The sequence below is a fragment of the Mauremys reevesii genome, linkage group 15 (assembly GCF_016161935.1).
Source record: "Mauremys reevesii isolate NIE-2019 linkage group 15, ASM1616193v1, whole genome shotgun sequence".
Classification (NCBI taxonomy): domain Eukaryota; kingdom Metazoa; phylum Chordata; order Testudines; family Geoemydidae; genus Mauremys; species Mauremys reevesii.
Genome location: NC_052637.1, coordinates 4060888 through 4130821, shown reverse-complemented (window position 1 = coordinate 4130821; position 69934 = coordinate 4060888). Strand labels below are relative to the sequence as shown.

General features: G+C 53.8%; 2 protein-coding genes and 1 pseudogene across 2 annotated transcripts in view; all 3 read left to right on the top strand.

Annotated features, from left to right (window-relative positions):
- The first annotated feature begins 12217 nt into the window (after positions 1-12217).
- Positions 12218-24233, top strand: LOC120383923 (annotated as a pseudogene).
- A 6018-nt stretch (positions 24234-30251) lies between these two features.
- On the top strand, positions 30252-55362 carry LOC120383922 (tripartite motif-containing protein 10-like). The gene is made up of 8 exons (XM_039502250.1): positions 30252-30413; positions 42343-42796; positions 45911-46006; positions 46589-46819; positions 49161-49183; positions 49900-50012; positions 52178-52237; positions 54331-55362. The coding sequence occupies exons 2-8, from the start codon at positions 42380-42382 to the stop codon at positions 54846-54848; spliced, it is 1458 nt and encodes a 485-aa protein (XP_039358184.1). The 5' UTR covers positions 30252-30413; positions 42343-42379; the 3' UTR covers positions 54849-55362.
- A 5355-nt stretch (positions 55363-60717) lies between these two features.
- LOC120383909 (zinc finger protein RFP-like) overlaps positions 60718-69934 on the top strand; it is an 11234-nt gene continuing 2017 nt past the window's right edge. Inside the window, exons 1-6 of the mRNA XM_039502234.1 lie at positions 60718-61168; positions 63814-63909; positions 64492-64722; positions 66178-66200; positions 67240-67355; positions 69499-69558. Of these exons, the coding sequence (XP_039358168.1) occupies positions 60752-61168; positions 63814-63909; positions 64492-64722; positions 66178-66200; positions 67240-67355; positions 69499-69558 (943 nt within the window). The 5' untranslated portion in view covers positions 60718-60751. The remainder of the gene's footprint in view (positions 61169-63813; positions 63910-64491; positions 64723-66177; positions 66201-67239; positions 67356-69498; positions 69559-69934) is intronic.

Sequence of the window (69934 nt, the reverse complement as noted above, 5' to 3'; positions counted from 1 at the left end):
CCACTTTGCCATGCTGCCATCTTAGCATCAGCTCCACCCAGTGATGAATTGTGACCGTTAGGAGGGAGAGACGCCTTGATAAAGGTCCCAGTCCCAGCAGGGAGAGGAGGTTTCTCACTGGGATTCTGAACTCCTCTGTTTCTCCACGAGGGGTTAAACTCAGATGCTGCCGGCCTGCACTAGAGGAGATCACTGGGCTAAACGCTGCGTGGGACCCTGAGCACCTTCAGTCCGCACACAACAGGGCTCCAGACAGCTCAGGTCCATGCCAAGTACCACTGGGATTACACTGGGTTGTAGCAAAACCAACCCCAGGCTGGAGCTGACCGGTGCCAGTCTGACCTGCTCTGTTGTGTACGTGGGCAAGGACCAGCCAGAATGGTTCCATTAGTCCCACCTGGCAGCCTTTTGAAATCTCCCAGAATGCACTGCTTCCGGGATCTTTACCAGGGAATGGGACCGTGGGGTACCTGACCAGGGGGCATTGCCATGGAGAGGGGTTAGGGCAGCACTGGGGCAACCCCCAACCCATTCTTTATACAAATCTGCATCATGTCTAATTAGGGAGGTCACTGAGGCATCCCCAGAACATCGGACATGCCCACACCTGCCTGCATGGGCCCGTCCTCACCAGTATCAGTCACCCTGTGTGGACCCCACCACCGTTTTTTCCAGCGTGCAACCTCCCTGCATCATTCTGCATGAAGGTGCCACCCCACCCCCACTCCCACGGGTGTCCTCCTGGATCCTCAGTCTCCTCCTCTCCCTTTTGCACCAGACACGTCCAGTGCTGGGTCCCTGCCGGACAGGGACAGTGCTCCACAAAACTGGACTGTGCAGCTTCAGACCAGACGAATTGCCTCCCGACATCTCACGAGTTTTGCCCTGGTGCTTAGACCAGCTCTGCCCAACCAGTGCAGCCCCAGCCCATATTGAAACCCTGGTGGCCTCTTAGATTTGTATCACTTTGTCTGTTAAACCTTCAAAAAACAGGTTTATTGATTCACCCCCATGTGATTCCAGTGCCCTGTTATGCTCTGTACCATTAATCAATTCACAAATACCAGTAAAGCTTGGGTATAATTGAAATCTCTTGCTAATTACTAAAAACACTGAACCAGAATTGGTAACGAGTCTGAATGTGACACACTCCTAGTTTTCATTAATGAGGTTTCATCACCTTGGTGGTCCTTATGTCACAAAGCGATTAGAACCACAGTCATCTTGGGTTTCAGGTGGAAAAACACCCACTTCCAAACAGGAAAAACACCTCTCAACTATCCAGATGAAACCTCCCAAATCATTTCTGTTTCTTCAGGAAAGAGTCCAGTCCCATTTGAAAACTCTGAGGGAAGAGAGAGAAAAGCTGCTGGGATTGAAAGCGACTGGAAAGAGGAATTGCCGGGAATATCTGGTAGGTGCCTGTTGTTATGAACCAGCTGTGGGACTGGCAGTGGAAGGTCTGTTTGGAGGCAGACTCCTGTGTGGCCTACGTGAACATGGGCTTGTGTGTGTTTCTCCTTGATCACAGATTGCTGGGTTTGAGTCATGTGTAGACAAGCCCTAAGCTTTCATTTCAGTTGATGAGTAGCCCTTGTGGCTTGCCTGAATTCACACAAATGTCCCCGTGAAGTGCTTGTCCACTGTGTCTAGATATTTTGTGCATTTTTAAAACATTTGTTTCTTTTAACTCCCCTGGCATCTTTGTTAGTGTAGTGCTGTGTCCTGCCTCCTGCTGCTCTGGGTCTGAATTTCCACAGACCATAAATAACAGAAGATGCTGACCATGACTGACAGGGAAACATCCCTTTCACAGGGATACAGGGGCCAAAAGGGAAGGTGTGAGAGAATCCCCTGCCTAGTACCCAAAGGGTAGAGTCAAATGTCAGAAATCTTAGGATTTTCAAAGAAAATCACCCTCCTGCACACTCAGCTCTCCATGAAAGGACCCCAGGCTCCGTCCATATGTCCCTGACCAGCCCTTGCCCTATTTCATACAGAAACAAACACAAACCGAGAGGCAGAAGATTGTGTCTGAATTTCAGCAATTGCAGCAGTTCCTGGAGGAACAAGAGCGACTCCTGCTGGCCCAGCTGGGATCCAGAATGAAAATGTCAGTAAACTCTCCGAGCAGATTTCCCATCTCAGTGAGCTGCTCAATGAGATGGAGGGGAAGTGTCAGAAGCCAGCGAGTGAATTCCTACAGGTGAGACTGAATGAGAAACATAGGTGGGTGCTCCAGGACAGCCAGCTCTCCCCCTCAGTGCTACCCACCGTCAGACATGCCAATGAACTCCTCCTCCTTCCAGCACCATCTGCCTGCTGCAATCAGCTGTTCCTCTATGTGCAGGAGATGCTGGGAGGGAACGGGAGGAGCGGGGAGGGAGTGTGCTCATGTTAGGATTCCCTCCCCCCTTTGAACTCTCGGGGACAGAGGTGGGGACCCACATGAAAGACCCCCTAATCTTATATTCCCATCATCTTAGGTTAAAAACTTCCCCAAGGCACAAATTCCTTTGCTTGTCCTTGCTGCCACCACCAAGTGATTTAAACAAAAATTCAGAGATGGGTCACTTGGAATCCCTATTCCCCCAAAATATCCCCCCAAGCCCGTTCACACCCTTTCCTGGGGAGGCTTGGGAATAATATACCAACCAATTGCCTTTAATGTAAGTACAGACCAGACCCTTATCTTTAGGACACTAAAATCAATTGGGTTCTTTAAAGAAGAACTTTATTATAAAGAAAAAAGTACAAGAATCACACCTGCAAAATCAGGATGGAAGGTAACTTTACAGGGTAATAAAAAGATTTAAAACACAGAGGACTCCCCTCTGGACTCAGCTTCACAGTTACAAAAACAGGAATAAAACTGCCTCTTAGCATAGGGAAAATTCACAAGCTAAAACAAAAAAATAAGCTAACTCATTTCCTTGCCTTAGTTAGAATTTTTGTAATCTTAGATGGATCATTTCAGGTAGGTTTTCAGGAGATGTTGTATCTGCTTGGTCTATCTCGCCGTCAGGAGAGGGAACAAATAAACAGAGCCCAAACAAAACCTCCCCCAACTCACCAGATTTGAAAGTAGCTTCTTTCCTTATCGGTCCTTCTGGTCAGGAGCCAACCAGGTTATCTGAGCTTCTTAACCCCTTAGAGGTAAAGCGATTCAGTACAGCTCCAAGGAGGTATTTTATGTTACTCTTTCCTTTATATTTATGGCAGCTCACAAGAGGAGGTGAGGAAGAGACAGTGTGGAGGTTGAGTGGGAGTGGGAAGAGTTGGGCTGGGGTGTGGCATTGGGGAAAGGTTTGGAGTGGAGGTGGGGCATGGGGTTGAGCACCCCCAGGGACAATTGGAAACCGGCACTCATCATTAGAAACATGCCAGACCCCCACAGAGGGAGGAGCGGGCTGCTGAATCATAAGCACTGGAGTCCAGCAGTCGGAGATCTCAGTGTCACTCAGCATGTGCATTGCTAACATCTGAGTGAGTATTATTCTTAGCAGAGTCACAGAGATATGAAAGATGGAAAAGCCCCATTAGCTCAGGGAATCAATGGCCCTGGGGCCAGGGCAGGGTGTCTTCCCCCATACTTCCTAAACCCCTTCCCTGGAATCCCCTGTGTGTGTGTCAGAGAGGACTGAAATTCTTTTGTCTCTCTCTCCTCTAGGATGTCAGAACCACCTTGAGCAGGTATGTGGCTCCCTCGTACTCCACAATGCTGGGAAAGAGCTTGATGATGAGGGTAGCACCGCATTTCCCCGGGGTTCTACAGCAAAATGTGTGGGGAGATCACGTGTTGGATACAAATCTCTCTGATCAACTTCATCCTGGGCTGCTCACTCTTGTACAGAAGACTCTGGAATTCTCCAGTCAGTGGGAAGGACTGAGCTCAAGTATTTTGTAGAGATGTCACATCCCTGGGGGACTGGCTGCTTCAGGATTGTGGGGATGGAATATGGGCCTGTCACTGCTGGGTCCTGGTCACTATTCAGCCCAGGGCAGTAGTTTTCAAGAGCCTTTCCCCATCTCAGGGCTGTTTGGAGACCTGTGAGAAATGAGCTGGGGAAGGGGTAGTTGGTGTCTCAGTCTAGTTCCTAGAGGCAGATTTCTACAGCACTTCACCTGGAAACCTCCTGTCCCTCAGAGCATGGAGGCTAAGGAGCGAATTGGCCATGGAGACTCAATTCCCCTTTTGTCCCCAGAGCTGGTCTCTCCAGACCAGAGTTGAAGAATATTAATGACCTTTGAAGGGAAGGCTGCTTGGCCCTGGGCTGTGTTGCATCTGCTCTGAGGCTGGGAGAAGTCGAGGAATTCTAACTCCAGGGCCATTAGAGCAGCGACTCAGTAGCCAGAACTTATAATGAGTCACACAGTAAAATATAATCAAGTGAAATTGTTTCCCTCCAGGTGTGAGAAGGGGAAGTTCCAGCAGCCAGAGGAGATTTCTCCTGAACTGGAAGAGCCAGTCAGTGGTTTCTCGCAGAAAACGATTGTGCTAATGGAGATTCTGGGGAAGTTCAAAGATACTTAGAAGGGATCTAGGAATGGAAATTGGGATAAGCCTCTGAGAAGAGAATGGTGCTGATCAATTGGTTCACACTTAGATGATGCTGTTAAATTAAGAAATGACTCAAAGACTTTAAGGCCAGAAGGGACCATCATGATCATCCAGTCTGACCAACTGCACACTGCAGGCCACAGAATCTCACCCACCCACTCCTGCAATCAACCCCTAACCTCTGGCCAAGTTACTGAAGTCCTTAAGTCATGATGTTAAAACTTCAAGTGTAACTGGTTGAGCACTCAGCAGTGCGGCACCTCCTGCTGGTCAGTATTGGCCCAAGGAGAAAAAATGGCTGAAAGAGCCTGGGGCAGCTGGAATGGGGTGGGGGGGGAGGGGAGTGGGCAGGATTGTTACACATTTTAAACCTGTAAATCTTCTTTCCAGCTCTTAGCTGGCGTTTTGAAGGGGCTGGGCTGTGACCTTTAGACTGCACAGTCATAAAGCTGAAATATTAGCCGTAAAATCACCCTTCAGCTCAAGGGTTGCTCCTCCAGATTAATGAGCTGTTTACGGTTTCCTGCCTTGTCACTAGCACACACCAGCTGCCTCTGACCTTAACCCAGGGAGCCCCTGTAGCCCGGCTGGTCCCAGGCGGGTGGTTAGATGTTCAGCAGGACACAGCCAAGCCAAGGCTCCTCTGCACACACATTGTCACTGAACTCACTCAAGGGGGTTTAGTTCCCACCTTGTGTTGTTCCAGTGCCAGTCTGTGAGTGACTGTGGACACCCTCACTGTGAATTAAGAATGGCCTGGTTCGATTGAGGACACGTCTACACAGCACCTGGGAGATGTGATTCCCAGCTTGGGTACACGTACACATGCTGACTGCTGGTTCAACCACACTGCCAAGACCAATGTGGCCACAGCGCCAAGGGGGTGGCTTGGATTAGCTGCATGAGGACAGTCCTGCCTGACCCCTGCCCGGACATGTGCTGTGTAGAAAGACCCTGAGTTTAAGTTTTTGTGATCTAGTTTGTATCCGTCCCACCTTTTCCTTCCCTTTCTGCTGCTTTACACCCCTCTCCTGGCCTGTGTAGTTCCTGCTTCCTTCTTTCCTTATCTTTCTCCTGCTCCACATCCCGGCCTCTCCTTTCTCTTCACCTCATTCTGAACCGGTGCAGCTGATAAGAGGTGGGGCAGGCAGGGCCGGCTCCAGGCACCAGCCTACCAAGCACGTGCTTGGGGCGGCACCTTGGGAGGGGGCGGCGATCGGGGTTTGGTTTTGTTGTTTTTGGTTTGGCCTGGCAGCGCTGCGGGGGGAGGGGGGTGGAGGGGACTTGGGCGGTGCGACGCGGCGCTCGGGGCGAGGACTTGGGCGGCGCGATGTGCGGTCGGGGCGGGACTTGGGCGGTGTGGCGCGCTGGGGCAGGGATTTGGCGGTGCGGCGGTGCGGGGCGGGGACTTAGGCGGCTCGAGGGGCGGGGCTTGGGTGGTGTGGCGCGACGCTCGGGGGGGCGGGGATTTGGGCAGTGCGACGCGACGCTCGGGGGGGCGGGGACTTGGGCGCTGCGATGTGGCACTCGGGGCAGGGCTGCGCTCTTTTTTTTTGCTTGGGGCGGCAGAAATGTTAGCGCAGGTGTGACGGCACATTGCGAAACCCTCACGTTTTGCTACTAGTTGCAGTTTCTGCCGCACAACGTGACCATCTGGGCTCCTGCTCAGGACTTGCTACCGCCTGGTCCATGGGGTTGCGAATCAGGAGGGACAGGGTTTGTGGTCGAAAACACTCACATTCTGCTTCCTCCTGGCTAATGTGCCAAATTGACCTATTGCAGGGTTGTGGGGGGTTCTGCGTTTTAATTTCATTTTAAATGAAGCTTCTTAAGCATTTTAAAAACCTTATTTTCTTTATATACAACAATAGTTTAGTTATATATTATAGCCCTAAAAAGAGACCTTCTAAAAATATTAAAATGTATTACTGGCATGTGAAACCTTAAATCAGAGAGACTAAATGAAGACTGGGCACAACTCTTCTGAAAGGTTGCCAAACCCTGATCTTTTGGGTGCTTGAGGAGCGCGCTTTCACTTTTTTGTGTGTGAATACGTGAAAAGGGAGGTAAGGTTTGGGGGTACAGAGCACTCCCCTGGCCCCATTCATTTTTTCCACTGGCTTCCTCCTTGATTATTTCCATTGACTTGGCTCCCTATGCACCTGTCACTGGTCCAGGGATGGTTGCAAATCTGGAGGGATGGGGTGTAATGTGCCAAATTGACCTATTGGATGAGTGAGGCAAGCGCTTTCCCTTGTTTGTGTGTGAATTTTATAATTTGCATTATATATATGGACACAAAACCTAGGAAAAGTTTATTCTTTCTGCGTCTTATTTAAAGTTTTACAGTAATCTCTTGCTTCAGAATGCCTCATGGGTCACCCATACTGTTTGCAATAGGATTCAACATGTGGCTTGTCAGCTGACTCTTTACTGATTCCTGAACAGCTGGTAGCTCAATATTAATCTGAGATAGGTACTATATGCAGAAGCACAACTCTGTATATATGGGGAGGGGGTGATTATTGACCTTTGTGCATATGTAATAGTTTTTGGTGTTTGTAAGACAAGATATAATAATGAACTTTTGGAAAAGTTTCTGTTTGGTGTGAGAGATGATACTTGTACCTAAATGCACTCCCCTTCCCCACTCCCAGCCCTATGCATGCTGGCTTGGGAATATCACTACTGTAGTGTCAGCTTTTAAGAGAGCTTCACATGCAGAGCCGTAAATAGGGATTTTTGCACACAAGGCAAGGAATAGAGGCAGCATGTCCGGCTCTTCCCTATTGGAAGGGAGGATCCACCAACGAATTTCTGCAAAAGAGCCGTATGTGCTGCCCCTCTCCATTGCTGACGACCAGCGGCAATTCGGCAACAGGTCCCCCAGTCCCTCTCAGAGGGAAGGACTTGCTGCCGAATTGCCGCTGAAGGAGAGACTGTCTGAGCCCCTCACTTTCCCTGCCCGAGGCAAGTGCCTCACTCGCCTTGCCCTCGTTACGGCAATGTTCACATGCACCACTTCTAGTATTACGGTAAGTTAAAACAAGCTACAGTACATTGGGACATTAATGCTCTATTACAGTGTTTGCAGTAGCATATTAAAAGCTATAACAGTGAACAGACTAGTTAGGGCCGGCTTTAGGAAGTTTGGGGCCCACCCAATTCAAACATTTTTGGCGGGGCCCCAGCAGGGATGACTTTTAAAAAAAGAAAAAAAAGGTTAAAAAAAAAGCCTTTCCTTTCTTAGCAATCGGTTCCCTATAAAAAGTTCTGATTTAAGGGATGTGCCAGAGTATGTATTTTTGGTACCAATAGGGTTACCATATGTCCATATTTAAAAATTCCTCCCTGACAGCAATTTAAGAACCAAAAAGTCTGACATGTCTGGGAAAATGCGGCTGTATGTTAACCCTACCGACAGTTATTTTTTTAAAAAGATGGGACTGAACTAGAAATGAGCCCCGTTTCACATGTGTGGGTCCCCGCCACTCCCAGGGAGTGTGCTAGGGTGACCACATGTCCCGATTTTATAGAGACAGTCCCAATTTTGGGGTCTTTTTCTTATATAGGATCCTATTAACCTCCACTCCCTCCTTTATTAAAAGGATTTTGCTACACTTGGACTCCGTGCTTGAGAGTGGGGAAGTATTGCCTCCTAGAGGCGCCCGGGGGGGGGGTGGTAGGTAATTGTCCCAGGTCACTGGGTGGGGGCTCGAGCCGGTTTTGCGTTGTGTTATTGAAACGGAACCCCTGGATACTGAACTCAGCTCTTGTTGCTGCCAACCCGATTTTTCACACTTGCTGTCTGGTCACCCTAGGGTGTGCACATGTGTGTGGGTACCAGCTGCTCTCTTCTCCCATCATTGAAGCAGGTGTGCAGGGTTACTGCCCAGGGAATTGCAAGGCACCAGGGGACATGGGGCTTGCTGCAGGCAGGGCAAGGGGTGCAGCAATGGCTGGAGACAGGGGTGTGTGGGGTGGGGTGGGCTGGCTGGCTTCAAGCAGGGCCATAGGGGTGTGTGGCAGGGGTTGGCTGGAGATAGGGCAGGGGGTGCGGGTACAGGGGGTACAGACCACCCGGTATGGTAAGTGCTCTCTCCTCCTCCTCCCTCCCCTACCAGGGTAGCAGCAGCTGCCTGGGGCTCCCCCGCTTCCACGGCCCTGGCCATGTACATAGCTGCCAGAGCCCTGGGGAAGTGGCGGGGCTCCAGTGGCTATTTAAAGGGCTGGGACGATAGAAGCAACGGGAGCCACGGACTTTGTAAGTAGCCCACAGATCCCCACAGCCCTACCCCAGGGCTCCAGCAGTGTGGCTGTGGTGGCAATTTAAAGGGCCCCCATGCCCTTTAAATTGTCCCCTGGAGAAGCCGGGCCACCTCGGTACAGTGCACCGACTCTTGCCAATACACCGAACCGGGGCTTGGGCGCGGGACCCTCTTAGGGGCAGGGCCCGATTCAGGGGAATTGGTTGAATTGGCCTAAAGCCAGCCCTGCCAGTATATCCAGGACATTACTAGCACCCTTTTCCCCCACCAAAACCTAGTAGTTGCACTGTCTTCTCCCATAGCTACTTATGTTGGAGTTTTATTGTTAAAACTAAATTGAGAAGAAAGATGACTGATTCAGAACTTGTTTAATGGTTACTTTATTGCTAAAGGGTGTAGGGGGTGTAGACTTGGAGAGAGGAAGGTTTCTATAATGTAGGCAAGATCAAGTATTTTATCCAAAACCAGAATATGAATGGTGCTGGTCTTCTTGGTGTCTGACCTTGAGCTATTGTCAAAAGTTTGAGCGTGACTCTTCTCCTTCCTCATATTTTGGTTAGGATTCCATTGATAAAGGGATTGGCCTCAAATACCTGGTTGTAGGACTCTTCTACAGTGTAGTTTTCATCTTGGGTTGCCCAGTCCTAATTATATTAAAGCATGTACGTTAGTCTTTGTAATTATCTGTTAAAACTCTGTAGCTTTTTATGAAGGCAGGAGTAAAAGAAAAGTAGCTGCAATAGTTCCACAGTTAACTAACACTGAAAAGGTACATAATTTAAATCAGACTCCTAATCTTAATTTTTGCTTAATAAATAAATCCATAAGAAAACTATGTTGGGAAACTGCAATAGGGAAGTGCACTTCTCCTATATAGGTCATAAGGATCCTATCTGTCTGAAACTGGCTGTTCTTTCTTTCTTTGATCTGCAGACTGACTGATGCTTTTCAAACATCAGTTGTGGATACAGAAGGGTTTCATTGCATCTTCTCTCCTGGCACCAGCTACTGTTCTCCTTCTTGTTGTATTGATAGTGGGTGGGTGTGTCTCACCTTTCTTTAAAATCATATATGCTAGGGACAGTCTTGTCCTCTTCTCCTCTCCTGATGTCACTGTAGATGCAGGCAGTGCAAAGTGTACTACAGTCATATAGTATCTCAAATGCAAAGCTGCATTTCAATGATCTGAGGTTTGAAGAACAATGTGGAACTAGCTGTTTTACGGGATGTCTCGATTTCATTCCTGTAGTAACATAACTGGTGATAGGAAAGCAGGGAGAGAGAGAGGTGTGTGCTCTGCAAGGCTGCTGGCAACGGGACCAATGGATGTGGGTGGGCTGGGTAGGATCTCGGGAGTCACGTCTCAGGGATCTGCCCCGCTACCCAGCACTGCTCCAGCTCTGAGCTGTCTCCAGTGCCTGGGACCTGTGTGGCCCCACCTGCCTCCCTGGGGGTAGAGCCACCTGGGACTGGTGCAGAGGCTGGGCCAGTCTCAGCCACTCACAGGGAACAGTCGGGGAGGGGGGAGGCTCAGCTGGGTCCTGAGAGAGCCTGGCCTGGGTAGGCTCTGCTCCTGCTCTAGCCTGGCTGCTTCCACCACTCCCAAGAGGCCAGAGTTATCCTGCCCCAGGACCAGCTCTGGCTGCGCTGCCATCTCAGCCTGGCAGCCTGGCTAGGGGTTAGGGTGTAGGAGAGTAGGTCTCTAGTGGGTCTGGGTAGGTGCTGGGCACTGGGGGTGGGGAGATCTGTGTGTTGGGGGACTGTCAGTGGGGAAGATGTGTGTGTGTGTGGGCGCTGGGAAGTGTGGGGGGTCTGTGTGGGTCACTGTGCAGTTGTGGTGGTGGTGGGCACTGAACAGTGAGGGGATCTGTAGAGGGGCTCTGGGTGGGAAGGTGCGGGGCACTGTGCAGTTGTGGGAGGGCTGTGGGGGGTCTTCAGCTGGGAGGCACTGGTCAGTGAGAGGATCTGTGGGGGGGGTTCTAAGTGGGTGGGGGAGTGATCTGGGAGGGCACTGGGCAGGGGGTTTGTGGGGGTCTCTGGGTGGTGTGGCACTGGGCATAGGGAGCCAGAGGGGTGCTGGGCAGGGGGTAGCATGGTGCAGCATGGGCCCAGCCACAAGGGGAAGAAGCACAATGGCAGCGCTGGGATGGGCTGGACAGCGTGGGTCTGGCAGCTCCCGGTTTGTAAACAGTGTCCTTGAACTGGGCTGGGTGGAGTGGGCCTGTCCCTGCCGTGCCATGACTCATCTCCCATTGCCCCCGGCCAGCCCCTCGCTCTGAGGACTCTGCCCCCATGCCCCATGTCCCCATTTCCCCAATGGGGACCCACAAATATGTTTAGCACCGGGCCCACAACAGGTTAATCTGGCCCTGTTTGGGGTGCAGGCTCTGGGATGGAGTTGGGGTGCAGGAGGGTAGCAGGCTATGGGGAGTTTGAGTGAGGGATGCAGGCTCTGACCTGGGGCAGGGGATTCGGGTGCAGGAGGGGGTACAGACATGTGGGCTCTGGGAGGGAGTTACCAAATCAGCACGTTGTATAAGAGAAAGGAGCTGCAGTGATTTCATATAGATATAGAAACTGATAGAAGACACTTTTCCATAGTCAAAATGTGAGAGGCAGAGTTGGAGGAAGGGAGGGGGGCGTCTGTATAATATTTCCCTGCATTCAGTCTCCTGGCTGGAGCAGTAACAGCCCCGCAGCACTTGTACAGGATCGAGAGGAGCTGCGGTGTCTGAGCTTTGACAGTCTAGGAATTGGGCTGCCGGTGCCTTTAAGACCCAGCCCCAGGAACCCGCCCCCTGCTCCAGGGCTGACAGGGGCAGAACTGAAAACAGCCTCTGCCCCCAGCCCCGACCCCCAGACCCGCGAGCGCAGCAGGTGGCTCATCCCGAGGGGCCACTGTCCCCCCCACCCCCTCCCTAACCGGGGGTTTTGTCCCCGCACAAGGTCTGGCAGCGTCTCTCCCCCCCCACCCCCGGGCTTAACCGCGGCTCCCACCCCCCACCCCCGATTTTTCCCCTTCAGCCTCTCTCCTGCCGCTGCCTACAGCAGCTTGACCCCCCCTCCCCCGCTCAGACCCTGGCAGCCCCCCCGGCTGCGATTTGCCCCCTTGAGCCTTTTAAACCCCCCCAAAGAGGAGGCAGCAAATCCTAAGTAGAAGTGAGGGCAGAGAGAGGGCAGCGGCGACAGCGAAGGTTACTGGGCATGCTCAGTTCGGGTGCGCATGCTCAGTGCAGCGGCGACAGCGAAGATTACTGGGCATGCTCAGTTTGGGTGCCCATGCTCAGTGCAGCCAAAGTAGGGAATCTGGAGCGGTTCATGTTTCTGTCGTTACACCTGCCCTGGGGGCAGCTGCACGAGGACAGTCCTGCCTGATCCCCGCCTGGACACGTGCTGTGTAGAAAGACCCTGAGTTTAAGTTCTTGTGATCTTGTTTGTATCCGTCCCACCTTTTCCTTTCCTTCCCTTTCTGCTCCTTTACCCCCTATTCCTGGCCTGTGTAGTTCCTGCTTCCTTCTTTCCTTATCTTTCTCCTGCTCCACCTCCCGGCCTCTCCTTTCTCTTCACCTTCATTCTGCACCAGTGCATCTGATAAGAGGTGGGTCAGGGTCTGCCCATGATCAGCAAAACCATTTCTGCTGCAGAGAGAACAGAAGCCCAGAGATCCCAGCAGCCATGGCCTCAGCGACTCCGGTACGGGAAATCCAAGAGGAAACCTACTGTCCCGTCTGCCTGGAATATCTGACGGACCCAGTGATCACAGAGTGTGGGCACAACTTCTGCTGAGGCTGCATCACTCAGCACTGAGAGACATGGACAGAGCTGGGCTCTGACCCTTTGTGCTGCCCCAGCTGCAGAGTCCAAATCCGGAAAGGGGCTCTCCGGAATAACTATCAGCTAGGAAATAGAGTGGAAGAAATCAAACAACTGGATTTCAAACCAGGAAAAGAGACTCTGTGTGAGAGACACGGCAAAGCCCTGGATCTGTTCTGTGAAGAGGACGGGGAAGCCGTGTGTGTGGTTTGTGAGAGATCCCCCCAGCACAGATCTCACACGGTGCTGCTCATGGATGATGATGCCGAGAAATACAAGGTAGGAGACACTCTGGATCCAGGTTAATTCAATCCTTCCCTTTTCAGACTCAGTCACTCAGAGCCACAGAATCTCCCAGTTTCCCAGATTTTCTCCCCTGTTCTCTGGCTCCACCTAAATCTCTGCCCTGCAGGCTCCTTCCTCTGGGCAGGTGCAGGGAGCCCTGGCCACGGATGGCACCCAGCCTATCAACCCCACATTGTTCATTAGGGAGAGGTGGGCACTAGAGCTCTGTGTGAGGCACTTTCCTCGCACACAGGACTGAAGCAAGATGCAGGGAGGCACTGCCAGCAGGGCATTCACATGAGTCATGAACAAATCAGCCCCCACTCTGCTGCATGGAACAGACGGGCTCTGGAACAGAGAGGGCCAAGGGGTCATGGCTCTCCCACTTTTCCCCACAGCCCGGCTCCCTGCCTCTCCTCTTCCCCCTAAGGCCCCACCCAGGTTGGAAGCTGAAGCCCGGCCTGAGTAAGCCCAGGGAGCCCAGGCATCTGTGGGGAGCCGCAGACTCTTTACCTGCCCAGGGCAGGCTGAGGGTCCATGGCTCCCCACAGGTGCCAGTGCAGCTCTTCTTCTGACCCAGCTCCAGCTTCCAGCTTGGCCCGGGCGGGGGTTGGGACTCAGGAGCCAAAGAACCACAGCCAGGCCATGGTAAGAGCTGCGCGCAGCTGCAGGGAGCCACAGACCCTCCACTTGTCCAGGGCAGGGAGCCTGGGGGTCAGGGACATGGGCTGGGGGCTGCTCTCGGATCCCCCCAACCCTGGGCAGATGGAGGGACCTGGGCTGCACAACTCAGCTCCAGCTTCTGGGCTGGACGGGTACAGGGCCTTTGGGGAAGAGGCAGGCAGGGCAGGGCCACAGAGGGGGCAGGGTCTCATGGCACCTCCAATTTTAGGAAGAATCTTTCACCCCTGATGGAACATGTCTCCAGGAGTGGGTTTAAGCACTGGTACTATGGGTTCTTCCCTAGAGACCCACCTCTGGAGTCACATGATTAAAACAGAACTTCAGGTTTCATAATAAAAAAATCCACAACAAAAAGTAATTTTCTAGCCCATAGGATTGAAAAGAAAAGTTTGAGTGACTTATAACTTTCAAGCCTCACTGACAGAGTGCCGTGTGCCTGAGTCTGCAGAGAGCCTGAGCCAATAGCTCTGGGAAGAGGTAACTGCCCCACGGATCTCAATAGGGTGGTCACTCCAAGAACTACTGTTCTGGGGTCCTCAGCCACCTTGCCCCATGTGGTGGGGAAAGGGCTCAGCTGGCAGTGAGCCACTCTGCTGTTTTCTTCCTCCCTCCACGACCGACAGGGGCAGTGCTACTGCCAGGGGAAATGCTGCCTCCTTGCTGTTGGGTGTCCCTGCCACAGGCATCCCAATACATCTGGGGGCACATGCCTCCACCACATGTTGCCTCTTTAGCCTTGGGTAGACACGGAGCAGCAGGGGCTGTGACATCAGTGCCTTCTCCTGGTGGGGGAGGGACTGAGGTGGGCCTTAGTCCCTCCATCACCATGGCACCCTGCCCCCGATCCTCCTCTGCCCACTCCCCCTCCCCCTCCAAGAAGGCACCTAAGAGCTACCCAGGGAGACCAGGCCCTCCAGATGCCCTGGGCAGCACATGGGCCAGAGGCTGCTCTCAGGCCCTCCAGTCCCCCACCCAGGGCAAATGAAGGGTCAGAGGCTCCCCACAGTTGCCTGGGCTCCCTGAGGGGCTCTCACTGTGGCCTGGCTCTCATTTCCAGCCTGGCTGGGGGGAGGGCCCTTGGGAGAAAAGGAAGAGCAGGGGACAGGGCCACAGATCTTGTGCTTGTTGCCCTCCCACCTTCTACACAAGTTCCAACACTCCTGGGCAGGGCTGTCCCTAGCCATTTTGGTTCCCTACGCAGTCTTCCTGGGGTGGGGGGGGGCTGTGTGGGCCCCAGGCCTCCATGGGAGGGGCTGGCTTTGGGGGTCAAGGGGGAAACACCCCCCAGCACGGCCAGTGGAGCGGGTTGGGGCCGGGGTGCTCCACTTCCTGCTGCTGGGTGAGTGCAGGCCGCCCCCTGCTGCAGTCCTCAGGGGAGCTGGGGCAGGAAGAGGCAGAGCAGGGGTGGGGGCTTTGGGGAATGGGTGGAGTGGGGCGGGGCTAGAGCAGAGCAGGGGTGGGAAGAGGAGGCGCTGTGGCAGGGCCATGCTAAATAGGGTGGGCAGGGGCTGGAGCACCACGCAGCGGTGTTGGACACCAGGAAATGTGGTGCCCCAAATTTCCTGGTGCCCTACACAGCTGCATCCTTTGCATGTGGGTACAGACAGTCCTGCTCTTGGGCCCAAGATTGGCCGGGACTCAGTGGCCCTGTGTGTTAATCTGCCACTGGCCCTTAGTAAAGAGAAATGGTGCAACATAGAAACCTCAGGCCAAACAGGCAGCTGGTGAAGGAGATAGAAACAGCTGGGATTAGAGGCAGCGAAGGGAGCAGGAAGGCAACGGGTGTGTGGGGAACACCAGGAGCCTCTGCAAATCTTCTGTGAAGAGTAGGGTGACCAGACGTCCCGATTTTATCGGGACTGTCCCGATATTTGCTTGTTTGTCCCGCGTCCCGACCAATGTTAGGTCAGGACACTGGACAAACAAGCAAAGGCTCCGGAGCCCGAAAGGGCTCGCGCCCTCCCCTGCCGGGCCCGACTCCGCACCCTCCTTCCCCCATTGGCTCCCTCCCCAAATCCCCGCCTCTTGCCAAGCACGCCATGCCCAGGAGACGCAGGGGAGCACGGGGTCGGGGTGAGTGTGAGTCCGGCCTGGCACCTGGAGGGAGAGTAGGGGGGCGGCCCTTCTCCCTACCTGGACAGCGGGACTCGGGAGCAGCCACTGCTGCAGCTCCCACTGCCGCGGGGGGAGGACGTGACCAAGCACGTGGCGCCCGGGCCCGAACCTGGGCCTGCTGCGGGGACCCAGCAGCACGCACGCTGCGCCCAGCCCCTGGCCAGTCGCGTCTGGGCTGGCTGCCCAGCTGGTGCAATCCCGCGGCGGAGGCATCGGCAGCCCAGCCCCGTTCGTTCCCCTGGGGGGGCTGGGGCCTGCTGCCCCTATTCCGGGGCCGCCCGCGGGATTGCACCAGCTGGGCAGCCAGCCCAGACGCGACTGGCCAGGGGCTGGGTCCCCGCAGCAGGCTCAGACTCGGGGGGTTCGTGGGCGCCAGAGCTGCAGCCGCCGAGCCTGGCCAGCGGCCGCTTCCTCCCTCCGCGGCAGGCCACCCCCTACTCTCCCTCCCAGGTACCGCGCCCGAGTCCTGCCTGCTCAGGGCCAGGCCGGACTCACACTCACCCCAGCCCCGCGGTCCCCTGAGTCTCCTGGGCCTCCCTCCAGCACTTGTGAAGGGAGGAGGAATCAGGGTGGGGGATTTTTTTTTTGCTCTGCCGCCATTTTTCCACCTCTGTCCCCCTTCCCCCCCCCCCCACGTCCCGATATTTGACCTGGGTGATCTGGTCACCCTAGTGAAGAGGATCAAACTTCTTCATGCCTGGTTTGAGACAGAGCTCACATGTTTCAGAGTAGTAGCCGTGTTAGTCTGTATTCACAAAAAGAACGTGGAGTACTTGTGGCACCTTAGAGATGTCTACACTACCCACCGGATCAGCGGGTAGAGATCGGTTTATCGGGGATTGATATATCGCGTCTCATCTAGACGCGATATATCGATCCCCGAACGCGCTCCTGTCAACTCCGGAACTCCACCAGGGCGAGTGGCGGTAGCAGAGTCCACAGGGGGAACCGCGGCCATCGATCCCGCGCTGTGAGGATGGGAGGTAAATCAAAATAAGATACTTTGACTTCAGCTAAGCTATTCCCGTAGCTGAAGTTGCATATCTTACATCAACTCCTCCCCCTGGTGTAGGCCTTAGAGACTAACACATTTATTTGGGCATAAGCTTTCAGGGGCTAGAACCCACTTCATCAGATGCATCGAGTGGAACATACAGTAGGAAGATTGTATATATATGATTGTATATACATATACGCACACAAAGAGAACATGAAAAGGTGGAGGTTGCCATACCAACTCCAAGGCCTGGTCTACACTGGGGGGGTGTGTGTGTTTCGATCTAAGGTACGCAACTTCAGCTACGCGAATAGCGTAGCTGAAGTCGAAGTACCTTAGTTTGAAGTACTTACCCGTCCTCACGGCGCGGGATCGACGTCCGCGGCTCCCCCGTCGACTCCACCATCGCCGTTCGCGGTGGTGGAGTTCCGGAGTTGGGAATAGAACTTAGGTCTCCCAAGTTGAGCAACCACACCACTAGGCCATGTTGCCACTCCTGCAGCAGCCCTGAGTAATGATGAAGTGAGGCCATTAAAAGGGACAGACGCCCTGATAAAACTCCCAGGCCAAGCAGGGAGACGAGGTTTCTGGGATTTATCTCTTTGGTAGTTTGATCTTTCAAAATTAAATGTAGTGATTCACCACCATGTGTTCCCATTTTCCTGTTCTGTTCTGTAATACGAATGAATTAATAAATACCAGGCAAGCTTGGATAATTCAGGTCTTTCTCCAGTTACTAAAAAGACTGAACCTGAATTGGTAACAAGCCAGAATATGACACATCCCCAGTCTTCATTCTTAGATTTCTTTTCCTTGGTGACTCTAATGTCATGAACCTATTAGGACCAACAGTTGCATTGGATTTGTGTGGGAAAATATTCCCCTACGCACCCCTCTCAAACTCGAAATAAAACGTCCCAAATCATCTCTGTTTCTACAGGAAAAAATCCAGGCTCATTTGAAGACTCTGAGGGAGGAGAGAGAAAAGCTGCTGGGATCTAAAGTGACTAGAGAGGAGAAAAGCCCAAAGTATATGGTAGGTGCCTCTTGTTACTGATGTGCAAAGACTAGTGGTGAGAGATCTGTTTGTAGGCAGATTCCTCTGTGGCATTGGTGAACGTGGGCATGTCTGTTTCTCCATGATCATGGATTTTTCTCTGTTAGATTCATGTGCAGAATCTAGACTTCCTTCCATTCCAGTGAATGAATTAATTTCTAGTGGCTTTGCCTGTGTCTGTGTCATTTGTTGCATTATTAAATCATTTGATTTTCCTGCCCCACCCCCTGGGAACGTCTATCAGTGTAATGCTGATTCCTGACTCCTGCTGCTCAGGATCTTCATGCTCAGGGTTCATTGATAATGCAAAGTTTTAACCAGGTCAGATGTGAAAACATTCCTTTTTAGAGACATGGGGAGAAATGGAAAAAGGTGTGAGGGAAACTTTTTCCTGGTAACCACAGGATAGAGTCAAGTGTCAGAAACCTTAAGGGTTACAAAGAAGTTTTCCCTCCTGCACACTCAGCACTCAATGAAAGGATCCCCTCCCCCACTCCAGGCTGCCTCCATGTCCCTGACCAGCCCTTTCCCTGTTGCTTTACAGAAACAGATAGAAAAGAAGAGGCAGCAAATTGTAGCTGATTTTCAGCAACTGCACCAATTCCTGGAGGAACAAGAGCAGCTTCTGCTGGCCCAGCTGGAAAAGCTGGAGAAGGAGATAACGAAGATACAGAATGAAAATATCACCAAAGTCTCTGAGGAAATTTCCCATCTCAGTAACCTGATCAGTGAGCTGGAGGGGAAGTGTCAGAAGCCAGCAAGTGAATTCCTGCAGGTGAGACTGAGTTAGAAATACTCCAGATCCCAACACAGCGACAGGAGAGCTCCTAAAACATGGGTACAAGTGTCCAGCAGTCAGAGATCACAGAGTAACTCCATGTGTGCATTACTGAAATGTGAATGACTATTGTTCATTGCAAAGTCGCAGACACATTGACACTAGAAATAGAAAAGACTCATTACCTTGGCTCTGGGACCAGGACAGAGCCTCTCTTCCCCATACTTGCAAAATCCCTTCTTTGGAATTTGAAGTGTGTGTCAGGTGGGCCTGAAATTCTCTCTCTTTCTCTCCAGGACATCAGAAGCACCTTGTCCAGGTATGTGTCTCTTTCTCACTCCCCCTTACACTTCACAATGCTGGGAAAGAGCTTGCACCACATCTCCACATGAATCTACAGCATAAGAATGGCCATACTGGGTCAGATCAAAGGTCCACGTAGCCCAGCAGCCTGTCTTCTGATGGTGCTCAGTGTCAGGTGCCCCAGAGGGAATGACCAGAACAGGGAATCACCAAGTGATCCATCCCCTGTTGGTCATTCCCAGCTTCTGGCAAACAGGCCAGGGACACCATCCCTGCCAAAATGTGTGGGGAAGGTCACGTGTTGGACACAAAATTCTCAAATGAACTTTATCCTGATGTTCTCACCCTTTTATAGAAGACTCTGGAATTCTCCATTCAGTGGGAAGGCCTGACCTCAAGTATTTCCTTGAGATGTCACATCCCTGGGGGACTGGCTGCATCAGGATTGTGGGGATGGACTATGGGCCTGTCACTGCTGGGGCCCTGGTCACTATTCAGCCCAGGGCAGCAGTTTTCAAGAGCCTTTCCCCATCTGAGGGCTGTTTGGAGACCTGTGTGGAATGAGCTGGGGAGGGGGTAGTTGGTGTCTCAGTCTAGTTCCTAGGTTGAGATTTCTACAGCACTTCACCTGGGAACCTCCTGTCCCTCAGAGCATGGAGGCCAAGGAGCGAATTGGCCATGGAGACTCAATTCCCCTTTTATCCCCAGAGCTGGTCTCTCCAGGCCAGAGTTAAATGGGATCTTCAGAGTGAAGGTTTGACTGGCAGAGCATGAACTACACCTGCTCTGAGGCTGGGAGAAGCAGAGGAATTCTAACTCCAGGCCCATTAGAGCAGCAACTTTCACTGACAACAAATTATAAAGTGTCACTAAGTAAAATGTAACCATGTGAAACTGTTTCTCTCCAGGTGTGAGAAGGGGAAGTTCCAGCAGCCAGAGGAGATTTCTCCTGAACTGGAAAAGAGACTCAGCGATTTGTCCCAGAAAACTCTTGCTCTCATGGAGCCTCTGAGGAAGTTCAAAGGTACCTAGAAGGGATCTAGAGTGGAAATTGGGAAAAGCTTTTGTGGCTGTGGGAGGAGAATGGCTCTTGGCAATTGGTTCATAGTTAGATGATGCTTCTCTTTAATTCTTGGGTGAGAATGTCACACACTTGGGGTCCAAGTCACCCTGATTGATTGATTCAAACCTTATACAGCTTATAAAAACTAAAGGGACTCCTTCCCCCCTAGCTTAAGTACAAGTTACAGCAAACAAAAATAAAATATTTCTCCAGCAAACACACATTTGCAAATACAGAAATCAATCAAAAGACTAATCCGCCTTTTCTAATACTCACTATATTGAATAGAAGAGAATATTTCAGGAAGCTTGGAGAGCCTGGATGTACGTCTGGCCTCTCTTAATCCCAAGAGAGAACCACCCCTCCAAACAAAGAACCCAAACAAAGACTTCCCTCTACTGAGATCTGAAAGTATCTTGTCCCCTGATTGGTCCTCTGGTCAAGTGTTTGCCAGGTTCACTGAGCTTGTTAACCCTTAACTATCTGTTTATGACCGTTGTCTTTAACCTCTTTGTGTGATCAAAACATCTTTGTCCCACAGAGCAACTTATGAACACATCACTTCATAACAAGGTCACTTAAGGCAACATTTCCCTTATGTCCAGCAAACTGTTCACCAGGCCAAAGCCAAGTCAGTCATGCAAACACACAATCATGGTCTGTCCAAACTGCTGCATAAGAAATAATCCTTGTACCAATTCTCAATACTGAACATAACAAACAGTGGAAAGCAGACAAATGGAGCAGAGGCCCAGGAGTCAGGACGGCTCACATGAATTCATGATTTACCAAAGGTCAGAACATTCTGGCCCCAATTAGGAAAATGGACTAATTTGGGGGCAGCTACGTTTCTCTGTCCCATCTAGAGAGCTGCAGGTGGAGTCAATGCAGGTGTCCCACTCCTCTGAGAACCAGGGCCTAGGGCCTAAAGGTCGCCATCCAAGATATAGACCAGAAATGAGAGGCCGTCTGTTAAAGCTGGACCCAGCCCATCACTCTGCTCTGGTACTGGATGGCAGCTGTGCTGAGCCAATGGGCTTTGGGGAAGGAGAAAGCTCCTCCCACACAGTGAGGAATCCTCCAGCCATGGGCAGCAGGTAACGAAGGCAAGGGAAGGCATCGCTTCCCCAAAAAGACATGGGTGGCCCCGCACACGCTCCACCCCAGCTCAGGCCCCCTCCTAGCTATGTGCAGCAGGCTGCTCTTGGCCCTTCACTGGGCCTGGTGGCTGCAGAGGGAGGAGGGGCCAGGGGTCGGTTCTGGCAGAGCGGCCCCTGCTTCCCGGCCCCCTGGTGCTCTGTGACTGGGAAGGCTGGAGCTGGCCGACACTCCATGGGCTGGGTGTGCTGGGCAGGAGCTAGCAGCTACAATGGGTCTGGGTGGGCTCCAGGGGGCATGGAAGTAGCTTCAGTAGAAAGGACAGGACTTGGGGGGGGGGACGACTGGCCTCCCCAAACCAGCCATTCACCCACCTGCCATGTCTCCAGCACAGGAGCATCTTCTGCTTCCTCCCCAGCAGCTGCAGGCACAAGGCGGGTTCCTGAGAGGGCTGGGAATGGGGTGGGAGTGGTGAGGGCGGGTGGAAGAGGGATGGAGGTGGACAAGGGACAGAGGGCCATGGGCAGTGTAAAGCTGGGCCTCTGACACTCTGCACGCCGGGCAAGACACACGGGGGCCATTGTCACAGGGGTGTAGCTCTGGCTGGTTCAGAACTTCCTCTGCCTGTGCCAAGGTCTGCACCAGCCCCTGCAGCCACTGAACAGCAGAGTCACAAATGGCCCCTCCCTTCTCTCCTTTTGCCAGCATTGGGGTGAATCTGGCCCATAGAGTCAACCTTCCCCTGCCTCAGTTTCCACATTTATGAAATGATTTTATTATTATTCCTCTATCTGCCTGTGGAGGATGGGGGCCCCTTCATGTTGCTCCCTGTAGTGTCAAAGGGACCCAAGTGGGTAAAGTTACTTTTATGCCAAAGTCTTTGCATGATCTGAGTCTAGGTTACGACAAAAGGCCGTAAATGAATGAGACAAACCACCTAGAGGCTGAAGGGAGGGAGGGGATGAGGAGGGGAAAAGTAAATCTCACTTCCAGATTGTCTGTCTTGGGATGGTTGTGAGGCTGCAAGGATGTTGGTTCCATTGCTGGGAGATGCCTGAATGAGAGAGGAAAGAGACGGTTTCAGACCTTTTTATATTAAATAACTGAGTGTCTCGGTCTGTTTCTCTGTCATAATTATAAAAGTTACAGAGTGGGGACGCTGTTATAAGTATGAAAGTCTGAAATCTCCCCTCTCTTCTCCTTTCCCCCTCCAGACACTCTGCCATCTGCACTGGAGAGAAAAAGGGGGGAACCCCTAGGAGCCCCCAGACTGGGTGAGTTTGCAGGTGGAGATTGTCTTTAAATTATGAGAAAATTCCAGAGAAAACATCTTCATGACATTGTAGCTAAAGTTACCAACCAAACTGACAGCGACCATGACACACACAGCCCTAAAAATAACACATTCAGTGGATCCAGGGGCCCATGTCCCCCCCACTCCCTGCCACACACACACTTTTAAAAGTGGGATGTTCAGGACACTTTCTGACATGGGCATAGTTTGAGGGCAGGGTGCCACGTTCCCCTTCCCCCTCCCCGCACTGCAAGCCTCGGGCAGGCATGGAGTGTCATGAACAGTGTCTGTGCTTTGGGCAGGGCAACTGATCAGCTCCTCCCTGTGTAGCGCAGCCCCTGCCTGCGGCGCCAGCCTCTTTCCAGTCCTGGCCCCTCTCAAAGGCCCCACCCCTGCTCCTCTTTCCCAGAGGCCCTGCCCCCTGGCCAGGCCTGAAGCCAGAACTGGGGCCACCACCCAGGTAGCCCAGGCTGCACTGGGGGGCCCTGTACCCTCCACCTCCCCAGGATACCGCACCCCAGAGAACAGGCACATGGGCCAGAGGCTGCTCTCAAAGCCCCCCGCACCCATGTCCAGGGCAGGAGGAGTGTCAGGGGCTCTCCATACTGGGCAAGTCTCCCAACCTGGCCTGGGGACACGGCCTCGGTCCGGGCCATGGAGGGGGCGGGGACACACAAACAGTCCTGACACCACCCTTAGTGCTGAGTTCATGTCCATTCTGATGAACAGAAACGCTCTTAATGGGGTCGCCCCTGAACAGAGCTCTCTGCCACATCTCTCTGCTTCACCTGGTGCAGAGGATCTCCCCATCACTCTTCTCCAACATCCTGCCTTTCCTTTGGGCAGGGCTGGGCTCTCCCATTGGAGCTGCTCACTGCTTCCTGGATTGGGGAGATGCTCTTCCTGTGATGTTGGCAGCTCCTCCCTTCTCTCTGGGCTGGGGATGGGGCTACCCCAACCAATCCTTCCTCCTCCTCTCTGGTGATAAGTGGCACTTACGCAATACTGCAACTTCCTCTATGTTCCCTGGCCTGGGAGTGGAGGCTGCATTAGGGGAGGGAGTTTCTTGCTCAATTTTTTAACTGGTACCCGTCCCCTCTTCTATAAAAGCTTCCGACACCTTCCTGGCTGTGCCTCTGCCACTGGGAATGGAGCAGTCCCAAGAAGAGGAGCAGGGACCTGAAGCTTTTGCAAGCAAAAGAGAAACTAATGACGTGGGTCGTATTACATAGACTGAGGAGCTGCAGTGACAGCTCTGCACAGTCTCAGGTACCCAGGACAGAGGCAGCTCCCTGGGATCCAGGCCTGACCCAGCCAGGAGGGGGCTGCTGGGGAGTGTGAGAAATGGTCCCATCCTCCCCCAGGGCTGAGCTCTGCCCTTAATGCTCTGATTCTCTCTCCAGCGAATGTGACTCTGGATCCAGACACGGCTCATCCCATCCTCGTCCTGTCTGAGGATCGGAAAAGTGTGAGATGGGGAGACACACGGCAGCGGCTGCCCAACAACCCTGAGAGATTTGACTATGATCCCTGTGTGCTGGGCTGTGAGGGATTCACCTCGGGGAGACATTGCTGGGAGGTGGAGGTGGGGGCTGGGAGATACTGGGCTGTGGGGGTGGCCAGAGAGTCTGTGGGGAGGAAGGGAGGGATCAGCCGTAGCCCTGAGGGGGGGATCTGGGCTGTGGGGTGGGGCTGGGGTCAGTTCCACGCTCTCACCTCCCCTGAGACCCCCCTGCCCCTGAGCCGGGCCCCCAGCAGGATCCGGGTTTGTCTGGACTGTGACCGGGGGCAGGTGACATTTATCGATGCTGGTGACGAGGCCCCGATCTTCACTTTCCCACCGGGCTCCGTCCCTGGGGGGAGAATCCGACCCTGGTTCTGGGGGGGGGGGGATCCCGGCTCAGCCTGTGTCCCTGAGACACACCGCAGAGGGGGGAAGGGGAAATCAGCCTCTCTAGCCTCATGGACTCAAGACTCTATGATCTTGGAGGACTCCCATCTACCCAGCCCCTGGCTCCTCATCTCTATGTCCCCTGGAAGATCCTCCCCCTCCCTCTCTGCAGCCCCAGGGATGGGGGGAGGAGGGGGAAGAACCCCTGGAGCTGCAGGAGGAGCAGAGGGGCCCTGAAGGGTAGATGTTGGGGCTGGGCAGGGGGTGGCACTAACAGCTGGGCAGGGGACAGGCGGAGGTGGGGGTGGCAGGGTCACAGCATGAATCAATCAGGGTTTGGGGAGTTGGGGAGAAGCAGCAGCAGGAGGAAGCATTTTGTACAGATCTGTGTCCTTAGATCTCACTGGGGGCTCCCAGCCGGGGATCAGCACAAGGGGAAGGGTTAAGATCAGGGAAAGAAGAGAGCAGCCGAGGGGGATGATCTGTGACAGGGAGGAGAGACACAGGGAAATAAACGGGGATAGGAAGTGAGGCTAGAACAATGATGAATAGAAAAGGACAGTACGAAAGGAAAGGGAACGTGAGCGGGATGGAGAGATTTATAACATGTTCCTGAAAGTGAGACTGTAACTCATTAATTCCCTATATTAATCCCTGGCCATTGGTGCTATCTTAGTGCCATAAAGAAAACTGTTCTCAGTAGCTGTGGATCTCCTTGCCGTGCTGTGGTTATTAAACCCTTTCTCAGCTCCTTTTACTTTGCTACTTTCCAGATACTTACTGTAAATAAAACATTACAAACAATTCTTCTTGTGTGTTCCACTTTACTTTCCCAGCCGCAGGTGCTGGGGGCAGCATCATGGGATTTGCTTCCTGACTTGGTTGTGTCCCCCCAGCACCCACAGGGAATCAGGACCAGCTTTAGGAAGTGCAGGGCCTAATTTGAACATTTTCGGCAGGGCCCCGGCAGGGGTGACTAAAAAAAAAATCACATTAAAAAAACCTTTTCATTTCCTCCATGTATTATTTACTTTCCATAACTATATAAAAATAATAAATGATATATTACGTACTTTGCTGGCTGGAGGCAGGGCAGGGGCAGGGCAGGGGCTGACTGGAGGTAGGGTCTGGTTGGAGGCAGGACAAGGGGTATGGGGCTGGCTGTGGGCAGGGGGTGCGGGGCTGGCTGGAGACAGGGGCTGGCTGTGGGCAGGGCAGGGGTTGCAGGCTGGATGAAGACGGGCTGGCTACGGGCAGGAAAGGGGGTGCGGGACTGGTGCGGGCAGGGGGTGCAGCAGGGGTTGGCTGCAGGCAGGGCAGGGGCTCCCCTGCTTCTATCATCCTGGCCCTTTAAATAGCTGCTGGAGCCCTGGGGAAGCAGCAGGGCTCTCGAGGCTATTTAACGGACCGGGGTGGCAGAGGCAGCTGGAGCCCTGGCCCTTTAAATAGCCCTCGGAGCCCCCCACTACGCCAGGTTTCTGGGGGCTATTTAAAGTGTCCCGGGCTCCCCTCCTTCTATCGTCCCGGCCCTTTAAATAGCTGAGGGAGCCCTGGAGAAGCCGTGAGGACTCCAGTGGTTATTTAAAGGACCGGGGTGGTAGAAGCGAAGAGAGCCCCGAACTTTTTAAATAGCCCCCAGAGCCCCACAGCCCTGCCCCAGGGCTCCAGCATTGGGGCTCTGGTGGCAATTTAAAGAGTCTGGGGCTCCAGCCTCTGCTGTGGTGGCAAGGGTGCGGGGCCCTCTTAGGCGCGAGGCCTGATTCAGGGGAATTGGCTGAATCAGCCTAAAGCCGGCCCTGCAGGGAATATTGAACCTCTAGAAGGAGAGTTTGGGTTTTGCTGTGATCTGCATAAGCACTGACTCCGTGGGTGCTCCGGGCCTGGAGCACCCACGGAAAAAAATTGGTGGGTGCTCAGCACCCACCGGCAGCTCCCCGTGGCCCCCCTACTCCAGCTTACCTCCGTCTCCTCTGCGAGCACGCTACCACATCCTGCTTCTCCCCCCTCCCTCCCAGCGCTTGTGCCGTGACACAGCTGATTCACGGGGCAGGGAGGGAGGGGGAACGTGGTGTGCTGGGGGAAGAGGCGAGGCCGGGGCGGGGATTTGGGGAAGGGATCCAATAGGTGCGGGGTGGGGGCGGAGTTAGGGCAGGGACTTTGGGGATGGGATTGGAAAGGGGGCAGGGCCAGGGATGGGGTGGAGTCAGGGGGGCCGGGGCGGGGAAAGTTGTGGGGGGGGGTGCAGGCATCCACCAGTGCCGAGAAAGTTGGCGCCTATGGTGATGTGTCACTCTCCAGCCTGTGCTCTGTCCCTGTCCTGTGCACACCCCTGTCAATCAGGAATTGCTCAGCTGTGCTCTGCGGAGAGGTGACTGGTTACACAGGGTGTAATCCATGCAGAGACACGGGTGTTGCAATGCTGAGTGTTACAGGGCCTAATTTTTAGGCAGCTAGAAAATCACAGGAACAGCAGCGCTATGACCCTCAGAGCTGAGTCAGGTGCGTAAACTCCCTAGACAACCCATGGGCAACACAGGCACCTTACAATGTGTTACATGAAAGCCCCCTTCAGTAGGCGGGGAGCCCTGTTAGCTGGCCAATGGGAGATGCCAACAAGAGGGGAATGGGTGTCCTAAGCCACAACTCTCTCATGGATAGGTGCCTAAACCTGGGCTGCAGAGGGGTGTGTGTCTCTGCTTTGCAATCCACAGACAGGAACCCACCACCTGACGTCCGGGGCCTCCAGTCGCAGCTGCTGCCAGTGCCTGGTAGTGGTGGCAGTGGCTGGGAGCCCCAGGCTCTTTGAAATCGCCCCAGCAGGCCGCAGGGCTCCTGGGTGCACGCGCTGGATGGGTGCAGTGGCAGATTAGGGGAAGGAAAAGCCCTGGACCCCAGCAGGAGCCACACTGGGTGAGGTGGGCGGTGAGAAGAAGCCCATGACCCCAGCACATGTGGGGCTGAAGTCCTGACCTCCCTCTGTGCAGAGCTGGCTTGAACCCCTTCCTTTCCCGTGCCCCCTGCACGGAGCTGGCTGTCACTGTCAGGCTGTGGAGTAATTCAGCCCAAATCTACTTACCTTGGTATCATTATTTCCCTCATCACCACACAGCTATGAACGGATTTAGCCTAGGAGGTAGGGTCAGCATTAGCCCCATGTGGCAGGTGGGATCTTGGGCACCCAGAGGTGAAGTAACTTTCCCAAGGCTAAGCAGGGAGTCAGTGGCAGAGCAGAGAAGCAAACCCAGCACACCTGAGCCCCAGGCCTCTTCCTGAATCACTGGACCACCCTTCCTCCCCAAGGAAGGGGAATCTCCTCTGCCGCTTTGAGTGTGTTGTTGGGAGCAGGCACTAGAAAGAGCCCCCAGGAGGTGGGGAGCAGAGAGAAATGGGTAAAAGGACATGGGTGGGAAGCAAGAAGAGGGAAACATCAGGAAGGGGAGCAAGGACTTAGAGAAGAAACAAGAGGGAGGGAAAGGGGCAGGGAGAGCGATAGGAAAGGAGAGGAGAAAAGAGGAAGGAGCGGGGGAAAGACTCCCCCCTGCTTGTGCCTCCCATCCACCTTCTTCCCACAGCCATCAGTGGCCCTCAGCTCCCAAACAGGCACTAAGCAGGAGTAAAGCACAGAGTGAACACTGTCTTTACACAGGGGTGTTAGCGGTGATGAGCTGCCAAAATCTTAACAACCGGTTCCCTCCTCACCCCACGAGGGGGTCGGGCCTGCCCCCGGGACTCCTGCTCCATCCACCCCCCTTCCCTGTCCCCTGACTGCTCCCCACCACCCCATCCAAGCCCTCCTCTCATTCCTGATGGCCCCCGGGACCCCTGCCCTATCCAACCACCCCTGACTGCCCCTGGAACCTCTGCCCCTGACTGCCTCCCACTGCCCCATCCAACCCCTGCTCCTTCCTGACTGTCCCCCTGGGACCCTTGTCCTCATTCAATCCCCCTGTACTCTGTCCTCCCCGGCCCCAACCACCCCCACCACCCCGAACTCCCCTGCCCTCTCTCCAACACTCCCTCCCTGATCCCTGCCCCCTTACTGCGCTGCCTGGAGGTGGCTGGTGGAGCTACAGCCACGCCACTCGGCTGGAGCCGGGCCAGGCTGCATGGCTGGAGCTGGGCAGAGCCGGGCCACACCACGGGGCCGGGCCAGGCTGGGCCGCACCACACAGCTGGAGCCAGGCTGGGCCAGGACGCGCACCTGAAGCTGGGCCGAGCCGCCACCTTGCAGCGCCTGGAGCACCGGGTCAGGCTGAGCTCGCAGCCCATCGCCCAGAGCATGCGCTGGCGGCGGAGCGAGCTGAAGTTGCAGGGGATGGGGAACAGCCGGGGACTAGCCTCCCTGGCCGGGAGTTCAGGGGCCGGGCAGGAGGATCTCATGGGCCACCGTAGTGGGTGCCCACCCTGCCCCGCCCCAAAGAGCCAGAGGGACCTGCCCGGGGGCAAGATGGGGAGTCCCAGCAGTGCTTACCTGGAGCGGCTCTAGGGAAGAATCCGGCAGGTCCCTCTAGCTCCTAGGGATGGGGTAGTGTAGCTGTGGGGGAGCAGAGGGTTACCTGCCATGGCCTGTGGCCCTCCTCGCGCCCGCCGCCGCAGCTCACCTCCGCTCCATCTCCCTGGACCTGAGCGCGAAGCCACCGCTTGTTTCTCAGCCCTCCCAGGCTTCCCATGCGAACAGCTGATTTGCAGAAAGCAGGGGGTGGGGCGAGAAGGGGAGAAGCAGAGCAGAGAGTTCAGGGGAGGAGGCAGAGCAGAGGTGAGCTGGGGCTGCGGGCGGGGAACTGCCGGAGCTTTACTGGTCGTTAAATTTAAAAGTCCTTTTAAAACCGGTTGTCCCGCGCAGGACAACCAGTTCTAAAAGGGCTTCTAAATTTAACAACCGGTTCCAGCAAACCGGTGAGAACTGGCTCCAGCTCACCACTGGGTGTTAGCGAAGGCAGCTTGTATCTGAGTGTAATTATTCTAATACTCTGTAATTGATGGTAATGTAATGATGTAGTTCTACTATTTTAATGACGACATTGTTAGGATACCAGTGATATACACACATTCAATACCTACAATATGAAGGAAGTGTATAAATATGCTGAAAATTGTCAGTTTGGGGGGGATGCTGAGCCCCCCGGCACACACATCTCACCCTTGAGGCAGGAGGGGGCATAAAGGAGTGAGCAGTAGGCACTTGGGGGGGCAGGGACCTAGGGGGAGGGGGGCAGAGCAGGAAGAGGTGGAGTGGGGCAAAGTGGGGGCTTGGCCTCCGGGAAGGGGGCAGAGCCGGGATGGGGCACCCACCAGGAAAACCAAAACTCAGCACCTAGGGTGTGTGGGGTGGTACCAGTGAAACTGAAAAATTAACTCAATAAATTTTGGAAAAAATGCTTAAAACTGGCCGTGATAGACACTGAGATCAGTGAATTCTGACAATCCCTCCTTAGACACACACACGCTGCTCCTTCAAGGGCACCGCGATAGGGGGATGCCCCCCAGCCACAGGGCCCTACCCTGGGGGCACATGTCACACAAACGCCCGCAGGCTGCAATGTTCCCGGGGGCTCCTCCCTGCTCAGCAGCAGCCGAGTCAGTCCCAGGAAGGGAAACACCCGGCGGCTGCTGCAGGAGCTGCCAAGGCAGAGCCCGGCCGGCCTCACGCGGCTTCTCTCCTGCAGCGAATGTTGCCGGTTCTGGGGCTGCTTTTTTGGTTGGGTGTTTTTTAAATTCCCTCCCGAGATTAAGTATCAGAGGGGTAGCCGTGTTAGTCTGGTTCTGTAGAAGCAGCAAAGAATCCTGTGGCACCTTATAGACTAACAGATGTTTTGCAGCATGAGCTTTCGTGGGTGAATACCCACTTCTTCGGATGCAAGCATATTCACCCACGAAAGCTCATGCTGCAAAACATCTGTTAGTCTATAAGGTGCCACAGGATTCTTTGCTGCTTCTCCCGAGATTGGCTCCTGGTTACCCAATCGGCTTTAAAAAAGCTTTAAAGGGGCGTTACTGCGCCTGCGCGATTTTTGGTTTCGCTTTCGGGATCTTCTGCTGCTTCTGGCTCCGTTCCTCGCTCCTCCTGCAGCGCCACGTGGCTGCTGCGGGCGCCTGGCTCGGGTGCGGGGGCCTTGGCTTGTTCGTTGGGGGGGGGGGGCTGCCGACTGTCCCCCGTCCCCTCCTGCACTCACCACCAGCCCGTGTCTGCCGCTGGCTCCCTGCAGGTGGGTTGTTGGTTGCAGGGGTTGTGGTTTGGGGGGAAGGGAATAGCAGTAGCTGCAGCGTTGATTTACCTGCCTTTGCCCTGCTCGCCTGGCAGTTACAGGAAATGCGGGGCCTAATTCGACCATTTTCGGAGGGGTCCTGGCAGGGGTGACTTAAAAAAAACATTTTTGCTGAAGTTATTAAAAAACCCACCTATGGTTACCCTGAATCTGGTGATGTTTTTCACACACCTCCTGGCATCCAGCTGTGCGCCCAAGTGCATCCCAGGCACAGGCTGCAGGGCAATGCTGGGGGGGGGGGGGCAGAAGCACAGGACAGTGATGTGGGATGAGGCTGAAAATGCCCCCAGCTGGGCTGGTGCCAGAGTCCTGGCTGGGCTGGGTCTGTTCTCTGTGGGGCTCCTGCAGCAGATGCATGCGAGTGGCAGCCCCTGTGCGCCCCCCGGCTCCCCAGCGGTACCTAGGGTCGGCCCAGTGCTGCTTTCTTCTTTTATTATTATTTATTTATTTATTATTATTAAAAGCTCAGCTGTGTGTGTGTTAAGTCAGTTCAGAGTGGGGATGCTTTATAATTACGAAAGCAGGAAATCTGTCTCCCCAGCCCCAGTTAACCAGATAAAGCACAAGAGAGTTCAGATCATGTAGCACAAAATGACCAACCTAACTGCAGTGCCCCTCGCTAGCTCACCCTTCACTTGGGGAGTCCTGGGGGCCATCTGGGCTCAGGAAAAGCAGGCAGGGCCCCCGGCCTCATGAGCCTGCTGCATGCTGGGAGATTTTGTTCTCTCCTTCTGAGTTGGAGACAAAGAGCGGGATCCATGAAGGGGCTCAGGTATTACAAAGCTGAATGTCACTGGGTCTAAATTGCAGCTGCCTAGAAAGTCACTGGAACCACACCATGAGCCACAAAGCCTGAATGTTGGGGAGATGTAAGTGCCTTAGAATGGTGACACAAAAGCCAGCGTGCCAGGCAGGGAGCTGCCTAAACCAGTCAATGGGAGATGCTGAGCAGAGGGATGTTGTATAGGGAGTCTAGGCCCCTCACTCAGCTTTGTGGGTTGCAGGGCTGTTCCTGTGACTCTCTAGGCCCATAGTATCTTGATCAATTTTGTTCCTGATGTAAAATCCCCAAAACATAGAGCAAATTTTCTCCTCTTAGAATCAAATGTGAAGCTGTTTGGGGAGTTTGAAGAAAGAGGGAGATGAGAATATGGTGTTTAACTAGAGTGGGGAGAAGGAAAATCCAGGAGCTGCTGGTAGGTGCCATTGTTACTCACCAGTACATCTGCACAGGGATGTTATCAATGCTCAGATCTCTGTGAGTAAGACCAGAATAACAGCAAGTAACGTGCTCCCCCATGTGAGAGACAATTTGTTTCCTCTGAGCAACATAATTTCTGTTCTAGCTTAATGAAAATGAAACAGGAAATTGAGGAAATTATATTTCCTTACTGAATAGTCCAAATAGTTTTCTTTAAAACATGAACAGTCTCTATTAGAGATCTCTATTCCTCTGCAGCTAAAGACCTCCATAATTACAGCGTGTTGACATTTTTCACACAGAATCGTCTCTCACCTGAAGGTGTGGCTTCAGCCAAAGCAGGATTTTTATGACATCATTCTGGATTCTACAGGGTTGGGCCCCACAGGTTTTCTGCTGCTTGTCTTCTGCTTGGAGGATCCTTCTGGGGTTTACATGTGAGGCAGGTGTCTGGACACCTAGTGAGGCAGCAGTGCCCAGGCCCAGAAACAGAAATTTAGGAACCTTAGGGAATTTTACCATAGAAATGAACTCGGCATTGAGTGAGTTTAGGTGCCTGTAGAGTTAAAGGCCCCCAGGCAGAGATTTTCTGGATTTCAGTGGGGCGGGGAGAGGCAGGGTGGAGTGGGGGAAGGAAGAAGCGGGTTGGGAGTGAGGCCTTTGGGGAAGGGATGGAGTGGGGTCAGGGCCTGGGACAGAGGGGAGGTCGAGCACCCCTTGGGAATTTAGAAAGTTGGCACCTCCTGCAGCAGAGCAGTGTCACGATCTGAGCAGGGGGCAGAAATGTACTGACCAGGGGAGATCAAGGAACTGTAGGTAGCAGCAGAAGAGGAGCTGGAGGGGAAAAATCGGGGGTGGGGGTGGGACCCGGGGTTAAATCGGGGCGGGGGGTCAGAGCCTGCACCCCTCACCCAAACTCCTTCCATAGCCTGCACCCTACTGCACCCAAACTCCCACCCAGAGCTTGCACCCCAAACCCCTTCTCCAGGGCTGGTGTAACCATTTAGGCGACCTAGGCGGTCACCTAGGACACTAGCATTTGGGGGGCAGGATTTTCTTCGGCAGCGACCACAGCGGCCGGATCTTTGGCTGACTCGGTCGCCGCCGGCATTTAGGCGGAGGGAGCTGGGGCAGGGGAGTGCGGGAAGGGCCGCCTGCAGCAAGTAAGGAGGGAGGGGCGGCACTCAGGGGAACTCCCCACCGCAGCTCACCCCTGCTCCGCCTCCTCCCCGAGCACGCTGTGGCTGCTTCACTTCTCCCGCCTCCCAGGCTTGCGGCACCTAAGCAGATTGGTGCCGCAAGCGTGGGAGGCAGGAGAAGTGAAGCAGTGACGGTGTGCTCGGGGTACCCGTGCTCGTGCACGGAGCTGGGGTGGGGGGTGGTGCCTCAGGGTGGAGGGTGGGGAGCTGCCATAGGGTGGGCCCTCAGGGCAGAGGGGGGGTGCAAGGTGGAAGTCTTGCCTAGCACGCGAAACATCCTTGCACTGGCCCTGCCCCTCTCACAGTGCTCAGGAGGGGGTAAGTCCTCTGGCTGGGGGTGCAGGCTCCAGGGAGGGATTCAGGGGCAGGAGGGGGCTCCAGGCTGGGGCAGGAGGACTCTGGGGTGGGGCCAGAGCTGAGAGGTTTGGGATGTAGGAGGGACCTCCAGGCTGTGGCCGAGGGGATTGGAGAGCAGGGTGGGAGGAGTTGCAGGCTCTGGGGTTGGAAATGACGGCTTAGGGAGGAGCACTGTGGAAAGGGATCGGGGTCATAGTGGATCACAAGCTAAATATGAGTCAACAGTGTAACACTGTTGCAAAAAAAGGAAACGTCATGAGAAGTAATTCTTCCACTCTACTCCACACTGATTAGGCCTCAGCTGGAGTATTGTGTCCAGTTCTGGGTGCCACATTTCAGGAAAGATGAGGACAAATTGGAAAAAGTCCAGAGAAGAGCAACAAAAATGATTAAAGGTCTAGAAAACATGGCCAATGAGGGAAGATTGTTTAGTCTGGAAAAGAGAAGACCGAGTGGGGACATGATAACAGTTTTCAAGTCCCTAAAAGGTTGTTACAAGGAGGAGGGAGGTAAATTGTTCTCATTAACCTCTGAGGGTAGGAAAAGAAGCAATGGGCTTAAATTGCAGCAAGAGAGGTTTAGGTTCAACATTAGGAAAAACTTCCTAACTATCAGGGTGGTTAAGCACTGGAATATATTGCCTAGGGAGGTTGTCAAATCTCCTTCAATGGAGATTTTTAAGAGCAGGTTAGACAAATACCTGTCAGGGATGGTCTAGATCAGAGATTCTCAACCTTTTTCTTTCTGATGCTCCCCCGACATGCTATAAAAACTCCGTGGCTCACTTGTGCCACAATAACTGGTTTTCTGCATATAAAAGCTGGAGTCGGTGTTAGCGGGTAGCAAGTAGGGCATTTGCCTGGGGCCCTATGCCACAGGGACCCTCATGAAGCCACATTGCCCCATGCAGTGGGGCTTCAGCTTTCCGCCCTGGGCCCCAGCGAGTCTAATGCTGGCCCTGCTTGAAGGCCCCCCCGAAACCTGCTTGAGGCCCCCTAGGGGACCCCGGACCCCTGGTAGGGAACCACTGGTCTAGATAATACCTAGTCCTGCCATGAGTGCAGGGGACTGGCCTTGATGACCTTGTGAGGTCCCTTCCAGTCCTACGATTCTATGAGGGGTTTGGGGTGCAGCAGGGGGCTCTGGTCTGGGGCACCATGTATAAGTGTTAGGCACTGAGAAAATCACTATGAACTTCAAAGCCCAAATTAGGTGCCTAAACTCCTATTTAAAAAAAAAAAAAGAACGAGGAGAGAGAAGCCCCTGGGGTTACGTCTACACAGTCCATGGCTCTGAGCCTCCCGCCTGGGTCGACAAACTGGCGCTTGCATAAGTGCTGTAAAACAGCTGTGTAGGCAGCATGTTGAAGTTGGGGGGACGTGAAGCAGAGGGGTCCCACATCTCAGGGGAGTGCCTGAAATTCTGGGATAAAAGTTATGAGGGAGGCTCCTCCTCTCTCCCTCTCTTATCTTCCCCCTGCCCTCAGGTGTTTTGTGTGAACTTGCCTGCAAGGCCTGATCCTTTAGGCATACTCACAGGAGGCTACCAGATGGGGGCCCCACCCATTGGCAGTGGGTAGGGGAGGCTGAGTTTCCCCAAATGGCCAGGCATGGCCCCACCCACACTCCACCTCCCAGGGCCCCGCTTCGGCAGAGCCGCTGGGCTCCAGGGCCTTAGGGTGGGGGCCGCAGCACTTCTGCCTGCCCCAGCATATGGTGGGGGTGGTGCTGCGGGCACTGGCCAGCCTGGGATGGGTGTTGGCAGCTGGGGTGGGGGGAGGCTCCAGGCTCCCGGAAGTGGTGGCACTTTGGCCAGAAGGGGTGGGACTGGGGTCTAGCCTCCCCCAGCCACAGGGTCATGAGCTGCCCATGACCCCACGCATGACCTAGGCAGCCGAATGCCCGTCTTTCCCGAGTTTATGAATCACTCTGGGACTTAGCCTGGATGCCAGAAGGGAGACAGCAGAGCAGGAGCCCAGAGCACAAACCATAGGTGCTGAGGGAACTTTTTTTTACAACAACAGAGGCACTCAGTCAGCAGTGCTGGAGTCTGTACAGAAGTGGGGGCGCTACTGGCACCAGAACCCTGGTTCCATCCCCTGCTCCTCCTCCCGCCACTGAGGTGCTGCCCAGGCCGGAAACCAGAGCTCAGCAGTGGTAAGAGCCACCTCCGGAGTCTGGGCTTCTGTCGGGAGCCCCAGACACTCTGTTACCCTCACAAAATTCTCTGTTACTCACACACTCTAGGGGCACCCACTTGTTCCTAGGGCTCAGGCGTAACCTTACACTCTGCAGGTGTGTGGGGTCGTTTACCAGTGAAAGAGCCTCACACAGTAATATCCTACATAACCTCTATTTATTAACAATCACCAAAACAAAATGCACACGCTAAGCATACAATGCTCCCCACTCCCACTAAGACAGATGAACTTTTCTTGGGCCTTGTCTACACTACAAGACTATTTCGAATCTACTTAAGTCGAATTTGTGGATTCGACCTTATGAAGTCGAATTTGTGTATCCACACTAAGGACAGTAATTCGAATTTCTGAATCCACATTAACAGGGCCGGCATCGACTTTGGAAGCGGTGCACTGTGGGAAGCTATCCCACAGTTCCCGCAGTCCCCGCTGCCCATTGGAATGCTGGGTAGAGCTCGCAATGCCTGCTGGGGGAAAAAATGTGTCGAGGGTGGTTTTGGGTAACTGTCGTCATGGAACCGTCAATCATGCCCTCCCTCCCTGAAAGCGCCGGCGGGAAATCTGTTCGCGCACTTTTCTGGTCAGTGACAGCGCGGACGCCACAGCACTGCGAGCATGGAGCCCGCTGCGATCATCGCTGCACTTATGGCCGTTGTCAACTCCTCGCACCTTATCATCCACCTCTTCCACGGTCAGCTGCTGAGAAATCGGGCGAGGAGGCTCCGGCAGCGCGGTGAGGAGAGTGGCGCAGACGTCTCAGAAAGCAGGGTACGCCGGGCAGTGGAGATCATGGTGGCAATGGGTCAAGTTCATGGTGTGGAACGGTGATTCTGGGCCCGGGAAACAAGCACGGACTGGTGGGACCGCATAGTGCTGCAGGTCTGGGATGAAACAGAGTGGCTGCGAAACTTCAGGATGCGTAAGGGCACTTCCCTTGAACTGTGTGACTTGCTGGCCCCTGCCCTGAAGCGGCAGGACACCCGGATGCGAGCAGCCCTGAGTGTGCAGAAGCAAGTGGCCATAGCCCTCTGGAAACTTGCCATGCCAGACAGCTACCGGTCAGTAGCGAACCACTTTGGCGTGGGCAAATCTACCGTGGGGGTTGCTGTGATTCAAGTAGCCCACGCAATCGTTGAGCAACTGCTCTCAAAGGTAGTGACTCTCGGAAACGTCCAGGTCGTCATAGATGGCTTCGCCGCGATGGGATTCCCAAACTGCGGTGGGGCTATAGATGGGACTCACATCCCTATCCTGGCACCAGCCCACCAGGCCAGCCAGTATATTAACCGAAAGGGCTACTTTTCAATGGTGCTGCAAGCACTGGTGGACCATAGGGGACGTTTTACCAACATCTTCGTCGGGTGGGCGGGCAAGGTTCATGACGCACGTGTGTTCAGGAACTCTGGTCTGTTTAGACACCTCCAGGCAGGAACTTTCTTCCCGGACCACAAAATAACGGTTGGGAATGTGCAGATGCCTACAGTGATCCTCGGGGACCCAGCCTACCCGCTAATGCCCTGGCTCATGAAGCCCTATACAGGCGCCTTGGACAGTGAGAAGGAGCTCTTCAACTACCGGCTGAGCAAGTGCAGAATGGTGGTGGAGTGTGCTTTTGGACGTCTCAAGGGGAGGTGGCGGAGCTTACTGACTCGCTCGGACATCAGCGAAAAGAATATCCCCGTAGTTATTGCTGCTTGCTGTGTGCTCCACAATGTCTGTGAGAGCAAGGGCGAGACCTTTTTGGCCGGATGGGAGGTTGAGGCAAATCGCCTGGCTGCTGTTTACGCTCAGCCAGACACCCGTGCCGAAAGAATATCCCAGCGGGAAGCGCTGTGTATCCGGGAGGCTTTGAAAGCAAGTTTCCTCGGAGAGCAGGCTAACCTATGACTCTCCACTTGATTTTAAGAGACGCTGATCCTGGGCCTGTGTCTCTGTGTTGAGTGAGATCTGCAGTTACATACCCCGTTCTCCAAGTTTCCCCCACTTCCCAAACACGTTTTAAAACAAATTAAACGGAACAATTATTGTTAATAAATCTTTCTTTTACTTTGCATTTCTGTTCTGGGTTTGAAACATGGACGCATACTGTGCTGGGTACGGTGTGCACTGATGTACAGACCGCTTGTACAATAGAGGACAGACAGCCTCCTGCTCCTACATAGGTCTCTGGGGTGGGGGACGGTTTCAAGTGGTTGTGCATGTAGGGGTGGGTTTGCTGGAAGGGGCGAGTGGGGCCGTCTTTGGATAGGGATTTGGATGCAGGCTCTGGGCTGTGGGTTTGGGCGTAGGAAGGGGTGATGGGTGTGGGGGAAGGGTGAGTATCTGTCCGTGGATGAGGGCTCTTCTTGGGGCTCAGGGCAGCGGAGAGGATCGCGCCTACGGTGGAAGTGCATGGTAAGGGCAGCATGCCTTAACATTAGGGGGTGGCAGGTGCTAGGACCGTGGACAAGCGTACACATCACAGAATGACCCGGGGCAGCATACACCACACAGAGTGACCCTGGTGACTACTGACTGCAGTGTGTGTGTGCCCTGCAGTTGATCCTGCCCCCGATAGTCTGGACCCTGCTAAAGTAGGCGATCCCGTGCAATAATATACCCCCTGCCCCCCCCCCCCACATACACACAGTCTTCTGACATGAAAGACGTGACGGAAAGAGTGAACAACAGCAAACACCTTTTATTAATCTACTACATAGTGGGGTGATGAAACTTGGATTTGGGACTGGGTGATCCTGTAAGGGAAGCGCTTTGACACAGTTATAGCGTCACAGGTGTGTGGTACATTAGTGCTCAGCTGTGGTGCAGTGACAGTTCTCACGGCCCCTACCGCCCCTCCGTCTTGTAATTTTTGGTGAGGGGGGGACAGGACTTCTTGGCGTTGGAGGGTGGTTGCAGATACAGTGCAGGGGGGCTCTCTCCTCCTGCCTGCGTTCCTGCAGAACATCAACAAGGCGCCGGAGCGTGTCCGTTTGCTCCCTCATTAGCCCAAGCAGCGTTTGAGTCGCCTGCTGGTCTTCCTGCCGCCACCTGTCCTCCCGTTCGCTGTGTGAGCGCTGCTGCTGAGAGAGGGTCTCCCTCCAGTGGCTCTGCTGGGCCGCCTCGGCTCTGGAGCAGGCCATCAGTTCCGCGAACATCTCATCCCGAGTCTTTTTCTTTCGCCGCCTAATCTGAGCCAGCCTCTGCGAGGGGGATGCCGGGGCAGTCCGGGAAAGAGCAGAAGCTGTGTGATGGGAAACAGTAAGTGATTTCCTTGAACAGATACATGTTTGCGAACAGTCAACACAGTGTAGTCAGTTTCTCTGAACAAGACCATACAGGGCACCTAGTCTCACGAGATCTCAGGACAAGTTTGAGATTTCGGAATACGCTCTCATTGGCGGCGCCATTGCACAGGAGAGTGGACAAGCGGGGAGAGACAGCTGAATCCGTCTTGCAGACAGTCCTGGTAAGCCTTAAAGTACATAATGCTTATCAGTTACTGGATAGCTGTGCTCTCCTGCTAAAGGCAATCTGGAAAGCAGAAAGGCTGAGCCTTTTGCAGCCCCTCCCGCCAGTGCACGGGAAAGATCAATGTATGCTTGTTCTCTGTGGCCTCCAGCACGTGGCTGTTAAGCGAGGGTCGTTGTTATGCAACCTAATTGCAAACCATTAACAGTAGTAACAATACACTAATTGCCCTACTTAGATGCAGCCTGTCCAGAACGACATCACCCTGAGGCGGGTCACTCGGAGTCAGAGAGAGCGGATGCTAAGGGAAGCCCTGCACAGACCAGGACCATATGCAGCAATGCTGGTGGAGGCGATGATTCCTCTGTACATTAGGATGTCCTGGCGCGGAAGAGTGTGCTTCCACGGAGCACCCAATAAGGCACCTCTCCCCAGGAACCTCCTGCGGAGGCTTTTCGAGCAGCTCTCTGAGAGCTTTGTTGAACTGTCCCAAGAGGATTATTGTTCTATCCCTATATGTGTGGACCTACTTTTTATATAGTTAGACATTTAAAAAATTTTATATACTATTTCTATTTTTTCTATACCTGTTTTAAAAGAAATAAATGTTTCCATGTTTATAGCACTTACCGCCTGATCCTTCCCCTGATTCTGAGTCCGGGTTAATGGCCGGGGAGGGTTGGTAGGGGACCTCTGTGAGGGTGATAAAGAGATCCTGGCTGTCAGGGCAAGCGGTATTGTGTTCGCTGTCGCCTGCGCCGTCCTCCACAAACCCTTCCTCATCTTCCCCATCGGCGAACATCGCCGAGGAACTGTCCAGGTACACTATGCCATCGTCAGAGTCCATGGTCACTGGTGGGGCAGTGGTGGCAGACCCACCGAGAATGGCATGCAGTGCCTCGTAGAAGCGGCATGTCTGGGGCTGTGCTCCGGAGCGTCCGTTTGCCGCTCTGACTTTTTGGTAACCTTGTCTCAGGTCCTTGACTTTCACGCGGCACTGCATCGCATCCCGGCTGTATCCTTTGTCTATCATGGCTTTGGAGACCTTCTCGAAGGTCTTTGCATTCCGCTTGCTGGAGCGCAGCTCCGAGAGCACAGACTCCTCGCCCCACACAGCGATCAGATCCATGACTTCCCGGTCAGTCCATGCTGGGGACCTCTTTCTATTCTTGGATTGCCCGGACTCCTCTGCTGGAGAGCTCTGCATCGTTGCAGGTGCTGCGGAGCTCGCCCCGATGTCCAACCAGGACATCAGATTCAAAGTGCCCAGACAGGAAAATGAATTCAAATTTTCCCGGGTCATTTCCTGTGTGGCTGGTCAGAGAATCCAAGCTCGGACTGCTGTCCAGAGTGTCAACAGAGTGGTGCACTGTGGGATAGCTCCCGGAGCTACTAAGTTCGATTTGCATCCACACCTAGCCTAATTCGAGCTAGCAAGTGCGAATTTAGCGTTACTCCACCTGTCGGGGTGGAGTACCAAATTCGAACTAAAGAGCCCTCTAGTTCGAATTAAATGGCTTCCTGGTGTGGACGGTTGAGCGGTTAGTTCGAATTAACGCTGCTAAATTCGAATTAAAGTCCTAGTGTAGACCAGGCCTTGGTGGCCAGTCAGGATCAGGTCCATCTGGGGGACTCCAGTTTCTGCACGGTGTCATTGGCAGGGTGTTGAGGTCTGGCAGCTCTGATCTTCGGGGCCGTGTCCTGGAGTTGGCTCCCCAAAGAACTTCCTTTTGAACCCCAGTTTATAGAGTGAAACCTGAGTCCTGCTTAGTTCTACCTTAACCAATCATTTTAGTAACATTTTACTAACCAACCTAACATAGTGTAACAAAATTCTCTAACCAATCATACCCCACCACCTTAACTGATTTACAGCTAGCAAAATTAATTATACAACAAAAACTATCAAACAACCAGACAAAGACCCTCCAGACAAACAATAGGGAAGTGGGGACCATAAAGACAAAACAATAAAGAAATGAAGATTTCACAACTACAGCTGTTGATAGCATTCTGTCTGACAAGAAATTACTTATCAAACTAAGTTGTCTTTAACCATCTTAAGGTCTGTTTCCTTATCTGGTGACAGTGGGGGCCATTAGGACAGGGCCTCCTTCTTAACAGCCCGATATTATATTGTTTGAATGTCATTTAGATGGAATGTGAGAATGTGACTTCCTGCTTCTCAGCTAATGGCTGCTGCTCTTCTAATCTGGCTGCAGACGAAGACCTTCGGCTTTAGGCCTTAGAATAAGGCTACAAAAAAAGGCCTGATCCTTACAACTCCACTGCCCTGGGCAGCCTCCAAGATGCCCAAGAGCAGCCCTTGACCTTTGTCCCTGCACCTTGGGGCAGGTGGAGGATATGGGGCTCCCCACAGCAGCCCAGGCTCCCTGGGCAGCTCTTACCACAGCCCAGCTCTGGCTTCCAGCCTGGCCAGGGGACAGGACCTCGGGGGAGGGGGGGGGCGTGGAGAAGGAACAGTGGGCAGGGCGTGATCAGCTCCTCCACTGCGAATCGCAGCCCCTGCCTCTGCTGCTTCGTGCCCATATTAAAAAGTGCAGAGACCATGGCCCCCCTGGACCTTCCTGGATCTGGCACCACTGCACTGAGTGAGTTTAGGCACCTATAGGATTCATTAGGTATTTTCTGCATTGAAGTGTTTCTGAAACTGAGACTTAAGCATCTTAAACGGGGACTTTGGTACCTAACTGATTGTGTGTATCCAGGGTAACATTGTTATCCCATGGGCAAGTTCACGTTGCCTTGTATTTTTTGTGGCTGCAGAGCTATGGAATAGAACAGGGGTAGGCAACCTATGGCACGTGCGCCAAAGGCGGCATGCAAGCTGATTTTCAGTGGCACTCACACTGCCAGAGTCCTGGCCACCAGTCCGGGGGTCTCTGCGTTTTAATTTAATTTTAAATGAAGCTTCTTAAACATTTAAAAACCTTGTTTACTTTACATATAACAATAGTTTAGTTATATATTATAGACTTGTAGAAAGAGACCTTCTAAAAATGTTAAAAAGTATGACTGGCACGCAAAACCTTAAATTAGAGTGAATAAATGAAGACTCAGCACAGCACTTCTGAAAGGTTGCTGACCCCTGGAATAGAGGATAGCAGGGGTGATTTATGGTTCTGTGTTTGGGAAAGGTCTGATGACTTGCCTGTGAGAGAGGCAGTGTAACATATTCTGAGACAGATTGTTCTCTGCCGTGTGAAAAGCCTCATTTTCATGAGCAAATCTGCGGGCATGGTTAACCCATGGAAATTATTTTTCATCGCTACTTTTGAACAAAATTATTTTTGTTTCATTTTTACAATTCTGTTTTTTAATGAATCAGCTGAAAAGAATGTCTTTCATAAAACAAATGGAATGGAATAAAAACTAACATTTTATTTATTTATTTATTTGTATTTTTCCACTATCTACATAACAATTTATGCTCCGGAGCAGAAGCAGAGAGAACAGAAGCCCAGAGATCCCAGCAGCCATGGCCTCAGGGACTCCTGTACGGGAAATCCAAGAGGAAACCAACTGTCCCATCTGCCTGGAATATCTGACGGCCCCAGTGACCATACAGTGCGGGCACAACTTCTGCCGAGGCTGCATCTCTCAGTACTGTGAGACATGGACAGAGGGGGACTATGACCCTTTGTGCTGCCCCAGCTGCAGAGCCCGAATCCGGAAAGGGGCTTTCCAGAGTAATTATCAGCTAGCAAATATAGTGGAAAAAATCAAACAAATGGATTTCAAACAAGGAAAAGAGAATCTGTGTGAGAGACACGGCAAAGCCCTGGATCTGTTCTGTGAAGAGGACAGGGAAACCGTGTGTATGGTTTGTTGGAGATCCCCCCAGCACAGATCTCACACGGTGCTTCTCATGGATGATGCTGCCCAGAAATACAAGGTAGGACACACGTGGATCAGGGTTAATTCAATTCTCTCCTTTTCAGACTCAGTCTCTCAGAGCCACAGAATCTCCTAATTTCCCAGATTTTCTCCCTGATCTCTGGATCCACCTAAATCTCTCCCCTGCAGGCTCCTTCCTCTGGGCAGGTGCAGGGAGCCTTGGCCACTGATGGCAGGCACCCAGCCTATCATTAGGGAGACATGGGCACTAGAGCTCCATGTGAGGCACTTTCCTCACACACAGGACTGAAGCAAGATGTGTCCATGGTGCTGCCAGGCCAGGCATGGAAGGCATGAGCTGCGCTCACCACACCCCTGACAGCATGGGTGGCGGGTACCAGAGGCAGGGGAAGGCAATGCCTTCCCAAACTGCCAGGTGTAGCCCCACCCACACTCCGCCCCCAGGCACCTCCCCTGCTTCCGCCACCTCCTGGGGCTGTCTGGGCTTTAGGCTGGGGCCACGCGCCATCCCTGTTCTCCGGGGCCATAGGGGGCTGGGGCCACATTCTGCCCACTTAGCGGGTGAGTGGGAGATTGGAGGTGCTCAGGGGCTGGGGTCCTGCCCCCATAGAAACAGCTGAGTGTAGAGGCTGCACAGGGGGCAGGAGGGAAGAGGGTGTGTGGGGAACATGGGGAAGAGGCTCTGAAACTGTTCTGTGTGAAGAGGATCTAAGTTCAATTTGTCGGGTTTCTCGTCTGTCCTGGGCTCACAGAGCTCACACGGTGGTTCCCATCAAGCAAGCTGTCCGGGAGCACAAGATCCAGAGTTGCTGTTCACTCTCATGGGTAATAACTTTGGATTTTAATTACAGGTTAATGGCATCACAAGTTGCCTGACACCAGGGCTGCTGACAGACTTGCCAGGCCTCTGGGCAAGATGGGGGGGAGGGAGGGGCAGCTCCAGGCCTCCAGAAGGGGCAGGGCCTCAGGGAGAAGGGGCAGGGTTGGGGCTAGCCTACCCTAGACGGCCCTTCAGCACTGCCCAGGCCACATCACCTGGGGCTCCAGCAGCGATTTAAAGGGCCTGGGGCTCTGGCTACCACTGTTCTTGCAGGAGCAGCGGCGGCTGCCAGGAGCCCCGGGCCCTTTTAAATCACCGAACCCCAGGGCAGCTGCCCCTTTTGCCTCCCCTGTTGGTGGCCTTGCCTGACACAGGTGTGTAACTGCATCGTTCAGCTGTGTGTAGCCTACATTGCGTGAAAGCGGCTATACACATAAACGATACTCCAGCCTCGCAAGGAAAGCAACAGAGGAAGATTTTAAATTTGTCTGATGGGGTGGGGGAGTTTTTTCTCTGAGCAGTTTAATCCTTTTCAAACCCAGCTCCCACCAGTGAACTATGGGACCTTCCTACAGCCCCAAAGCTGTTAAATGATCAGTGAGGTTTGATTCTAGGTGGTGCTGGATTCCCAAGAGCTGCAGGACAGTCTGTGTGAGAGTGCTGCTTTCAGCTCGCAGAGGGGGAGTTACAAGCTGTGGCTGTTATTACTGATTGGATCACAGGGTTTAATATTGTTGTTTGCATCCCAGCAGCCCCCAGATGGGATCTGACCTCGATTGTGGGGGGCCCTGCACAAAACCCAGTGAGGGACAATCCCTGCCCTCTAACTGTCTAACAGTCTAACTGGACAAGACAGACAAAGGGTGGGAGGGGAAACTCAGGCACAGTGAGGAGAAGTGACTTGTCCAAAGTCACTTAGTGGGTCAGTGGCAGAGCTGGGTATAACCCCCACTTTTCCAAGGCCAAATGCAGTGTTCTATCCACTAGGCTACGCTGCCTCCCCCTGCCCACCCCCAGCAGCACTGAGCAGTGACGAAGTGTGGCCATTAGGAGGAAAAGACGCCTTGATAAAGGTCCCAGGTTCTGCAGGGCGATGATGTTTCCCACTGGGATTCTGAACTCCTGTGCTGCTCCACGAGGGGTTAAACTCAGATGCTGCCGGCCTGCACTAGAGGAGATCACTGGGCTAAACGCTGTGTGGGACCCCGAGCACCTCGAGTCCGCACACAAAAGGGCTCCAGACAGCTCAGGTCCATGCCAAGTACCACTGGGATTACACTGGGTTGTAGCAAAACCAACCCCAGGCTGGAGCTGACCAGTGCCAGTCTGACCTGCTCTGTTGTGTACGTGGGCAGGGACCAGCCAGAGCTGTTCTGTTAGTCCCACCAGGCAGCCTTTTGAAATCTCCCAGAATGCACTGCTTCCGGGATCTTGACCAGGGAATGGGACCATGGGGTACCTACCCAGGGGGCATTGCCATGGAGAGGGGTTAGGGCAGTACTGGGGCAAACCCCAACCTGTTCTTTATACAAATCTGCATCATGTCTAATTAGGGAGGTCACTGAGGCATCCCCAGAACATCAGACATGCCCACGCCTGCCTGCATGGGCCCGTCCTCACCAGTATCAGTCACCCTGTGTGGACCCCACCACCATTTTTTCAGCGTGCCACCCACCTGCATCATTCTGCATGAAGGTGCCACCCCAGCCCTGCCCCCACCCTCACGGGTGTCCTCCTGCATCCTCAGTCTCCTCCTCTCCCTTTTGCACCAGACAAAGCCACTTCCAGTGCTGAGTCCCTGCCGGACAGGGACAGTGCTCCACAAAACTGGACTGTGCAGCTTCAAACCAGACGAATGGCCTCCCGACATCTCACGAGTTTTGCCCTGGTGCTTAGACCAGCTCTGCCCAACCAGTGCAGCCCCAGGGCTTCAGGGCTGAAATCCCAGCCCATATTGAAACCCTGGTGGCTTCTGAGATTTGTAACACTTTGTCTGTTAAACCTTCAAAAAACAGGTTTATTGATTCACCCCCATGTGACTCCAGTGCCCTGTTATGCTCTGTACCATTAATCAGTTCACAAATACCAGTAAAGCTTGGGTATAATTGAGATCTCTTGCTAATTACTAAAAACACTGAACCAGAATTGGTAACGAGTCTGAATGTGACACGCTCCTAGTTTCCATTAATGAGGTTTCATCACCTTCGTGGTCCTTATGTCGCAAAGTGATTAGAACCACAGTCATCTTGGGTTTCGGGTGGAAAAACACCCACTTCCAAGCACCTCTCAACTATCCAGATGAAACCTCCCAAATCATTTCTGTTTCTTCAGGAAAGAATCCAGGCCCATTTGAAAACTCTAAGGGAAGACAGAGAAAAGCTGCTGGGATTGAAAGCGACTGGAGAGAGGAATTGCCAGGACTATCTGGTAGGTGCCTGTTGTTATGAGCCAGCAGGGACTGGCAGTGGGAGGTCTGTTTGGAGGCAGACTCCTGTGTGGCCTACGTGAACATGGGCTTGTGTGTGTTTCTCCATGATCACGGATTGCTGGGTTAGATTCATGTGTAGACAAGCCCTAAGCTTTCATTTCAGTTGATGAGTAGCCCTTGTGGCTTGCCTGAATTCACACAAATGTCCCCGTGAAGTGCTTGTCCACTGGGTCTAGACATTTTGTGCATTTTTAAAACATTTGTTTCTTTTAACTCCCCTGACGTCTCTGTTAGTGTAGTGCTGAGTCCTGCCTCCTGCTGCTCTGGGTCTGAATTTCCACAGACCATAAATAACAGAAGATGCTGACCATGACTGACAGAGAAACATCCCTTTCACAGGGATATAGGGGCCAAAAGGGAAGGTGTGAGAGAATCCCCTGCCTAGTACCCAAAGGGTAGAGTCAAATGTCAGAAATCTGAGGATTTTCAAAGAAAATCACCCTCCTGCACACTCAGCTCTCCATGAAAGGACCCTGTGCTCCATCCATGTCCCTGACCAGCCCTTGCCCTATTTCATACAGAAACAAACACAAACTGAGAGGCAGAAGATTGTGTCTGAATTTCAGCAATTGCAGCAGTTCCTGGAGGAACAAGAGCGACTCCTGCTGGCCCAGCTGGAGAAGCTGGACAAGGAGATTGTGAGGATCCAGAATGAAAATGTCAGTAAACTCTCTGAGCAGATTTCCCGTCTGAGTGAGCTGATCAGTGAGGTGGAGGGGAAGTGTCAGACGCCAGAGAGTGAATTCCTACAGGTGAGACTGAATGAGAAACATAGGTGGGTGCTCCAGGACAGCCAACTCTACCACTCAGTGCTACCCACCCTCAGCCCTGCCGATCAACTCCTCCCCCTTCTTCCAGCACCATCTGCCTGCTGCAATCAGCTGTTCCATTGTGTGCAGGAGATGCTGGGAGGGAAAGGGAGGAGCGGGGAGGGAGTGTGCTCACGTTAGGATTCCCTCCCCACTTTGAACTCTCGGGGACAGAGGTGGGGACCCACATGAAAGACCCCCTAATCTTATATTCCATCATCTTAGGTTAAAAACTTCCCCAAGGCACAAATTCCTTTGCTTGTCCTTGCTGCCACCACCAAGTGATTTAAACAAAAATTCAGAGATGGGTCACTTGGAATCCCTATTCCCCCAGAATATCCCCCCAAGCCCCTTCACCCCCTTTCCTAGGGAGGCTTGGGAATAATATACCAACCAATTGCCTTTAATGTAAGTACAGACCAGACCCTTATCTTTAGGACACTAAAATCAATCAGGTTCTTTAAAGAAGAACTTGATTATAAAGAAAGAAGTACAAGAATCACACCTGCAAAATCAGGATGGAAGGTAACTTTACAGGGTAATAAAAAGATTTCAAACACAGAGGACTCCCGTCTGGACTCAGCTTCACAGTTACAAAAACAGGAATAAAACTACCTCTTAGCATAGGGAAAACTCACAAGCTAAAACAAAAAAAATAACCTAACGCATTTCCTTGCCTTAGTTAGAATTTTTGTAATCTTAGATGGATCATTTCAGGTAGGTTTTCAGGAGATGTTGTACCTGCTTGGTCTATCTCTCTATCAGGAGAGGAAACAAACAAACAGAGCCCAAACAAAACCTCCCCCAACCCACCAGATTTGAAAGTAGCTTCTTTCCTTATCGGTCCTTCTGGTCAGGAGCCAACCAGGTTATCTGAGCTTCTTAACCCCTTAGAGGTAAAGCGATTCAGTACTGCTCCAAGGAGGTATTCCATGTTACTCTTTCCTTAATATTTATGGCAGCTCACAAGAGGAGACGAGGAAGAGACAGTGTGGAGGTTGAGTGGGAGGGGGAAGAGTTGGGCTGGGGTGTGGCATTGGGGAAAGGTTTGGAATGGAGGTGGGGCATGGGGTTGAGCACCCCCAGGGACAATTGGAAACCGGCACTCATCATTAGAAACATGCCAGACCCCCACAGAGGGAGGAGCGGGCTGCTGAATCATAAGCACTAGAGTCCAGCAGTCGAAGAGCTCAGTGTCACTCAGCATGTGCATTGCTGACATCTGAGCATGGGCGGCAGGTTATATATTTGTGTGGGGCCCGGGCCCCAGCAATATTCAGGGCTGGGCGCCCTGCTCCAGCAATAGTTGGAGCTGGGTCTCTTCCCGCCCCCCGGTCCTTCCTGGATCAGCCCCGGCCACCGCAGGTCTCCCCGCCGCGACCTGCCTGGAGCAGGTCCCAGCCCCGCCTGCCACCCCCTCCGCGTGTTTCCCCGACGCGTTGTGTTGCGTCCCTGCCTGACAGAACGCAGCGCGCCTCTCCCCTGCCTGTGCTGCCCGGAGGGCTCCCAGCAGATTTGCTGTCTGCTGCCGCAGGGTCCTAGTGCCTGCCCTCCGCCAGTACTGGCAAGGCAGGCTGCCCTTACCCTGAGCCTCTCCAACCCCAAACCCTCAGCCCCAGCCAGAGCCCTCATTCCCCCCACACCCGAATCCACGTCCCCAGCCCGGAGCGGCCCCCCATCATGAACCCCTGATCCACAGCCCTCACCCCACAGCCCAACCCTCTTCCCTAGCCCGGAGCCCCCGCCTGCCTCATGTAGCCCACCTCCTCAGCCCCACAGTCCTCACCCTGCACTCCCTCCTATCCCCAAACTCCCTCCCCCTTCCCACACACCCCTTCCCAACCGCAAACTCCATCCCAAAGCCTGCACCCTTCACCCCCTCCTGCACACCCACCCCCTGCCCCAGCCCAGAGCCTGCACCCAGCACCCTTCCTGCACCCTAATCCCCAGCCCAGGATCTGCACCCCAGACCTCCCCCGCCGAGCCCCCTCCCAGAGCCTTAGGCAGGTGGGGGCGGAGCTGGGGGGGCGGAGTTGGGGGCGGGTTCTGGGCCCCACCAAAATTTTTACAAACTTGCCACCCATGCATCTGAGTGAGTATTATTCTTAGCAGAGTCACAGAGATATGAAAGATGGAAAAGCCCCATTAGCTCAGGGAATCAATGACCCTGGGGCCAGGGCAGGGTGTCTTCCCCCATACTTCCTAAATCCCTTCCCTGGAATCCCGTGTGTGTGTGTGTGTCAGTCAGAGAGGACTGAAATTCTTTTGTCTCTCTCTCCTCTAGGATGTCAGATCCACCTTGAGCAGGTATGTGGCTCCCTCGCACTCCACAATGCTGGGAAAGAGCTTGATGATGAGGGTAGCACCGCATCTCCCCGGGGCTCTACAGCAAAATGTGTGGGGGATCACATGTTGGATACAAATCTCTCTGATCAACTTCATCCTGGGGTGCTCACTCTTGTACAGAAGACTCTGGAATTCTCCAGTCAGTGGGAAAGACTGACCTCAAGTATTTTGTAGAGATGTCACATCCCTGGGGGACTGGCTGCCTCAGGATTGTGGGGATGGAATATGGGCCTGTCACTGCTGGGCACTGGTCACTGTTCAGCCCAGGGCAGTAGTTTTCAAGAGCCTTTCCCCATCTGAGGGCTGTTTGGAGACCTGTGAGAAATGAGCTGGGGAAGGGGTAGTTGGTGTCTCAGTCTAGTTCCTAGAGGCAGATTTCTACAGCACTTCACCTGGGAACCTCCTGTCCCTCAGAGCATGGAGGCCTGTGAGTGAATTGGCCATGGAGACTCAATTCCCCTTTTGTCCCCAGAGCTGATCTCTCCAGACCAGAGTTGAAGAATATTCATGACCTTTGAAGGGAAGGTTGCTTGGCCCTGGGTTGTGTTGCACCTGCTCTGAGGCTGGGAGAAGTCGAGGAATTCTAACTCCAGGCCCATTAGAGCAGCGACTCACTAGCCAGAACTTCTAATGAGTCACACAGTAAAATATAATCAAGTGAAATTGTTTCCCTCCAGGTGTGAGAAGGGGAAGTTCCAGCAGCCAGAGGAGACTTCTGGTCTCTCCCAGAGAGTCACTGGTTTCTCCCAGAAAACGATTGTGCTAATGGAGATTCTGGGGAAGTTCAAAGGTACTTAGAAGGGATCTAGGAATGGAAATTGGGATGAGCCTCTGAGAAGAGAATGGTGCTGATCAATTGGTTCACACTTAGATGATGCTGTTAAATTAAGAAATGACTCAAAGACTTTAGGGCCAGAAGGGACCATCTTGATCATCCAGTCTGACCAACTGCACACTGCAGGCCACAGAATCTCACCCACCCACTCCTGCAATCGACCCCTAACCTCTGGCCAAGTTACTGACGTCCTTAAATCATGATTTTAAAACTTCAAGTGTAACTGGTTGAGCACTCAGCAGTGCGGCGCCTCCTGCTGGTCAGTCCGGGAATTAGCTTTCCCGCTCCAGAGCGCCCACTGCTGGCCAGTGTCTCTCCTGCCTCAGAGCCCCCCATGCCCCTCCTGGACTCCAGTGCCCCTTACCTTGGGGTTCTGCCCACAGCAGTACCCCCACACTCTGGGTCTCCTCTCCCAGGGGCATCCCAACCCTCTATACCCACCTTGCCTCAGTGGTTACTGCCAGTCATCTAGCCCCCTTTCTCTGGGGCAGCCTGCAGTCCACAATGTCCACTCATCATTAGCAAAGGGGTTGGACCTACTGCCTTTCTAGCCCTAGTACCATCTATGGCCCTTAACAAGGCCTCAGCCTGGGGACTTGCCAGGCCAGAGGTCCCCAGCTCTGCCTGCCCCGCCCCAGCCCTGCTCTGGGTAAGGTACCTTGTGCTCTGCTCCCAGGCAGCCCTGCAGTGAGACTCTTGCCTGCCTAGCTCCCAGACCTTTGATCAGGGCCAGCTGTGACCTAATTGGGTGTGGCCCCAGCTGTGGCTGCCTCCCCAGTCAGCCGACCTCAGCTGCTTTTCACCTTTTACCTCCTTTTATCCCAGGAGGGTGATAACTGCCCCGCTACACAAGTTACAGAGAATCCACCATTGACTCTAGGTTAAAACTGCAACTGACCCGTGCCCCAGGCTACAGAGGAAGGAAGGAAAATAATCCCCAGGCTCTCTGTGAATCTGACTTGGGGGAAAATTCCTTCCCCACCCCAGATATGATGGTCAGTTGGATACCGAGTATTTTGGCAAAACCCAACCGCCAGACACGTGGCAAAGAACTGTCTATAGCTCAGAGCCCTCCCCGTCTACTGCCCCATCACCAGCCATGGGGCACATTTCTCAAAGGCAGATCCAGCACATCACTGAGCTCTGGTCCCGTTTGCAGCTAGTTTGGGCCAAATGGGCTGTAGGGAAGGAGAAAGCCCTTCCCCCACGGTCAGGGATCCCTCCAGCACAGGCACCTCTTGTGCCTCCTCCCCAGCAGCTACAGGCACAAGGCGGGTTCCTGAGAGGGCTGGGAATGGGGTGGGGGTGGTGAGGGCAGGTGGAAGAGAGAGCAGGTGGACAAGGGACAGAGCTACATGGGCCGTTGAAAGCTGGGCCTCAGACACTCTGCACAGTGGCCTAAACACACGGGGGCCATTGTCATAGGGATGTAGCTCTGGCTGGCTTCAAAACTTCCTCTGCTTGTGCCAAGGTCTGCACCGGCCCCTGCAGCCACTGAATAGCAGAGTCACAAATGGCCCCTCCCCTCTCTCCTTTTGTGGGTACAAGGGTGAATCTGGTCCATGGAGCCAGCCTTCCTCCACCTCAGTGTCCACATGGATAAAATGATATTATTATTCCAATTTCTGCCTATGGATGAGAAGGCCCCATCATGCTCCTCTCTGTGGAGACACTGAGACCCAACAGCTCACCATTAGAGCCAGGATTTCACAAACTCTGAACATCCCGTTAGTGTCAAAGGGACCAAAGTGGGTAAAATTACTTTTATGCCAAAGTCTTTGCAGGCTCTGGGTCTAGGTTACGACAAAAGGCAGTAAGTGATTGAGACAAACCAACTGGAGTCTGAAGGGAGGGAGGGGATGAGGAGGGAAAAGTAAATATCTTACAGATTGTGTGTCCTGGGATAGTTGTGAGGCTGCAAGGCTGCTGGCTCCATTGCTGAGAGATGCCTGATTGAGAGGGGAAATAGATTTCAGACCTTTTTATATTAAATATCTGAGTGTGTCTCTGGGCCTCTCTGTCTGTTTCTCTGTCATAATTATAAAACAGTTTCAGAGTGGGGATGCTCTTATGAATATGAAAGTCTGAAATCTCACCTCTCTTCTCCTTTCTCCCCCAAGACACTCTGCCGTCTGAATTGGAGAGAAAAAGAGGAGAATTCTTTGGAGCACACAGACAGGGTGAGTCTGCGGGTGAAGATTGCCTTTAAATTATGAGAAAATTCCAGAGAAAACGTCTTCATGAGATTGTAGCTAAAGTTACCAACCAAACTGACAGCGACCATGTCACACACACAGCCCTAAAAATAACACATTAAACGGTAAGGCGATCCAGGAGCCCATGTCTCCCACCCCACCCCCCACACTTTTAAAGATGGGATGACCAGAACACTTTTTAGCATGCGCATAGTTTGGGGATAGAGGGCCACGTTGCCTTGGGCAGGTGTGGAGCATCGCAGGCAGTATCTATGCTTAGGGCAAGGCAGCTGAGCAGCTCCTATCTATTGTGATAAACTCAGGACAGACAGTTGCAACCCGGGGAGTAGGAGTCAGTCCCAGAGGGTTAAAAGGCCCTCCTCCTTATCAACTGGTAGGCAACTACAGGTCAGTCAGGTTCAGCAAAGGGTAGCAAATTAGAATCAACTGACTGGGAGCAGAGGGAGAAGGAGCCCGGCTGCCAGGAGTGTTGGAGCAGCAAGGCAGCGAGCCTCTCCAGGAGGAGTGGCAGTACGCTCTCCCACAAAGCAGGGTAAAAATACTTTAAACAAGACTGGTGGAGAGACAGGGAACAGACTTCCCCTGAGTCCTAATGGGGACTGCATTACCCAAGCCTGTCTCACCAGGGCTAAAAACAGCAGAGGCTGGGGAGACTGAGAAGGTACTTTGCCACACTATGTAGTGCAGCCCCTACCCGCAGCACCAATCTCTCCCTGGTGCTGGCCTCTCTCAGTGGCGCCACCCCTGCTCCTCTTTACCTGAGGCCCTGCCCCCTGGCCAGGCCAGAAGCCAGAACCAGGCTGCCATCCAGGGACTGCACTGAGGAGCCCTGGATCCTCCAACTGCCCAGGGTGGTGCACCCCGGGGAGTGGGGACATGGGCTGGGGACTGCTGCCAAAGGCCCATGGACCCATGTCCAGGGCAGGTGGAGTGTCAGGGGCTCTCCATAGCGGGCAAGTCTCCCAGCCTGGCCAGGGGGCAGGGCCTCAGTCAGGGCCACGGAGGGGGCGGGGACACAAAAAGAGTCCTGACACCAACCTCAGTGCTGAGTTCATGCCCACGCTGATGAACAGAAACACTCTTAACTGAGTCACACGCGAACAGAGCTCTCTGCCACACAGGGCCGGGTCCAGACACCAGCCTACCAAGCACGTGCTTGGGGCGGCACCTTGGGACGGGGCGGCACTCGGGGTTTATTTTTGGTTTTTTTGGTTTGGCCGGGCAACGCTTGGGGGGAAGGGGTCGGACTTGGGCGGCGCGACGCGACACTCGGGGCAGCGGGGACTTGGGCGGTGCGACGCGACGCGACACTCGGGGCAGCGGGGACTTTGGCGACGCGACGCTCGGGGGGGGCAGGGACTTGGGCAGCGCGACGGTCGGGGGGGGTGGGGGGCTGAGGCCACCTGGCGCTCGGGGGGTGGGAACTTGGGTGGCGTGGTGCGGTGCTCGGGAGGAGTGGGGGCTTGGGCGTCGACACTCGGGGCAGGGCCGGCTCTAACATTTATGCCGCCCCAAGCAAACAAAAAGAGCGCTGCCCTGCCCCCGCGAGCGTCGCACCGCCCAAGCCCTCCGCCCCCCCGAGCATCATGTCACGCTGCCCAAATCCCCGCCCCGCCGAGCGCCGTGCTGCCCAAGTTTTTTTGGTTTGGCCCCCTAGCGCTGCCCGGCCAAACCGAAAAAAACAAAAACAAACCCCGATCGCCGCCCCCTCCCAAGGTGCCGCCCCAAGCACGTGCTTGGTGGGCTGGTGTCTGGAGCCGGCCCTGGCTTGTGGGGGCGGGGACTTGGTCTGTGCTGCTGGGAATGGGGCAGCCCCAGCAGAGGGAGCAGGGAGCTGAAGCCTCTGTGATAAATGAGAAACTAATGAAGTGGGACCCGTTACAAAGACTGAGGAGCTGCAGTGACATCTCTGCTCAGTCTCAGGTGTCCAGGAAAGAGGCAGTTCCCTGGGATCTGAGACTGTCCCAGCCAGAACGGGGCTGCTGGGGAGTGTGAGAAATGGCCCCAGACTCCCCCAGGGCTGAGCTCTGCCCCTAACGCTCTGATTCTCTCTCCAGCGAATGTGACTCTGGATCCAGACACGGCTCATCATGACCTCGTCCTGTCTGAGGATCAGAAAAGTGTGAGATGGGAAGACACACAACAGCAACTGCCCAACAACCCTAAGAGATTTGACGCTGCTCCATGTGTGCTGGGCTGTGAGGGATTCACCTCTGGGAGACACTGCTGGGAGGTGGAGGTGGGGGATGGGCCATACTGGGCCGTGGGGGTGGCCAGAGAGTCTGTGGGGAGGAAGGGAGGGATCAGCCTCAGCCCTGAGGGGGGGATCTGGGCTGTGGAGCGATGGGGGGATCAGTTCCAGGCTCTCACCTCCCCTGAGACCCCCCTGCCCCTGAGCCGGGCCCCCAGCAGTATCTGGGTTTGTCTGGACTGTGACCGGGGGCAGGTGACATTTATCGATGCTGGTGACGAGGCCCCGATCTTCACTTTCCCGCCGGGCTCCGTCCCTAGGGGGAGAATCCGACCCTGGTTCTGGGTGGGGACATGGGGATCCCAGCTCAGACTGTGTCCCTGAGACACACAGTTGAGGGGGGAACCAGAACTCAACCTCTCTAGCCACACACAGCCCAGTCTCTATGACCCTGCAGGACTCCCATCTACCCAGCCTCTGGCTCCTTATCTCTATGGCCCCTGGAAGTGCCTCCCCCACCCTCTCGGCAGCCCCAGGGATGAGAGGGGGGAAGAACCTCTGAAGCTGCAGGAGGGGCAGAGGGGCTCTGAGGGGCAGAGGTGGGGGCTGGGCAGGGGGCAGAACTAACAGCCGGGCAGGGAACAGGCGAAGGTGGGGGTGGCAGGGACACAGCATGAATCAATCAGGGTTGGGGGGTGGGAGAAGCAGCAGCAGCAGGGAGTGTTTTGTACAGATCTGTGGGATTAGATCTCATGGGGGTCTCCCAGCCAGAGCTCCTGCCATTGTTCTCAGTAGCTGGGGATCTCCTGGCCGTGCTGTGGTTATTAAAGCTCCTTCTCAGCTCCTTTTATTTTGCTACTTTCCAGCAACTTACTGTAAATAAAACATTACAAACAATTCTTCTTGTTTCTTCCACTTTAATGTTCCAGCTGCAAGGAATATTGAGCCTCTGGGAAGAGAGTTTGGGTTTTACTGTGTGATGTGTCACTCTCCAGCCTGTGCTCTGTCTCTGTCCTGTGCAGACCCATGTCAATCAGGAATTGCTCAGCTGTGCTCTGCGGAGAGGTGACTGGTTGCACAGGGTGCGGTCCATGAAGGGACTCGGGTGCTGCAATGCTGAGTGTCACAGTGCGTAATTTTTAGGCAGCGAGAAAATCACAGGGACAGCAGCACTGTGACCCTCAGAGCTGAGTCAGAGGTCTAAACTCCCTAGACAATCCATGGGCAACACAGGCACCTTACAATGCAATTCACAAAAGCCACCTCAGTAGGCGGGGAGCCATGTCAGCTAGCCAATGGGAGATGCCGACAAGGGGGAAAGGGATGTCCTAAGCCACACCCCTCTCATGGATAGGTGCCTAAATCTGAGCTGCAGAGGAGTGTCTGTCTCTGATTAGCAACCCACAAACAGGAACCCACTGTCATAGGCGCCAGGTTATATGGGCTCCAGGTGCCCCGGCACCTGGAATATTTCAATTGAGAATGGTAATTACAGATACACAAAGTAAGAACAAGGCTGATTGAGAACTTATTCGAGTTTGATTGAAGGACAGTGACTCTGCATCTTTTGACAGGTGATGCAACCATCTGTGTTTTCATAGTTATAAAGCTTCAACTTTTTTAATCTCGGTGTCTAGTAACATTAAATCATTGGGGTCTGACGTGCTATTGATGGATCCTCCCATAATTTCCCGCAACTGTGAAAACTGAAATTGAGAACAATTGGAAGGAAATGCTAAACCCAGAGTTTTGTGCAATTGTGAAAATGTAACTCAATAAATATTGAAAAAATGCTTAAAACTAGCTGCAAGACTATCTGTTAATTATGTATATATATATATATAAAGAATTCTGCCAAGCCTGACTATTCTTCCTTAGACACACACACTCTGCTCCTTCAAGGGCACCAGGATAGGGGGATGCCCCCCAGCCACAGGGCCCTTGCACATAGGCGGCAGGTTTGTATAATTTTTGGTCTTTGGAAAGTCACTTCACCTCTGTGTACCCTAGATCCCATCTGCCAAATGCGGCTAATGCTGACTCTGCCTCCTAAGCTGAATCCCTTCATAGCTTTGTGGTGAGGGGGGAAACGGAGATACCAAGGTGAGTAGATTTGGGCTGAATTTCTCTACAGCCTGAGAGTTAGAGCCAGCTCTGCGCATGGGGCACGGGAGAGAGAGGGACTCAGGCCATCTCTGAACAGAAGGGGGTCGGGCTTCAGCCCCACATCTTCTGCCCCCCCCACCCCACCCTGCATAGTTCCTGCTGGAGTCCAGGGCTTCTCCTACCCACTCTGCCCAACCGCCTGCCCAGCTACCACGGTCCAGGGCTTCTTCTCCCCACCCCTGGCCAGTGCAGTTCCTGCCGGGGTTCAGGGCTTATCCTCCCTCCCCGCCCAGCATGGCTCCTGCCAGGGTCCGGGGCTTCACCTTCCCCTAATGTGCCACTGTACGCACCCAGCGCGTGCGCCTAGGAGCCCTGCAGCCTGCTGGGGCGAATTCAAAGGGCCTGGGGCTCCCAGCCGCCGCCATCACTACCAGGCACTGGCAGCTGCCATAACTGGAGGCCCCGGACATCAGATGGTGGCTGCAGCCCCTAGTGCGAGCTCCCCGCACACCCGCTGCCCTCGGCCATTGGGCCCCAGCCCTCACCTGGGGGACAGGAGCTTGGTCTCCCTGCAGTCCCTGGTCTCTCTGCCTGGACTGACAAATGGAGAAAATGGGGGCAGGGCCTTGCTGGGAGCATAGGCGCCGACTTATATGGGGCTCTGGGGCTTTAGCCCCATGAATAAATCCCAAGCAGGGGCTCTGCCCCACCAATGTTTTTTCTCCCCTGCTTGGAGCGCCCCCCGCTGCTGCCGCCGCCGCCAGGGCTGCCCAGAGCCCTTTAAATCCCAGCCGCGGCCGGGAATCAGAGGGCTCTGGGCTGCCTGCTGCAGCGGGAAGCCCAGAGCCCTCTGATTCCCGGCTGCGGCTGGGATTTAAAAGGCTCTGGGCTCCCCGCGGTTGCAGGCAGCCCAGAGCCCTTTAAATCCCAGCAGCGGCTGAGATTTAAAAGGCTCTGGGCTCCCCGCGGTTGCAGGCAGCCCAGAGCCCTCTGATTCCCGGCCGCGGCGGGGATTAAAATGGCACTGGGCGGCCCGCCGCAGCAGGCAGCCCAGAGCCCTCTGATTCCCGGCCGCGGCTGGGATTTTAAAAGCTCTGTGCTCCCCGCGTTTGCAGGCAGCCCAGAGCCCTTTAAATCCCCGCCGCGGCTGTGATTTAAAGGGCTCTGGGCTCCCGGTTGCAGGCAGCCCAGAGCCCTCTGATTCCCGCGCGGCTGGGATTTAAAGGCTCTGGGCTGCCCGCAGGGAAGCCCAGAGCCTCTGATTCCCGGCGGCGGCGGGTATTTAACCGGCTCGGGGCTCCCCGCGGTGCAGGCAGCCCAGAGCCCTTTAAAGCCCAGCCGCGGCTGGGATTTAAAACTCTGCGCTCCCGCGGTTGCAGGCAGCCCAGAGCCCTTTAAATCCCAGCCGCGGCCGGGAATCAGAGGGCTCTGGGCTGCCTGCTGCGGCGAGCCCAGAGCCTCTGATTCCCGGCCGCGGCTGGGATTTTAAAAGCTCTGTGCTCCCCGCGGGTGCAGGCAGCCCAGAGCCCTTTAAATCCCAGCCGCAGCTGAGATTTAAAGGGCTCTGGGCTCCCCGCCTCAGCGGGCAGCGCAGAGCCCTCTGATTCCCGGCCGCGGCTGGGATTTAAAAGGGTCTCAGCTCCCCCCGGTTGCAGGCAGCCCAGAGCCCTTTAAATCCCTGCCGCGGCTGAGTTTTTAAGGGCTGCGGGCTCCCCGCAGTTGCAGGCAGCCCTGATCCCTTTAATTCCCAGCCGCGGCGGAGATTTAAAGGGTTCTGGGCTCCCACGCAGCCGGCAGCCCAGAGCCCTCTGATCCCCTGCCGGGCGGGGATTTATAATGCTCTGTGCTCCCTGCGGTGGCAGGCATCCCAGAGTCCTGTGACTCCCTGCCGGGGCTGGGATTTAAAGTGCTCTGGGATCCCCGCGGCTGCCAGCAGCCCAGAGCCCTTTGAATCCCAGCCTCTGTCCGCTGATTGCCCCCTCCCCCGACCCCGGCCCCAACTGCCCCCCAGAACCTCCACCCCCTATCTAAGCCCCACTGGTCCTTGTTCCCCAATTACCCTCCAGAGACCCTGCCCCTAACTGCCCCTTGGGACCTCAGCCCCTATCTAAGCCTCCCTTCTCCTTGTCCCCACCTGCCCCCGCCTGCGACCCCACCCAACTTCCCCAGGACCGCACCCCTACCTGTCCCCTGATAAACCTCTTAGACTCCCATGCCTATCCAATTGCTGCCTGTCCCCTGACTGCCCCTTCGAACCTCTGCCCCATCCAACTCCCCCTGCTCCTTGTCCCTTGACTGCCCCCCGGAACTCCCTACCTCTTCTCCAACCCCCAAACTGCTTACTGTGCCACTCAGACCAGCGTATCTGGCTCCATGCAGCTCCAGACAGTTGCTGCCATGCTCCCCCATGGAGCCCACAGCCCTCTCCCACCCCAGCACCTGCCTTCCAGATTTGAACACCTCAAAATTCAGGAGTGCTCAAGCTCGGTTTGGGCAGCTTTACTTCATTTCTCCCAAATCAGTTTCCCCTGCAAGGTGCCAACTGAAGGTGTTGGAGAACAGAGAGATCAGGTGGCCTCCTAATGCCTGGAAAAGAGACAAAGGCCGGAGGAGGAGTGCCAGTGCCTGTGCGGACTTCTGGGAAGTGCACGGTGTGGAAGGGGATGCTGTGATGCTTTGGAACATCTCCATACAAAGCCAGTCAGGACTCTGGGAGCCTCCTCTCAGAGCATACTGTCTCCAGGGCAAGAAGCTTACACCTTCCTGGGTCTGACCTCGGAGCATTCAGCATGCCCTTCCACGTCATGCACTTTCCAAAGTGAGTCTGCCCAGGCTGGTCCTGGGGCAACCAGAGGTCGCTGCACCCCAACTCTGCAGTCAGATGTGACTCTCAGCCAGACAGTAAAACAGAAGGTTTATTAGATGACGGAACACAGTTTAAACAGATCTTGTTGGTACAGAATACAGAACCCTCTGTCAGGTCCATCTTGGGGGTGGGAGCCCAGAACCAAGTTCTGGGTCTCTCCCAATTTCCCCAGCCAGCTCCAAACTGACACTCCCTCCTCTGGCCTCTGTGTCTCTTCTGGACAAGGAGGCCACCTGATCTCTTTGTCCCCAACACCTTCAGTTGGCATCTTGCAGGGGAAACTGAGGCACCCACACAGTATTCAGAGAAAATATTAAGAACATTCCCACTTCATCACAACAGATGCAACAAAATATAATACTGTATATTGAAGTAGGCAAGTGCTGCTTCTGACTTTCCACTTTTAATTGACCCTTGTAATCTTGTGGCACTGACGCGTTGTAGCTTCATTTTATATCGGCTTACAGGGCGGGAGCGGGGGGGCACCACCATTTTGGGCCCCACCAAAAATTATACAAACCTGCCGCCTATGGCTGGGAGTGGTTGTGTTACAGGACACCTGTCCCACTAGGGCCCAGGCTGAGCTCCCAGCACATTCCACAGGCCCCTGAGCCGCCATCAGATGGACTTTCAGCCTTGGTCCGTGTGGTGGTGGGGGAGGCTCTGGGTTACTGCCCTGGGGGAGCTGCTGGGGGAGGGAGGAGATTTACCTGCTCACAGGCAATTTTAACAGTTCTAAAGCTTCAACATTTTTGACTCTCAGTGTCCAGTGTCATTAAATAGTTCTGGTCTGACCAAAATATTGTCTGATCCCCCCATAATTTCCCACAACCGTGAACATTTTAAATGGAATGAAATGCTTAAAACCCAGTTTGTTGTGCAGCTGTGAAAGTTTAAATCGATAAATATAAAAATTGCTTAAAATAAAGATTATCTGTCAAAATTAGTTATTATAAACAAAATTCTGCCCAGCCTGACTATCACTCCTTAGACACCCAGCTCCTGCTCCTCCAGGTTCAGCCTCACAGGGCCATGCCTCAGTGAACCTCCCCAACAGCTCAGGGGCTGATTGCAGGCCAGGATCCCTTTGGGGTTTTAATTACAGGCTGATTTCACTGAAAGTTACCTGTCACTGGTGTGATTGTACATTTTTACACTAAAGCCTCCAAGGGTAAAATTGGCTGGGTCCTTCCTGCTCAGCAAACAGCAGGAGTCATTTTCAGGCAAGGAAACACCCCCTTGCTGCTGAAGGCGGGGCATAGTGTGAATTCAGGAATTTGAAACAAAGCCTGTTACAAACTGCCCAGAGGAAGCCATGGCTGCAGAGAACCCCGTGGAAAGGCTCCAGGAGGAAGCGACATGTCCCATCTGTCTGGAGTATTTCACAGAACCTGTCAGTGTGGAGTGTGGGCACAATTTCTGCCAAGCCTGCATCAGCCAGTGCTGGGAGGGATCCGATACAGCCGCCTCCTGCCCTCAGTGCAGAGAAACTGTGCAACAGGGAAACCTCAGGCCCAACAGGCAGCTGGCAAATGTCGTAGAAATCACCAAGCAGTTGAGTTTACAGGCAGTAAGGGGAACAGGAGGGGATGGGGTGTGTGAGAGACACCAGGAGGCTCTGAAACTGTTCTGTGAAGAGGATCAAACCCCCATCTGTGTGGTGTGCGACAGATCCCGGGCTCACCGCGCTCACACGGTGGTCCCCATCGAGGAGGCTGCCCAGGAGTACAAGGTAGGGAATTGCTGTGAAATTTAATGGGTTAACTTCTGAGGTTTAATGACAGGCTAATTTCACTGAGAGTTCCCTGTCATGGGTGTGACTCATCATTCAGCTCTGTAAAGTCTTCATTGTGTGGGGAGATGCTGTAACAAAATTAATGATCTGGCTGTGCAGCAACAGAGGCAAAATATCAAATCTTGAAAGCAGGATCTGCATACACCCCACAGAAGGGCTACTCACTCCATACCCCCCCTCTCTCCTTTGCTCTCCCCCACCCTCGCTCACCTTCACCGGTCTGTGGCAGGAGGTTGGGATTCAGGTGGGGGTGCGGGCTCTGGGCTGGGGCCGAGGGGTTTGCAGTCTGAAGGGGGCTCTGAGCTGAGCCTGGGGCAGGGGGTTGGGGAGCAGGAGAGGGCTCCAGGCTGGGGCAGGGGGTTGGGGAGCAGGTGAGGGCACAGGGTGCTGGCTCTGGGAGGAGGGTCAGGGCTGGAGTAGGGGGTTGGAGTGCAGGAGGGGGTGAGGGAAGCTGGCTCCAGCTGGGCAGCACTGACTTACCTCAGGTGTCTCCTGGTCAGTAGTGCAGCGGGGCTAACGCAGGCTCCCTGCCTGTCCCGACCCTGCGCCACTCCTGGAAAGGGCCAATGTGCCCCTGTGGCCCCTGGAGGGGAGCATGCGGCTACACACGCTGCCCCTCTCTGCAGGAACCACTCCCGCAGCTCCCATTGGCCACAGTTCTAGTTGCCAGAGATTGCGATCGACTGGGAGAATCTCCAGGATCAACTAGTTAATCGCAATCGACTGGTAGGTGACCACTGGTCTAGCTAGACAAAAGGTGGGAAAGGAAACTGAGGCACAAAGCGGGGCAGCGAGTTGCACAGAGTCACCAAGCATGTCAGTGACAGAGCTTAGCATAGAACCCAGATCTCCCCAGACCCAGTCCAAGACCCAAACCACTTTGCCATGCTGCCATCTTAGCATCAGCCCCACCCAGTGATGAATCGTGTCCGTTAGGAGGGAGAGATGCCTTGATAAAGGTCCCAGGTGCACCAGGGAGAGGAGGATTCTGAACTCCTGTGCTGCTCCATGAGGGGTTAAACTCTAGAGGAGATCACTGGGCTAAACGCTGTGTGGGACCCCGAGCACCTTGAGCCCCCAAACAAAAGGGCTCCAGACAGCTCAGGTCCATGCCAAGTACCACTGGGATTACACTGGGTTGTAGCAAAACCAACCCCAGGCTGGAGCTGACCGGTGCCAGTCTGACCTGCTCTGTTGTGTACGTGGGCAAGGACCAGCCAGAGTGGTTCCACTCGTCCCACCAGGCAGCCTTTTGAAATCTCCCAGAATGCACTGCTTCCGGGATCTTTACCAGGGAACGGGACCGTGGGGTACCTTCCCAGGGGGCATTGCCATGGAGAGGGGTTAGGACAGCACTGGGGCAACCCCCAACCCGTTCTTTATACAAATCTGCATCATGTCTAATTAGGGAGGTCACTGAGGCATCCCCAGAACACGGGACACCCTCACACCTGCCTGCATGGGCCCGTCCTCACCAGTATCAGTCACCCTGTGTGGATCCCACCACCGTTTTTTCCAGCGTGCCACCTGCCTGCATCATTCTGCATGAAGGTGCCACCCCAGCCCTGCCCCCACCCTCACGGGTGTCCTCCTGCATCCTCAGTCTCCTCCTCTCCCTTTTGCACCAGACAAAGCCACGTCCAGTGCTGGGACCCTACCGGACAGGGACAGTGCTGCACAAAACTGGGACTGTGCAGCTTCAAACCAGACGAATGGCCTCCCAACATCTCACGAGTTTTGCCCTGGTGCTTAGACCAGCTCAGCCCAAACAGTGCAGCCCCAGGGCTTCAGGGCTGAAATCCCAGCCCATAGGGAAACCCAGGTGGCTTCTGAGATTTGTATCACTTTGTTTGTTAAACCTTCAAAAAACAGGTTTATTGATTCACCCCCATGTGACTCCAGTGCCCTGTTATGCGGAGGCGGCTCTAGGAATTGCGCCGCCCAAAGCAGGGCGGCACGCCGCGGGGGGGTGCTCTGCCGGTCACCGGTCCCACGGCTCCGGTGGACCTCCCGCAGACGTGCCTGCAGAGGGTCCGCTGGTCCCGCAGCTCCAGTGGACCTCCCGCAGGCACACCTGCGGATGCTCCACCGAAGCCGTGGGACCAACGGACCCTCCGCAGGCACGTCTGCGGAAGGTCCACCGGAGCTGCGGGACCAGCGGACCCTCCGTAGGCACGTCTGCGGGAGGTCCACCAGAGCCGCGGGGAGGTCCACCGGAGCCGTCTGCCACCCTCCCGTGGCACGCCGCCCCAAGCGTGCGCTTGGCATGCTGGGGTCTGGAGCCAGCCCTGCTGTTATGCTCTGTACCATTAATCAATTCACAAATACCAGTAAAGCTTGGGTATAATTGAGATCTCTTGCTAATTACTAAAAACACTGAACCAGAATTGGTAACGAGTCTGAATGTGACACGCTCCTAGTTTCCATTAATGAGGTTTCATCACCTTGGTGGTCCTGATGTTGCAAAGCGATTAGAACCACAGTCATCTTGGGTTTCGGGTGGAAAAACACCCACTTCCAAACAGGAAAAACACCTCTCAACTATCCAGATGAAACCTCCCAAATCATTTCTGTTTCTTCAGGAAAGAATCCAGGCCCATTTGAACAGTCTGAGGGAAGAGAGAGAAAAGCTGCTGGGATTGAAAGCGACTGGAGAGAGGAATTGCTGGGAATATCTGGTAGATGCCTGTTGTTATGAACCAGCAGGGACTGGCAGTGGGAGGTCTGACTGGAAGCAGACTCCTGTGTGGCCTACGTGAACATGGGCTTGTGTGTGTTTCTCCATGATCACGGATTGCTGGGTTAGATTCATGTGTAGACAAGCCCTAAGCTTTCATTTCAGTTGATGAGTAGCCCTTGTGGCTTGCCTGAATTCACACAAATGTCCCCGTGAACTACTTGTCCACTGGGTCTAGACATTTTGTGCATTTTTAAAACATTTGTTTCTTTTAACTCCCCTGATGTCTCTGTCAGTGTAGTGCTGAGTCCTGCCTCCTGCTGCTCTGGGTCTGAATTTCCACAGACCATAAATAACAGAAGATGCTGACCATGACTGACAGAGAAACATCCCTTTCACAGGGATACAGGGGCCAAAGGGGAAGGTGTGAGAGAATCCCCTGCCTAGTACCCACAGGGTAGAGTCAAATGTCAGAAATTGTAGGATTTTCACAGAAAATCACCCTCCTGCACACTCAGCTCTCCATGAAAGGACCCTGGGCTCCATCCACGTCCCTGACCAACCCTTGCCCTATTTCATACAGAAACAAATACAAACCGAGAGGCAGAAGATTGTGTTTGAATTTCAGCAATTGCAGCAGTTCCTGGAGGAACAAGAGCGACTCCTGCTGGCCCAGCTGGAGAAGCTGGACAAGGAGATTGTGAGGATCCAGAATGAAAATGTCAGTAAACTCTCCGAGCAGATTTCCCGTCTGAGTGAGCTGATCAGTGAGGTGGAGGGGAAGTGTCAGACGCCAGAGAGTGAATTCCTACAGGTGAGACTGATTGAGAAACATAGGTGGGTGCTCCAGGACAGCCAGCTCTCCCCCTCAGTGCTACCCACTGTCAGACCTGCCGATGAACTCCTCCCCCTTCTTCCAGCACCATCTGCCTGCTGCAATCAGCTGTTCCACTGTGTGCAGGAGATGCTGGGAGGGAAAGGGAGGAGCGGGGAGGGAGTGTGCTCACGTTAGGATTCCCTCCCCACTTTGAACTCTGGGGGACAGATGTGGGGACCCACATGAAAGACCCCCTAATCTTATATTCCATCAGCTTAGGTTAAAAACTTCCCCAAGGCACAAATTCCTTTCCTTGTCCTTGATGCCCCCACCAAGTGATTTAAACAAAAATTCAGAGATGGGTCACTTGGAATCCCTATTCCCCCAAAATATCCCCCCAAACCCCTTCACCCCGTTTCCTGGGGAGGCTTGAGAATAATATACCAACCAATTGCCTTTAATGTAAGTACAGACCAGACCCTTATCTTTAGGACACTAAAATCAATCGGGTTCTTTAAAGAATAACTTTATTATAAAGAAAAAAGTACAAGAATCACACCTGCAAAATCAGGATGGAAGGTAACTTTACAGGGTAATAAAAAGATTTCAAACACAGAGGACTCCCCTCTGGACTCAGCTTCACAGTTACAAAAGCAGGAATAAAACTACCTCTTAGCATAGGAAAAATTCACAAGCTAAAACAAAAAAATAACCTAACGCATTTCCTTGCCTTAGTTAGAATTTTTGTAATCTTAGATGGATCATTTCAGGTAGGTTTTCAGGAGCTGTTGTACCTGCTTGGTCTCTCTCTCTATCAGGAGAGGGAACAAACAAACAGAGCCCAAACAAAACCTCCCCCAACCCACCAGATTTGAAAGTATCTTCTTTCCTTATCTGTCCTTCTGGTCAGGAGCCAACCAGGTTATCTGAGCTTCTTAACCCCTTAGAGGTAAAGCGATTCAGTACAGCTGCAGGGAGGTATTTTATGTTACTCTTTCCTTTATATTTATGGCAGCTCACAAGAGGAGGCGAGGAAGAGACAGGGTGGAGGTCGAGTGGGAGTGGGAAGAGTTGGGTTGGGGTGTGGCATTGGGGAAAGGTTTGGAGGAGTGTGAGGCATAGGGTTGAGCCACCCCGAGGGACAGTTGGAAACCGAAACTGCCAGGCCCCCACAGAGGGAGGAGTGGGCTGCTGAATCATAAGCACTGGAGTCCAGCAGTCGGAGATCTCAGTGTAACTCGGCATGTGCATTGCTGACATCTGAGTGAGTATTATTCTTAGCAGAGTCACAGGGATATGAAAGATGGAAAAGCCCCATTAGCTCAGGGAATCAATGGCTCTGGGGCCAGGGCAGGGGTTCTTCCCCCATACTTCCTAAATCCCTTCCCTGGGATCCCCTGTGTGCGTGTGTGTCAGAGAGGACTGAAATTCTTTTGTCTCTCTCTCCTCTAGGACGTCAGAACCACCTTGAGCAGGTATGTGGCTTGTAGGAACTTTACACTTCTTAAGCACTATGGGGGTAGGAAAACCGCCCCCGATCATAGAGCGGCTGAAGTGGTTCCCCCCCCCCCACCACATCTGGTCAGGAGACGCACTGATTAAGCGCCGACCAGGTGTTTACCACTGGAACACGCTATGCATAAAGCACCAATCAGGAGGAAGGGGCGAGAAGTTGGACTGAGTTAGTACATGCGCATGATAGGATGATTTATGTAACCAATTATAATAAAAGGACGTGGAAAACCCCCTTTCGGGCGCTCCACTGGAACAGATTGACGGACTTGGCTTCATTATTGCTACAGTGGCTCCCTCACACTCCACAATGATGGGAAGGAGCTTGATGATGAGGGTAGCACCGCATCTCCCCGGGGCTCTACAGCAAAATGTGTGGGGAGATGACGAGTTGGATACAAATCTCTCTGATCAACTTCATCCTGGGGTGCTAACTCTTGTACAGAAGACTCTGGAATTCTCCAGTCAGTGGGAAAAACTGACCTCAAGTATTTTGTAGAGATGTCACATCCCTGGGGGACTGGCTGTCTCAGGATGGTGGAGATGGACTATGGGCCTGTCACTGCTGGGTACTGGTCACTATTCAGCGCAGGGCAGTAGTTTTCAAGAGCCTTTCCCCATCTGAGGGCTGTTTGGAGACCTGTGAGAAATGAGCTGGGGAAGGGGTAGTTGGTGTCTCAGTCTAGTTCCTAGAGGCAGATTTCTACAGCACTTCACCTGGGAACCTCCTGTCCCTGAGAGCATGGAGGCCAAGGAGTGAATTGGCCATGGAGACTCAATTCCCCTTTTGTCCCCAGAGCTGGTCTCTCCAGACCAGAGTTGAAGAATATTAATGACCTTTGAAGGGAAGGTTGCTTGGCCCTGGGCTGTGTTGCACCTGCTCTGAGGCTGGGAGAAGTCGAGGAATTCTAACTCCAGGCCCATTAGAGCAGCGACTCACTAGCCAGAACTTCTAATGAGTCACACAGTAAAATATAATCACGTGAAATTGTTTCCCTCCAGGTGTGAGAAGGGGAAGTTCCAGCAGCCAGAGGAGATTTCTCCTGAACTGGAAGAGCGAGTCAGTGGTTTCTCCCAGAAAACGATTGTGCTAATGGAGATTCTGGGGAAGTTCAAAGGTACCTAGAAGGGATCTGGGAATGGAAATTGGGATGAGCCTCTGAGAAGAGAATGGTGCTGATCAATTGGTTCACACTTAGATGATGCTGTTAAATTAAGAAATGACTCAAAGACTTTAAGGCCAGACGGGACCATCATGATCATCCACTCTGACCAACTGCACACTGCAGGCCACAGAATCTCACCCTCCCACTCCTGCAATTGACCCCTAACCTGTGTCCTCAAAACATGATTTTAAAACTTCAAGTGTAACTGGTTGAGCACTCAGCAGTGCGGCGCCTCCTGCTGGTCAGTCAGGGAATTAGCTTTCCCGCTGCAGAGTGCCCACTGCTGGCCAGTGTCTCTCCCGCCTCAGAGCCCCCCATGCCCCTCCTGGACTCCAGTGCCCTTTACCTTGGGGTTCTGCCCACAGCAGTACCCCCACACTCTGGGTCTCCTCTCCCAGGGGCATCCCAACCCTCTATACCCACCGTCCCTCAGTGGTTACTGCCAGTCATCTAGCCCCCTTTCTCTGGGGCAGCCTGCAGTCCGCAATGTCCACTCATCATTAGCAAAGGGGTTGGACCTACTGCCTTTCTAGCCCTAATACCATCCCTGGCCCTTAACAAGGCCTCAGCCTGGGGACTTGCCAGGCCAGAGCTCCCCAGCTCTGCCTGCCCCGCCCCAGCCCTGCTCTGTGTAAGGTACCTTGTGCTCCCAGGCAGCCCTGCAGTGAGACTCTTGCCTGCCTACCTCCCAGCCCTATGATCAGGGCCAGTTGTGGCCTAATTGGATGTGGCCCCAGCTGTGGCTGCCTCCCCAGTCAGCCAACCTCAGCTGCTTTTCACCTTTTACCTCCTTTTATTCCAGGAACAGGGTAACTGCCCCACTACACAAGTTACAGAGAATCCACCACTGACTCTAGTTTAAATCTACAACTGACCCGTGCCCCAGGCTGCAGAGGAAGGAAGGAAACAAATCCCCAGGCTCTCTGTCAATCTGACTTGGGGGGAAATCCCTTCCTCACCCCAGATATGATGGTCAGTTGGATACCGAGCATTTTGGCAAGACCCAACAGCCAGACACGTGGCAAAGAACTCTCGATAGCTCAGAGCCCTCCCTGTCTACTGCCCCATCTCCGGCCATGGGGCACATTTCTCAAAGTGGATCCAGCCCATCACTGAGCTCTGGTCCCGTTTGCAGCTAGTTTGGGCCAAATGGGCTGTAGGGAAGGAGAAAGCCCCTCCCCCATGGTCAGGGATCCCTCCAGCACAGGCACCTCTTGTGCCTCCTCCCCAGCAGCTACAGGCACAAGGTGGGTTCCTGAAAGGGCTGGGAATGGGGTGGGGGTGGTGAGGGCAGGTGGAAGAGAGAGCAGGTGGACAAGGGACAGAGCGACATGGGCCGTTGAAAGCTGGGCCTCTGACACTCTGCACAATGGCCTAAACACACGGGGGGCCATTGTCATAGGGATGTAGCTCTGGCTGGCTTTAGAACTTCCTCAGCCTGTGCCAAGGTCTGCACCGGCCCCTGCAGCCACTGAACAGCAGAGTCACAAATGGCCCCTCCCCTCTCTCCTTTTCCCGGTACAGGGGGAAATCGGACCCTTTGAGCCAGCCCTCCCCCACCTCAATTTCCACCTTGATAAAATAATTTTACTATTATTTCCATTTCTGCCTATGGAGGACGAGGCCCCGTCGTGCTGCTCTCTGTAGAGGTGCTAGGTAGACAGACCCAACAGCTCACAATTAGAGCCAGAATTTCACAAACTCTGAACATCTGGTTAGTGTCAAAGGGACCCAAGTGGGTAAAGTTACTTTTATGCCAAAGTCTTTGCAGGCTCTGTGTCTAGATTACGGCAAAAGGCAGTAAGTGATTGAGACAAACCAACTGGAGTCTGAAGGGTGGGAGGGGATGAGGAGGGAAAAGTAAATCTCTTACAGATTGTGTGTCCTGGGATAGTTGTGAGGCTGCAAGGCTGCTGGCTCCATTGCTGAGAGATGCCTGATTGAGAGGGGAAAATAGATTCAGACCTTTTAATATTAAATACCTGAGTGTGTCTCTGGGCCTCTCTGTCATAATTATAAAAAAGTTTCAGAGTGGGGATGCTCTTATGAATATAAAAGTCTGAAATCTCACCTCTCTTGTCCTTTCTCCCCCAAGACACTCTGCCGTCTGAACTGGAGAGAAAAAGGGGAGAATCATTTGGAGCACACAGACAGGGTGAGTCTGCAGATGAAGATTGCCTTTAAATTATGAGAAAATTCCAGAGAAAACGTCTTCATGAGATTGTAGCTAAAGTTACCAACGAAACTGACAGCGACCATGACACACACAGCCCTAAAAATAACACATTAAACAGTAAGGAGATCCAGGGGCCCATGTCTCCCCCCACAACACCCACACACTTTTAAAGGTGGGATGACCAGGACACTTTTCAGCATGGGCATAGTTTGGGGGAAGAGGGCCACGTTGCCCCCTGACACACACTGCAAGCCTTGGGCAGGCATGGAGCATTGCAGGCAGTATCTATGCTTTGAGCAGGGCAGCTGAGCAGCTCCTCTCTGTGTAGTGCAGCCCCTGCCCGCAGCACCAATCT

Coding starts and splice junctions, on each gene's coding strand:
- LOC120383922 (XM_039502250.1), top strand. CDS start 42,380: ATGGCCTCAGGGACTCCTGTACGGGAAATCCAAGAGGAAACCAACTGT. Junction 46,007..46,588: donor GGAATTGCCAGGACTATCTG/GTAGGTGCCTGT, acceptor TATTTCATACAG/AAACAAACACAAACTGAGAG. Junction 52,238..54,330: donor CTTTGGAGCACACAGACAGG/GTGAGTCTGCGG, acceptor TTCTCTCTCCAG/CGAATGTGACTCTGGATCCA.